Source organism: Haliotis asinina, chromosome 6, assembly GCF_037392515.1.
Source record: "Haliotis asinina isolate JCU_RB_2024 chromosome 6, JCU_Hal_asi_v2, whole genome shotgun sequence".
Classification (NCBI taxonomy): Eukaryota; Metazoa; Mollusca; class Gastropoda; order Lepetellida; family Haliotidae; genus Haliotis; species Haliotis asinina.
Window position 1 is genome coordinate 48044090 of NC_090285.1, and position 72089 is coordinate 48116178.

At 39.0% G+C, this 72089-nt stretch overlaps 5 protein-coding genes across 6 annotated transcripts in view; 2 read left to right on the forward strand and 3 right to left on the reverse strand.

Moving 5' to 3' along the window:
• LOC137286678 (phenylalanine-4-hydroxylase-like) overlaps positions 1 to 3300 on the reverse strand; it is a 37509-nt gene extending 34209 nt beyond the window's left edge. For both annotated transcript variants that reach the window (XM_067818656.1, XM_067818654.1), the window contains exon 1: positions 3201 to 3300. In XM_067818656.1, coding sequence (XP_067674757.1) covers positions 3201 to 3245 — 45 coding nt within the window. In that variant the 5' untranslated portion in view covers positions 3246 to 3300. The remainder of the gene's footprint in view (positions 1 to 3200) is intronic.
• Positions 3301 to 8165: 4865 nt separating this feature from the next.
• On the reverse strand, positions 8166 to 16748 carry LOC137286357 (proteasome subunit alpha type-1-like). Its single transcript, XM_067818167.1, has 11 exons — positions 16609 to 16748; positions 15486 to 15530; positions 13586 to 13687; positions 12874 to 12977; positions 12465 to 12553; positions 11718 to 11788; positions 11426 to 11555; positions 10891 to 10970; positions 9915 to 9986; positions 9191 to 9247; positions 8166 to 8675 (listed from the first exon to the last, which is right to left on the reverse strand). The coding sequence occupies exons 1-11, from the start codon at positions 16609 to 16611 to the stop codon at positions 8592 to 8594; spliced, it is 837 nt and encodes a 278-aa protein (XP_067674268.1). The 5' UTR covers positions 16612 to 16748; the 3' UTR covers positions 8166 to 8591.
• Positions 16749 to 27893: 11145 nt separating this feature from the next.
• On the reverse strand, positions 27894 to 55835 carry LOC137286398 (E3 ubiquitin-protein ligase HACE1-like). Its single transcript, XM_067818242.1, has 26 exons — positions 55715 to 55835; positions 53492 to 53546; positions 52817 to 52906; positions 52065 to 52169; positions 51152 to 51227; positions 49436 to 49513; positions 48466 to 48519; positions 47388 to 47470; positions 45919 to 46015; positions 45159 to 45260; positions 44189 to 44295; positions 43489 to 43654; positions 42848 to 43191; positions 41549 to 41623; positions 40346 to 40433; positions 39740 to 39839; positions 35804 to 35901; positions 34683 to 34770; positions 33854 to 34003; positions 32872 to 32933; positions 32486 to 32620; positions 31706 to 31837; positions 30884 to 30979; positions 29548 to 29618; positions 28365 to 28478; positions 27894 to 28060 (listed from the first exon to the last, which is right to left on the reverse strand). The coding sequence occupies exons 1-26, from the start codon at positions 55776 to 55778 to the stop codon at positions 27958 to 27960; spliced, it is 2733 nt and encodes a 910-aa protein (XP_067674343.1). The 5' UTR covers positions 55779 to 55835; the 3' UTR covers positions 27894 to 27957.
• Positions 55836 to 62843: 7008 nt separating this feature from the next.
• On the forward strand, positions 62844 to 65623 carry LOC137288118 (uncharacterized). The gene is made up of 3 exons (XM_067820515.1): positions 62844 to 63089; positions 63565 to 63646; positions 65160 to 65623. The coding sequence occupies exons 1-3, from the start codon at positions 62942 to 62944 to the stop codon at positions 65392 to 65394; spliced, it is 465 nt and encodes a 154-aa protein (XP_067676616.1). The 5' UTR covers positions 62844 to 62941; the 3' UTR covers positions 65395 to 65623.
• Positions 65624 to 67412: 1789 nt separating this feature from the next.
• On the forward strand, positions 67413 to 69590 carry LOC137287926 (uncharacterized). The gene is made up of 3 exons (XM_067820300.1): positions 67413 to 67663; positions 68465 to 68561; positions 69362 to 69590. The coding sequence occupies exons 1-3, from the start codon at positions 67456 to 67458 to the stop codon at positions 69588 to 69590; spliced, it is 534 nt and encodes a 177-aa protein (XP_067676401.1). The 5' UTR covers positions 67413 to 67455.
• Positions 69591 to 72089: the final 2499 nt, after the last annotated feature.

The following is a 72089-nucleotide window of genomic DNA, read 5'->3' on the forward strand; positions in this document are numbered from 1 at the left end:
CATTAAGATCAGATAAAATAGCCAAATATGTTCCACTCGCTGTTATTTCTCATGACACGTTACTTTACATAGGTTCTACATTATTCAAGTCTTATCAACATGAATTGGCATATTTTTGTCAATGGAAAGTTATAGAACAATGGAACAACATGAACAAGAGTTATTCATTTTGCAGGGTGCTCTCTTACACCATAGCAATTGAAAATATCCTGATCATTCCACGATACTATACAATATTCCTCCCATCCACAAGAAAGTTTGCCTGTACACTGTAGAGAGGGGACATGGTTTCCAAACAAATCTGTTAGACATGACTAATTTTTTACTTGTTATTTTTAACAATATTCTAGCAATATCAACAAACAGCACCCGAAATGAAGTTCACATTTTGTATCCATGAAGGGAATGAAACCTGAGCATTGGGAGTCATGAGCACACACTTTAACTGGTTGGCCACTCCTAAGTGCTTGGTTCTGTAAAACGCTGCATATATACATGGCTATTACAGTGGAAGCTGTCTCAACTGACACACACTGGGACTGAAGAAATAATACCGTTTGGACAAAGTGCTGGATTGTAGAGCTGATGGTAAATGTACACACCATGAATGGGGCTGAGATATTATGTGATGGTGACAACTTGCCGGATTGGGCAGATGCTGGTTTTGACAGCTTCCACTGTACCCCGAAACAGTGGCTCAGGAATGAAAATATCTGCTTTAAGGACAAAATCACCGAAACTGTACCAATACAAAAAATACTTAAAAGCAGATGTTTTGAATCTTGCATTTTTTTTTAAAAAAGTATTATTTAACGCTGCATAATTGTATTATTTTCATGTGTATTACATACACCTGCAACTGGACCATGGTCAACCGCACAGATTAACTTACTTGTCCAGCCTATAAAATATGATAAGGATACAAGTGTTGGTTATACTTAAGCCTTGACCAGTACATTCACTCGCCCACATTCAGTGGTGGTAACCAGTCTTAGCATGTGACAGCTGGTCAAACTGACCCAGGTGATGGACACCCAAGGCATATAGATCACAATGCATAATCAATAAACGCGACTGACGTTTATGGCCATGTGGCATGACAACAATCCATAACAACTATAACATTACTGGTAGCAAACCTTTGCCTGACGCAATATTTTTAAAAAAGCTGTAACTACTTGCATCATTTTTTTCTCAAATGTAATTGTAATGTTAGCAGAACTTCATTGTAAAGCCATCTGTTACGAGTTGGAGGTCATGTTTTTATCTAAATCATTCTTCATTGTGATGTTTCACAATGATATATTTCTTTGGAAGCATGCAAAATTATATTAAACAAATAAAACAATTTGATTTATATACTTAATTACTATAATTTATAGGCCTTGATGTTTCATAGATAAATGTTCTACCACTTTATATGAAAATTCACAACATGACTCAATGACAGCATACAGTATTCATAACAACAGTATATGTAATCTTGTGTCTATTTCCACAGAAGTATCGTGCTTTACTTATTTAAATATCTACATATTTAATCTTATTGCTGGATAGTGATTATGGAAATGACATTTAAATTTTTTTCTCACATTTATTTGTTTGCTTGTTTGGTGGTCTGATATAAATATTAATTGTAATAGGTCATCTTATAATAATATCTATTACTATTTGTTGACTGATATACATATTCTTTTAATTGGTGATCTCATAGAATTATTTTTTTGTGTAATTAGTAGTCTGATGAAACTGATTATTGTTTTGGTGGTCTACAAGAAATAGAATTATACATTGTTATTAATAGTATAATAGGAATATATATTGTTATTGTTGTCCAATAGAATAATTCATTGCAATTAAAAAACTGATGCAGATAGCCATTGCGATTGGTTTTCTTATCAAAATGTTTATTGCAATAAGCAGTCTGAAAAGCATGTTTTTTAACTGGTGATCTGATCAATCACTGATTGTAAATGGCAGTCTAATAAAATAATTAATGGTAATTTGTCTGTTACTCATTTTGATCTGATTGGTGGTAATAATTAATTACAATAAATTACTCCCAACACCTGCTGATGCGCCAAGAACTTGAACAATCTTCTATGTTCTTTTTGTAGCATAAATGTACCTACTCATGTGAATAAAAATAGTGGAAAAAACAATAAAAACTGGAACCCTGATAAAGTGAATAAAAATAGTGGAACAAAAACAACAAAAACTGGAAACCTGATAAAAAATATTTATTGGAATTTGGTGGTTGAATACAATAATAAAAGTAACAGGAGACCAGATGGAATTATTTTATGCAACTAGTTGTCTGACACATATATCTAAATGGTAGTCTAATACAATCTTTAAACACAAAAAAAATAACAAAAAAACCAAACCAAACCCCAAAACACAATATTCTCTGATTTAAGTTGTCATTTTAATAAAGTCAATTTCTTTTTCATGTTCAATGCCAAATAACTACGATCATTAAGATGAATCAGTCACCAGCATATACAGTCAGTTCTTAATCCTTTGATAATATATTCTCATGGAAATGAATACTAGGGAACACACGGAAGAACAAGCATTCCTTTATTATTTTTCCAGGTTTCTTTACAATGTATGTATTTCGCTGTAGGTAAAATTCTGGAAATAAGCAAATAAACACATGTACGTTCATGTGTTCCGTTGTTGTTTCCGTGAGTATATATGAGAGCTGAAAATATTCTTCACAACTTCAGACTGCAATCTTTGCTTTCACGGTGACATAATTAAGGTACATCGTAAAGAATATCCACAACAAACGCGACCCAGTTGAGCAGGAGAGCTTCACATCCTAGTTGTAAATCAATGGACAGAAAAATAGGTCCCCATTATCGATTTTCTTCCCCATATTATCGATCTGTGTTTTGAGATTATGAGAATGTCTCTGAATGGTCCCAGAACCACATCCTGAAGCATAGCATCTCAGGCGAGTTTCGTTCAAAACAAGATCTATACCATATTGTTTTCGCATTGCCGCTGTCAGTTGCATAACAAGTTAACATTAACTGAAAACGTTATCGTGAACCAGAAATTGGACGAGTCTAACACAGTTCTTCTCCAACGATTCAGTGTCACCCAGACGTAAGACGTTGTTGACATCTTGCAGTTAACTTGAATCCAGATACGTCCTTGTTTTGTGAATTATCAACATTTTGTTTACTTACCACTCCGTTTCCGACGCATCGTTTCTTTCCAACGACAGCATCCATCTTGCAGAATTCGGTCTATCGATTAACACATTTGCCAATGTTAGTAACAGCTGACCTTTCCTTGAGACCGCGTGACCCGAATAGAAGCGCTGTGATTGGTTGTTTTAGGCACACCTCCAAGAGGTTGCAATTTATCATTGGATAATGGTGTCGCGTAAACAAACGACTGAAACGTGTGTCAGATCTTGACAGATAGCTGGCTCGACCTACCGAGAAAGTGACTTACTTGATTTTTAAAGAGGTTGTTGACGATTTCCTTCATATAGTTAACCTTATCTGTTACATAGTCCTGTATATCGACCGAGTAAAGACTTATATGTTCCTCACATATGGCGATCGACATAAAATTTTCGTTTGAACAGATATGTAGATTATGGATTGTGAGTAAATGGGGTTTGGATCGCGTGTAGGCTAACGTTTAAGCCCCTGAACATATGTAATATTTATAGAAACAACAATACCGTTTAAAAGCAGCCCCTATTCGATGGGATATTCAGAACTTGAGAAAATCTAGACTTTCTTCATTTAGGGTTTTAGATTTGCAGAGACCCTTGAAGGTCGCGGGGTAGAATAGGCCTTCAGCAACCCATGCTTGCCGTAAAAGGCGACTATACTTGTCGTAAGAGGCGACTAACGGGATCGGGTGGTCAGACTCGCTGACTTGGTTGACACATGTCATCGGTTCCAAATTGCGCAGATCGATGCTCATGTTGTTGCATGGTCACTGGATAGTCTGGTCCAGACTCCATTACTTACAGACCTCCGCCATATAGCTGGAATATTGCTGAATACGACGTAAAACTAAACTCACTCACTCACTAGCTTTGAAGAAAAGGTTGAAGCCTAGGGGAATGGAAAATACTGCGATTCGGGGACTGCGAGATTGACCACATAGCTAGCGTGATGCAACCAACATTTATTAAGGCAGCGGCCTGGTCTTTCGAGGATGGACCTTCCGGTGACAGGCGCTGTTAAATACCGTTGTGTTGAATGTGCTCTTGTTTCGAAGTAAAAAGCTTGGTCTCTTTGTTTAAATGCTTTCATTATTCCTCATTTTCAAGTGTGAGTCAACCTTGGATAATCCATCAACCTCGACACAATTAATGGTGTTTGTATCCATGTCGATATCAGCTGTGACATCTCAAAAGCGAGTGCATGCATGCTTGTGTGCGTGCGTGCTTGCGCACCTATGTATGGCATGTAGGTTCCACAGTTCCATCTGTGGACAAAGCACAACAATTATGATCAGTAATAATGGTTGTTATGAAACACACCCAGACAATTACGCAATGTCACAAAGCAACATTGTAACATTAATGGAATTACAGCTAGATTCGTGGCTATGACATACAATATGACCTTGCAATGTGAGATAAGTGAGTATCCTGAAATGTTTGGGTTCATACATGATGGTATGTTACGCAAACAACACGCGACACCTGGGGCAAATATTTTCGCGGATTATGGCCTCTTTACGTTGTGATTAAGTGTTGTAATTCACGTTGTGGCGTCCATGTGGAAACGGCTTAATTATAAATATGTCGTCATGCTTGACGAGGTTGGAGACCAGTTGTGCTGGGTCTAGACTAACGTTTAGTCTCTGGATGTATACTGAACAACAAAAGAAACGCAAATCTGGTCTTTTGTCAAGTATTTAAATGGAAGACATGAGATTTCATTTTATCGAAAATTGCGTTTCTTTTCCTGTTCAGTATACTAGTGTATAAGTTTCATAGAACAAACATTGTCTATTAAATCTGAAAGGAGCCCCAGTGAGAAGGGAGAGTCAGACCTAGCTTGCAGACATGTTTAAGTCAGACTTTAGCATTGAGATAGGGTAATGCTGAAGGGAAAATCGCGCGATTCAGGTATTGTGGCACGGTCTTTGCTGGGGCATGCATGTGCATGGTTGGTTGGTTTGTGAGCGAATTTAGTTTTACTCCACACTCAGCAATATTGCAGCTATATGGCGAAGGTCTGTAAATAATCGTGAGCATCGATCTGCGCATTTGGGAACCGATGACATGTGTCAACCAAGTCAGCGCTCCGAACCACCCGATCCCGTTAGTCGCCTCTTACGACAAGCACAGTCGCCTTTTATGGCAAGCATGGGTTGCTGAAGGCCTATTCTACCCGGGACCTTCACAGGTCAAGGGAAACTAAAGAGGTTCAGGTATTGTGGCACGGTCTTTGCTGGGTCATGCATGTGCATGTTGGTTTGTGAGACTTTTCACATCTTAAAGGTGAATACACAATTTCGATTGGTATGTTGATCTGAAGGGATAACAATGTTGTAGCAGCTGCGACTGGGTATAATTGAATTCTACCCCAACATCTGTCTCCGTATCAAAACCAGCTTACTGCATGCAACTCCCATTCAAGACATAAGACTTATGAAACACAAAGGTATAATGAGATGTGTAAATGGAAGGTCTGTATCGGTAAAACATTACAATGTTGGCGATGTATTTTGAAGATGCGAACAGCTGAGATAGATAGGAATAAGAAGTCGGAAGAAATGAATACATTGTTTATGTTACTATTTGTCACGACATTCAGAAACTATTTCTTATTCTTTTTCAGGTGAATGCTGAGCAGTCGAGTATTATTCGAGTATTTGTTTAATGTCACACTCCGCAATATTCCATCTATGTGGCGGCGGTCTGTAAATAATCGAGTATGGACCAGATAATCCAGTGATTAACAGCATTGCAAGCCTGACCAGCTACAACACATTGTCGGTGACACAGGCGTCATCGTCATGTACGTCAAGACTTGGACCGGTATGGCGGGCGAACGGCATCACTACAAGTGCCAGTCATTCTCTTCCCATAGAAGTTACTTGTCATATCTTCCTAGGAACCCCTGTGGGAAGACAATGAATGCCAGTATGTTCTGTCAGCAATACTGTCCGTGGATATTGTATGCACTTCCATTCTTAACGGCCAACGGTCATTACAGACCAAACGATAAATTTGTCATGGTTTCTTACGTTGAGGTCCACGCGACGTTCATTTGGAGTCCTCTACAGGAACGTCGACGTTCGTTTGGAGTCCTCTACAGGAAAGTCGACGTTCGTTTGGAGTCCTCTACAGGAACGTCGACGTCTTTCCAGAAGGTCAAGAGAGAATCAGGCCTCGTGTGAAACAAGTACGATACCATCAGTGATTGCCTTGGTACAACGTGATGAACATCACCAGTGGGCAACTGGGTTGTGTCCATCTGTTTACAGTGGCACGACCGAAGCCGATACTACAGATTAGATGCATGTTGACGAATAGTAATCTTCTGGTCAGTAATTAGAACTCCGACGAGACTGGCGTTAGTGAATAGTGATTTAACTGGGTTCGATTTCGTAGTCTTGTTTCTGAATAATTGGTTTTGAATCTACGTTCTAACATTGTGAATCCTGGAATCAAGCTACAATGGCTGCATACCGTAGAATGAAACACATAGAACGAACCTGGACACCTCTCGTTTGAAGAATGGGATGAGCTCAAACAGATCACAAATACAACGTAGTGCGTTAGAGGGTGTACGTGTTGAAAACGCCGCTCAAAGAAGCTTACGTGTTAAGGTGGTTCACAACAGTCAACAATGCTGATGACTCGGAATGGTTCGCCGTTTGCCGACCATTACCGTATTTAGTATATATACTGAGTTAATTTGTAGAAACGCTGCTGTTGGAAATGAACGACCAGGGCCTCCTTTAACAAAGCATTAAGGCGATCGTAAGTCACTAAGGTAGTCTTAGCGCAAGGTTAAAGATTGGAAGTTAAGGATAACCTGAGTTAAGGTTGTTTCGTGAAAGGAACTCCTGGGCTCACTTGCACGAAGCGACCTTAGCGCTACAATGATTGTTGTAACTCCCATTTTCCAACATAGGCTTAAGATAGTCGCAGTACTAAGATCGGTTTGTGCAAGTGGGCACAAGTAGATAGATCACGTGTTGTCTGCCTGCGGTGTACGTTCGGCCTGACCGAAACCTTTCTAAAGCACACATGTATCCTGCACTAAAGACCACCTTGTTCCTTTCACGAACCACCCTTTACTAAAGTTATCCTTATTCCCTTCTTTAACAGTGTTAAAGAGGGTTACGTCAGTGACTTACAATCACCTAAGTGCTTTGTGAAAGGAGGTCCTGGGGGCCATTTCACAAAGCGATCGCGAAGGTGATCTTAACTCCCGTAATTAGACTAAAGACAGTCGTAGTGCTATGATAGCTTTGTGAAACTGGTCCTAGGATTAATAAGATTGGTGCAAGGTTACTCTTCTTCATACGTAATTTCTGTTGAACAGATGAAGAACCTGGTCATCTTGGATCACAGTCCTGATGCAGTCCTGGACACACAATGTTAACTTTGAACGATGACTTTCACAGGGTAGCGCTTGGGTGCATATCTGGAACAGGGACTTTGCATGTGTCAGACCACCCCAATAAAGGTCCTTCATGGAGGGATACACTTAAAAAAAAACAGTTTGGGAAACAGTTTGGTAGCCAAAACATTCGTTCATTGTTTAAACTGCTTTAATGTACCATCAACTGATTAAGATTTGTGTGTTTACTGGTCTGTGGGAATGTTTCTAGATCTGCTAACTGGCACTGCAGCCTCAACTTGAGATGAGGAGTGCTTGATGGTCGGTTAGCTGACTGTTTAACAGCACTGTTCCACCTATACAACCATAGTAAATAATTGAGTCCAGACCTGATGACCCAGTGATTACCATCCATGAGCATCGCAATTGGGATCCAAGTAAATGTCAAGTACGGGAACCTAACCACATGATAGTTAATCACCTCTTACAACAAGTGTGGGTTACTGAAGATCATTTCTAACCCAGATCTTGAAGGGTTGAAGACTATTTTGGACAGTGTGTCTCCAAAACAGATGTTTCAACAAACTACAAACACTGAACTACCATTTCTAATTGATATTTATTGTATTACACATGTTCGGTAACAGAAAGGAAATGTACAGTTGATGACATAAATATGTTTAAATGTTCAATGCTCTTCAAGTCACCAGCACTATAGCTCACAAATAGGTTCAATATTCAAAATGCCCATGAACATTTGAAGTCCAAACCTAGAATATGAACTTCACCGTCTTTGTACATCAGTATTTATGCATCTTTTGAAAAAATAACAATTTGTCCGTAACATCAACAAATGATGACAATGTTCAAAATCAAGGATTTATACTCTGACCCAGTCATGATATACATCAAACAGTATTATTGTCAGTAATGACATGTGGACTCCAGAGTTTAGTAGTGTTGATGATGTATGACTTGTAGTGACAATGAGAGCATCCTGTCAACTCAGAGATGATGATGACTGTCTGTCTAGTGGTCCATGCCCTCAGTGTCTGGGGGAGCTACACTTGGTTCTGATGGTGCTGCAGCGTCATCCTGGGCTTCCATGGCAGCCTAAAGAGAAGGGGGCTTACATCTCAGACGTGAGTGAGTGAGTGAGTGAGTGAGTGAGAGTGTGTGAGGTACTACACAGCACTCAGCAATATTCAAGCTATATTGCGGTGGTCTGTAACTAACTGAGTCTGGACCAGACAATCCAGTGACAATAGTATAAGCATCAATCTACGCAATACAATGACATGTGTCAACCAAGTCAGTGAGTCTGATCACTTGATCCCATTAAAATCACCTTTTATGTCAAGCATGGGTTACTGAAGATCAATTCTAACCCTGATCAGGTATAGAAGCATTTTAGAAGCTTATCTACCTTTACCTCATTACCTTTTTCACAAATCATACATTGACATAACTAGTATTACACCATAATCTATTAACAATGAAGATTCTACTACCATCATGTTTTTAGTAAAAATTACTTAAGTTTTTAAATTAATAAGAAGACATACAGCATTTTTGTTTCCATTATTTTGGTCTCTCTCAAACTTTGCAGAGAGTGTTGACAGACTTACCTCCCCTTCCTCTGCAGGTGGAGGTGCAGATCTCTCCTCGCCTTCAATCTTTGTTAGCTGGTCAGTCAAGGTCATAACAGTGGAAAAGGTTCTTCAACATTCAATCAGAGGTCTCCTATGTTTCCATGGAAATCAGAGTGATTCAAATTTTGAAATTTCCTTTCATGTTTTTGCCAAAGGGACACTACCAGCAAATGACTATCAATGTTCCTACTTCTAGCAAATACAGAACAGACAATGAGGTATGAACAGCATCCCATAAGGATAGGGTTGGCTATCAATATAGATCGCAGAGATCGATAAGCGACAAATGTGTGTTTGTATTTCTCAGTGATAAGAAGATAGTGATCTTCTAACAGAAATACTGCCCAACGGCCCTCTGCAAAAGTCTTATTCCCCTGAGCTCGACTCTCCTTCAATCTTCAGAGTGAGTGAGTTCAGTGTTACGCTGCACTCAGTAATATTTCAGCTATATGGCGGAGGTCTGCAAATAATCGAGTCTGGACCAGACAATCCAGTGATCAACAACATGAGCATCAATCTGCGGAATTGGGAACTGATGACCTGTGTCAACCAAGTCAGCGAGTCTTACCACCTGATCCTGTTAGCCGCCTCTTACAACAAGCACAGTCGCTTTTTATGGCAAGCATGGGTTGCTGAAGGCCTGTTCTACCCCGGGACCTTCACAGGTTCAACCCTCAGAAGTCTTGGACTTAAAGGATACATAAGGAGCAACATCGTCGTCATCGTAGATTGTGAAGTCCTGGTCTCTGCCAACAATCCCGATGGAACAATTCTGTGGGGAAGAATGTCAGCTTGCATTTTAACTGTGTCATCAAAATGACATGAAAACATTCTGGACAAACATTCCAAATATGACAATCAAACAGAACACTAACAGACACTGATGAAATAAAGATCAGAAAGATTAAAGATTTGTCTTATTTTTTTGTTGTTCAATGCCGAACTCAGCAATATTTTATTTCCATCATCCTCCTACTAAAGGAATTTAATCGGAATCGTACATCTCCATCTGGTAACTTGACAGACAGAGACATGGGATGGGTTCATCTGCATATCTTCATTTTTCGTTGGACATCATTGTTTATTTGTCAGCTGACACTGTTTTGTGGACAGATGGTGATGACATTATGTATCTATAATCTGGAAAGCATTTCACCCTCAGTATTTTTGCTTATCCCTAAACATTACAAACAATAGTTTGCATATTGATTCTACCTCTCACATATCTATTAATTATAATATACAGATGGATATAAAATGTGCCAATCTGCAGAGAACAATATATTCTTCCTGCATCTGTTACCCTACAATTAACTGACCCACAATATCACATAAATGAATTACAGTTCCATACAATATGTAGATAATACTGAAATCTGCGAACTTGCACTTAGAACAACTGATAACTGAGGCAAGGAATGGAATGCAAGGGAGATAACTCCTAACAGCAAACAGTGATGAAAATATGATTGAAACAGCATTGAGATAGAAGGTTTTTCGCTGCTTTAAGCAAGATTCCAGCAATTTCACCGAAGGACATGTAAACTTAATAAGATTCACACATTGTTCCGATGTGGGGAATCAAAACCGAATCTTCAGCACGACAAGCCAGTGCTTTAACCACTAGGCTATTCCATTGCCTCAACGGAAAAAGAAGGTGTATATGATGAACTCACCTTGGTTGTGAGCTCCAAGTCCTGGGGCAGGGTGTCTCTCAGTGATCTCATCCCATGCAATATCAGCTCCTCTAGGGTACCTGTGTGAGAAGAGGTAGAAAACTGTACCTGTCTCCAATTTACATTATTTATGCCTGAATATATGGCAGAAATTCTGTACAAGTTACTTTCAAATTCACTTTAACCTCTGTCCTAATGGCAAAGAATTATCCAGGAATCAAAATTTGAGTCTAAATTGGGAAAAATCTTTGGCATGACAAGCAAATGCTACAACCACTAGGCTACCTCACAGCCCTCGTTACTTTGTTCAAAACTGACATTTTCGAAAATCTGTATGTCTGTCAAAACAGTCTTTTAACATGCATTGCAATTTCACTGCAATAGAACCTCTACCTCTTCAATCGTCCTTTAATCACTGGCATGCGAGATATATACTATAGTTCATGACATTATAAGACCATATGAGCACATGACTGTGACCTTGAAATACTGTAATATAATTAAAAAAACAGATATCGAATACAAAAGCACTTACAGTCTAAGAAGGTGTCTAGTTTTCTCTCCAGGTATGTTCTGGCAGACTGTGACCTGGCTCCGATGGCCATGGCTTTGCAGTCGAAGTAGTTGGCTGACGGGCAGGTCTGGTAAATGTGAGGACCTTGTGCCTGGAAGCAAATGTTAATATCATACAGATGAATCACAGTGTATACATATATAACCGTACATGACTAATGTACACATTGAAAACAAACAGGCAAAATAAATGCCAGAAATGTATAGTTCAAGATTAAGTTTATTTCACATTAAGCTGCTACACTCAAACTTACATCATATCCTGCAACTAAGAGTCCAACTCCAAATGGTCGTCTCCCGTAACGCTGAGTTGGTACCTGTGATTCTCAGCAAAGTCAAGGATAATAGGCTTCTCATTAATATGCATACAGTGTTGAGATTTAAACTGAAAGCTGAAAGTCAGTCAAATCTACCGGTCCCAAAACACAAACTTGCATTGACCTACAATATGTAAAGGTATATTTATCACAATAGATATAGAAAAGTGTTCGTTCCAGAATTTATTAAGGTAAGTTTGTTCAATAAAGATTCGCTTCTGACAACAAATTAAACTAGATTTGTCAAGTCTTGAGGAGCCCTAATAACATGTCCTTTTGCCCATGACATATATTACAGAGAATATGGTACTTGCTCAAACCTGTGTGTGAACTATTTCATTGAATAATTAAAGAAAGTAGCCACAGATATTATTTCCAGACAATCAAACAAATTTTGAACACAGATAGTGCTAGTCAATCATGAAATCCCAGATATTTGAAGCAATAAGGGGAGTTAAGGGGAAATAACTCTACCCATTTTCCCCCCTTAGACCTCTGACAAGGGGTATTAAGGGGAGATAACTACCCATTTTTCCCTTTAGACCGCTGACAGGGATTTAAGGGGAGATAACTCTACCGATCCCGCCTCTCACTTAGACCTCTGACATGGGGAGTTAAGGGGAGATAACTCTACCCATTTTCCCCCTTAGACCTCTGTCTCACGGTGAAATAACTCAAGGATACTGTCTCCGATCATGCTGACAAGCCTGGACACGGGTAGTGGAGTTTCATAGGCATACCGGGAATTCAAACACTCAGATCGCATGAAGTTGCTAACAAAAATATAGAAAACATGTTAAACAAAACTCATGACATGACAAAGCTACTAAGGTACACTCTAACAAATTACATATCTGACTTCCAAAGCAAAACAAGATCAAATAATTAGAGAAACTTTGAGTAATTTTTTATCCATTTCTGTTCAAGTGTTTGAATTTATAATGGAAATCAAATAAACAATTTTTTAAAGACAGTGAAACATGTGAAGTATAAATATTTTGAGAGAAAACCATTTAATTTAAATTTCTAAACAAATAAACACAATTTGTTGATATTGAAAACACAGTTTGGTGATACTAAAAAGTAACATTACCATAGGAGTCGAGCATCGGCTGTGAGACCTGCTATAGACACACCGACATGGTCATCAACAGGAATTATTTTCTTCTGATGAGCAGACAACTCAGAAGGCGCCCGCTGAAACAGAGCAGATTATCAAGGCATGTGAATGAGACAAAAACCTCTGTTAATGAACTTACAGAAATGGAAATATGTTGCAGAGTTACCTTCCTTTAAACTCCTAACTAGTAATGACAATGATCTGTTTCACTGGCATTTTTGACTGAGGCAAGAGACTTGTAACAAGAAAAGGCAACATATTTTGGGCATGATAACTTACCATGGAATACCAGTAACATAATAAACAGGTTGTCATACACAAAGCAGCTTGCATTTTATTGGTTAGCATTAGCATGTGCTGCACTGGTTGCCTGTAAGTTTGAGTGAGTGAGTATGTTATTTTACGCCACACTCAGTAATTTTCCAGCTATTTGGTGGCGGTCTGTAAATATCAAGTTTAGACAAGACAATCCACTGAGTATTGATCTACACAACTGGGATACCATAATATGTGTCAATCAAGTCAGCGAGTCTGACCGTCTGATCCTGTTAGTCACCTATTACAAAAAGCATAGGTTACTGTAGATCAATTCTAACCTGACTGTAAGTTTGAGTTGGAACCACATGAAAAAGTGATTGTAATGAGCAAGCAAGGATAACCAAATGGTCATTTGACTGGACTCTACCTTAAGGGCAACAAGGACAGCATGTGTCCGAGACTTGAGTCCCACTGTGGCTGACCCCTGTTTCACTGCCTCCATGGCATACTCGATCTGGTGAATACGACCCTGTCACAAGAGGACAAAAATCATAAGCATGATTAGACTGCAGATTTTACTGAGATGTCATAATTATAACTCACCACTGATTATTGAATGACTGCACACAAAATTCATATTAAAGAGTTTATCAGTCACACAGAGATTCACTGAAAGGATTAAATGAACCATGCAAATCTACAAAACCCATCATAACTGTAATTTTTCAACAGATCATGATAACTGACTCTAAAATGAAAACTGCATATGAAACTGCATAAAAGAAGTTTAACGTCTTTTAGTGGCATTTAGAAGTTCATGTGATGATCAAAGGTGATAGTTCTATGCATATACAACTTCTTTATCACAATATATGTTCTGTTTTAGTGTACATCCAAACACTGTTATCAAGTGACAACTTACTTGCATACATTGCAACAAAGAAGTCCTATATCCATGGTACAAAAAAAAAATACTAATCTCCTTGTTCATAAAAGATGGTGGCAATCTCGTGATGCACTGGACTTCACCTGGACAAACTACACATATTAAATTGAAGTAAGTAAGCTTTGTTCCTTAAGAAAGTACCTGAGATAAGTAACTGACTAATGATAATATATCATAGCAGGTACATGTTGTTGTCAACATGTCTTTAAATCTTAAAATGTTAGGATGAACTCGTTCGAGTTTCAAATGCTAATTCTCATGTAATCATTCACATTCAATACTTATAGCATTTTGGGAATATTATCATCATTACGAATATTCAGCCTCAGAAACATGTCAATTTACAACTATCAATAAAATAACATTCAACACACAAGATGCTGCACATCTGTGTATCACATACTGAAATCAATATCATGCATATGTATTGCCTGCATTAGAGGCAGCAAGGAAAGAACTGCAAAGACACCTTGTCAGCAAATGCAATGATGGATCAATACACAGAGGCTTGACATAATGTTGGGTTATCAAATTTCTTTATGCATATTTGAAAACAGAAATCTGAAAATAAGTGGTTAACAGTGATTAAGTCTCCATGTGGTTCTCATTTTTTAAAAAAACAAAAACAAAACAAAGCAGAACTTATCTGGAGCTCTTTCTAAATTATATTGATGGGAAATTTTTTGTGACTTTTCAGTGAATACATTTCATCATGACTGAGTGAACAAGGGGCAGTCGGATTTTACGCAGGGGTTCAAAAACCCAATCGCCCGACGTGCTGGACTTGTCAGTTTTCATTTTGGGCAATCAAATTTGGTATCTTACTTGTCCATGGGCTACTAGATAATTTCTGCTTATGATTTCAAACTGCAGTTAAACTTGGATTTCATTTCATTTCACAATGAATATAAAGTAGATTACCTTTCTTTGCTATTTATCACTTCTCAATAAACAGTCCCCCAGACATTAACATCAAATGCTATATTGATTAATTCTTTCCCTATTACATCATCACTATTTTCTACAAAAATAATAAATAGCAAGATTCCTCAAAGTCAAACCCTCTTTCCATAAGAACGATAGTTAGTGCATCTTAGAAGCTGGTATGATGAAGAATAACTTTTTATGGACAGACAATTTCTGAATTACAATAAATGAGATGTTTAGTTAAAGCAGCATCTCATAAATAGTACAAATAATCAATGATGCTAGAATAGAGACAAGTAACATCAAGCATGTCCTCTAAATGTTAAATATTTAAGAACAATGAGCTGTGAAACAGTAGAATAAACATTATTAGGTTTGTTGGCCACAAAGGGGCTTAATTATTATCACACAATTCTGCTCCCTGTAGCAGTTGTTTTATAAATATTTTACTTACCTGTGGACTCCAAACTGTGACATCATTATCATACTGATTTCGAAACTGGAAAGAAAAGAATCAATTGCATATTATTTTTCCATAAAACCTACACAGGATAAAAATGAACATACCAAACTTTGTTTGATCATCATGTTTCTTGCCAAGCACAATAATAAACAATATACCAGCTAAATACGACAGGTTCCTGTGCATATCATGAACATGACAAGACTGACAACAGCAACGATCTCAATAGATATTAGTTGGGACAGATTTCCACTATATTATTTTTAAGGAAATCTCTATACAGATTCTTGCACATGAGTGCAACATGTCAAGCAAGCTATCTTTATCAACAGACAATGTCTGTGTTTAAAAATAGTAACTTTTGGATATCATCTTCAGGCCCTTTAACATGCAGCACTCATATCTGTCATAAAATATGAAATTTGAAAGAAAGGGAAACCTTTTACCAATTTTTAAACACAGTAAATAGTCAATAAGAACAGTATATACAACTTTCCATGTTATTCTGTAAATTACTCGTTCAATAATTTCGTGAAAACTATTGCAAAATCAGACTTGGTATTTATTAGATGTCACTAAGATTTGCCTCAACAAATACGTACACATGTTCGAGCAGCTATACGAAGCAATTATGATGTGGTATTGTCAGCCATTTGGTATACCATCGCAATCACTTTCCTGTTTGTCACTTAATTTCTACGATGAATATTAATAAATTGGTAACGGATCATTGTTTAACCTTCGAGAAAAGATACTTCATTCCAGTCTACGTGACTGATCGAAAACGGGACAAGAAGGAAAGGGGACAGTGTATCTGACTAATAAAAATATCTGGACGTAATTAAATGTTCTTTAGCCAATTCGACAAGCATATGAACAAGAATCACTACAAAAATAAAGTGGATATAACCTTAGAAGAACATGCAATAGAAAAATACACTTAACGGTGTTTAATATGACAAAGCTAAATTGAATCAAAAGCACGCTGATACCGGTGGTGCAAAACACTTGAATTTATTTCCTGCATTTAATGTCTAGTAAAATCACGTTGAGAAGACTACATTACATAAATCATGACAACACGTCTAGGTGTATCAACATTATCATGTCTTACCATGTTTCCTGTAGTGTGATTCCAAAATGTTCAATCTCAAAGCGTGACTACGCGAATATATTTACGAAAGACACTTTCTCACCCTAACGTAAGGAAGAGTTCCAATAACGATTACGTCCCTTGGCTGCGTTTACGCGTGTGCTTTTACGTTTTTATAACAAACGAAATTTACAGAACTGGCGATACAATGTCAAAGTGTCGTAGTAGGTATGATCTTTGCAGTGAGTTGAGATGGATTAGGATATTTTGACGACGGTAAAAACCTACGTAACGTACTGTACAGAACCCATGGACCATGTATCTGTTACAATGGCTATTACGTTTGTGTTACTGTTATTTGAGTAAATAAAATATTATGTCGTCTGCTTGATGGTATGGCACCAAAGTAATGTTCATAACACTATATATGCAAACATGTATTTTGAGGTATTTTATAAAACATAAAACATTGCCAACAAAGGCCAAATAAACGCAAATGATTATTATTTATGCTACTTATGGATAATTACAGCCATTGCCAAACCTAGAAGTTTGTTATACACTCAAGTACTCAAAATATTAGCCACTCACTGGCGCTTTTCATATTTTAGAAGTCAGTAACCCTTGCTTGTCGTAAGAGGCAACTGACATGATGTGATCGAGTAGTCATGTTCGCTGGCTTGGTTGACAAGTCATTGTATCCCAGTTGCGCATATACATTGTCAAGCTGTTGATCACAGTGCGGCATAAAACAACAATCCAAACCAAACCCCTCAATCTTATGACCCTCCCCCTAATGGCCAAACATGAAAGACTTTAATTGTTACTATAACAAATGCTTTTTTATCATGATATTCTCTAAAAGTTTTAAAAGTGTGGAATATTGTATTATACTCACTCATTCACTGTAGATGATCAGTCCAGTACAGGAATAAGATGATGCTGATTGGAATGTGACAAGATAGGAATTCTTGCAAATGTCTGTGGTTCCATGGCGGAAATCCAAAGGTAATTTTACATTTCCAGGGGAAGGTAAAATATTAGAAATGAATTTTGAAAACACCATAATTAAAAACGATAATCAATCAGCTAAGACCAAATCCAAATGTCGACTTGCAAATATTACGCGCATATAAAGTTCTGATACTGGCAGGCTATATAAAGTGGTGACAGGGAGTTATATATGAACTCTTCAGAACTTTTTAAAAAAAGTTAGAAACTTGTGTATGCAATACTTAAAATATGCGCGTATAAACATTATTATTTCTGCCAAAACCGAGAAAAATTATTGCAGCATGCTGCGATAGGCTCTTACATATCCTGAGATGGTACACGCAAATACGTGAATGTAGAGTTAAATATGGAGACTTTGTGCACTAAATTAATTATCACCAGACACTGTCAAAAAATGCACGCATAGTGTGCTCATTCTAATAATTTCACTTAACTATTTTGAGGCACAGGAACACAGAAGCCTCTTAATCTCTCCATTATTATACCCATCTACCTTGTTGCTTGCCAGGTATGTTCGTGAGCGAGTAAGTTTAGTTTTACGCCGCACTCAGCAATATTCCAACTATGTGGCGGCGGTCTGTAAATAATCGAGTATGGACCAGACAATCCAGTGATCAACAATATGAACATCAATCTGCGTAACTGGGAACCGATGATATGTTTCAACCAAGTCAGTGAGTCTGACCACCCGATCATGTTTGTCACCTGATACGGCAAGCAGAGTTTATGGCAAGCATGGGTTGCTGAAGGTCTACCCCGGGACCTTCACGGGTCATAATGGCAAAGAATAATCGCATTAAGATCATGTATGTGTATCTTGTTCTAGCTATTTTGAAAAATCTACTTTTCCTGTTGGATCTCTACCGTAACACGTCATCTTCCATTTTTCCCTGCCAAATGCACAACCATTAGTCAGGAAACTAAGAGAATGTGTGAAAATAGAGTAGGAATCAATCCCTTCAGTCTGTTTCTTCATGGGTTCCTGAAGGCCCATTCTACCCCGGACCTTCACGGGAAAGATATGTTAGTACTGACTTTACTTGCAGTATGTGTGAATTCGAAATTACTGTAAATGTGACTCAACTGTAACTGGGCTGTGTCTGAGCGCAGCCTCCAGTTTATCAAATGACTCGTGGAAACGGAAGAAAGTGAAGTGTGTACCGAGGAGACCCTACAGCAGTGTCTCAAGGCATGGATTTACACCCTACGCCAAGCCCAACCCAAGAACATTATCAAGTTAACCGGAACTGGAAGGAAGCACCACCCCACAGAGAAAGACAAGGGAGGTTCAAGACGATGTTACCAAGTCCAATGTTTTAAAGTTTGGTGTGACTGTCACAACTAGTCTCTGAAATGAACACATTGTACAGAAACAAGTTCAAAGTGAAAGAAATTAGAATGAAATAGAAAAGGAGCCCTGTTACTTACTTCATTTTACTGAAGCTGTGGAAATCTAGACTTGCCACATTTTCTAGACTTCAGTGGGCTTTCTTGGTTATACTAGCTTCTGTACGAGAGACTAATGAAAGTCTAACAAGGAAACCATAGCTGGTCATAGGACAATGGCGTGTGAGTGAGTTTAGTTCTACTCTGCACTCAGCAATATTCCAGCTATATGGTCAGTAAATAGTCTGGACCAAACAATCCAGTGATCAACAGCTTGGGCATCGATAGTTGGGAACCAATGACATGTGTCAACCACGTCAGGAGCCTGACGACCCGATCCCGTTAGTCCATAGGACCAGAACACTGTGAGCCCCATGTATAAGGGATATATGTTTCTCACAAGAGGCTTGTGTTGTGTTTGTTTTTGAAGAAGTGTCTTGATTTGAACCCTATGGCTCGAATCACATACTTCAAAGTTAATGCGCATTATACAATTATCATTTCTCATGACAGACATACAAAAACAATATTGTCAATGTCAAAATGAGTTTCATCATTAAAAAGTTTTATACTTACGTATGTGCGTTGTTCCAATATCAAGCCTTTTCATGTTTTAAAATGACTTTCAAAAATTCTAATTTTGATATAACTAACTCTAAATGTATGATTAATAAATACAATGAAATGAAGCCATTCATGTGTTGTGTTTTCAATTCGTGTCTGTACAAGCGCTGTGAAGGACATGATTATGTGTCTGGCACATCAGCACGTAAAATATGGTATGTTGCAAGTGTAGTTTCATACACCATAATGGTTACGTGTCACAATTACAATTTATATGTATGCATAGATAGAGAAGGTTACTGGATAGCTGAGTGCAGACGATGCCCAGACGACAGCAATGACTGCTGCACTACAGGCTGACGGCTGCTGCATTAGTCTGCTGCGAACATGAACAAAGTTAGTACCAAAGTAATATAAACGACCACGGCCCCTTCTACATTATTGTGAAACCTTTCTACTATGTTTATGGCACCCTACAGAATTAAAACCCAATGACCCAGTCTGCCTGGTTTCTGTGCCTGCTGAAGATCACTGAAGCACCAGCCAGCTCAGAATACCCAGGGCTCTGGGCTGTTTCAGATTTGCCCACCATGTACAACATATTCTGTTATTTTGAACTACTATTGTGGTTACCCTAGTTACCCAGATTGTGGATTTGTGGACAGTTTACTTGGATACAAGAAAATGAAATATAAGTCAAGCAAATATTGAGGAAGTCAATAAATACCTTAAACTTATTTATGACCAACAACATATGGCAGACAATAATCCCTAATATGAAAAATAACCTGGCAAATTTTGGATAATAGTTAGAAATACTAAATGGTCATACAGCGATTGTCTAAAGTCTACCATTGGGAGACAAATTATCCACATAATGACTGAAGTGAAATATACAATGAAACACCAATTAAACTGTCACAAAATAAACACAAAAACACTTCCAATCAATGGTTTTATTAACAAACTTTTAATAATTTAAATAAACAACATAATTATGATGACATTTCAAGATGAAAATACAAACAAAACAAAAATATTCAAACACAGGAATAATCTCAACATATATGCTAAGTACTGATTTACAATTAATGTCATTGGAGTTTTCTCAAGGAAAAGCTTAAACAAGCACCTCCTTTTTGAAGTATATCCACTAAAGCTGTAAAAAATTAAATAGCTTTTGTTCATGTATATATTTTGTATTGGTCATTTCAGTGACAAAATGCAACAAAAGCAGGCTATAAAAAGTAACTGCAAGTGACAATGACCAGATAACTATTCTAACATGTGCAACATACTCACCCATTTCTTAGTTTCTTTAATTACTCAGCTATTGAGGAGTGTTTAATAAATCTAATTAATAAATCTAATAAATCTATTACACACTGTGTAATAACATCATATGATGCTGGATCTATGGCATTTTCAATGTACCCCATGTACAACTGGGGTGCATTGCAAAACACCTCGCTGCCAATAGCCATTCATTCGGTACCTCATGGTAGTCAGTTTTTTTTATCTTGAATAATGCAAAATACCAATAGTTTGAGAATGGAAATCAATGGAAGGGAGATAACTCTAAATCTGATTTTCTTGTGTTGTCTGCAAAATCTAGCGATGACTAACAAAACATTTGAGTCTTTCTAATAAATAAGTTTTGACAATACGTGCAAATGTAGTCCCTGTGAATATTAAGATGGGGAATTACATTTTACTAAGACAATACCAACAGGAAAAAAAAGCAAGATGCAAGATTCGAATCGTTTGATTCACACAGGGCAATTGAGGCTGTCTGGAGTATACGATCCGATACCCATGCTTCAAACAGAATTAATATTGAGGTGTTCAGTAAGATAAATACATTGTTCACTGGTCCCTCAGAGACCATGGGTTGAGGTACCCTCGATGTTTGCTTATGTTCCCCTCGTGCTTAGCGAACATAAACAAACAATGAGGGTACCTCAGGCTTAGGGAACATAAACAAACACTGAGGGTACCTCGGGCTTAGGGAACATAAACAAACATCAAGAGTACCTCACCCCATGGTCCCCTCGTGACCAGAGAACAACTTATATATAATGGTGGAGAGTAATAGGCAGAATACCACACTCTCTTTTGTGAAAGATCATTTTTATAAAACTTGTGAAAGATTTTGAATCAAATGAGCCAAAGCAGTATTACATGGAAGATCATCTGTCTAGGCTTTAAACTGGAACACTTACGCTGAACAGAACTAACAATATCACATTAGGAATTAAGTCAATGAAGCAGAACTCAAAAGAAATCAGACATTAAATGGTTACATGTAACATGTAGGAAGACATGTAAAAATCTTTCCTTAAGCCGTTTTCATACAGTAAATAATAGTAACAATAACAGGACAACAAATTGGAGTTTATTAAACATCATGGAAAAAATATTGTTTTAAACAAGTATGCTATTAACAAAGTTTATTGTCTCATGTGGAAACTGAGACAGGCATGAAATAATGCAAAGACAATTGGGGGGTAAACTCAAAATAACAGGACAAACTAAGCGAAACAAAATTAGGCAACTAGCAGGGGGAAATGTTCATTGATGCAACTTTTTGAGGGAACACAAATTATGTAACCCAAAGAGGGAAATAAAATGATACACCTAATCCAGGAAACATGAAATGATGAATCTAAATAAGGGAACCTTTTCATCCTATTAACAGATCTATCAGATATGAAAGAATGAATGTGTATCATTGTGTGCCACTTCAACAAATACTGACTCAAAACCACCTCATATTACACAAAAAAGGGCTATAAAACCCATCAGTGATGATAAGTACAATCTGCAACCTTAGCAACTACTCCAATGGCTGAATATTGTATATTTCAGTGTAGAAAGCTCATGTTATGATACTGTGTTAAAACACTAAAATCAGCTGAAACTGTGGATTAGATGACTTCAAAATATTTGGCACAGACTGTGTTAGTACACAGTTATCTCCCCTCGATAGGAGCACAGAAAGGAATGTTTGCATTGCACTCAAGACCAACGCATGAAATACTCTTAAAAAAACGCTAATAACATCTCCAAATCACCATCATCATTAAAGATGAATGAAGGGAATTATTTTTGAGGCACGTCAACTTCAGGATTTGGTAACAGAGCAACTCAATTCCCGACATTGATACACTGAGTAATGAAGACAGCAATCCATGCTGGACAGTCATACGAGCCAAGATGTTTAATGTTGTCATCAGTGCATGAAATAAGGCCTGTCCGACCACCTGAGTCAGGCTAGATTTCTGACGGGTGGTCTATATTTAGAGCCAGCCAGCCTGGTAAGAAGTTTAAATGTTCTCTTGATCTGGGTAAATTCAACAGATTTGGTCTGGTTAAATCCTTTTTGGACTGGTAACATTTTGAAGCTACCTGCCCTGATGTCTATTGCCAGCCTGTTTTGGCTTATTTCATACACTGCTATCAGAGTTTAACCCCATATGGTAAAACACTACCTATCATGCAGTCATATGGGTGAGTCATTCAGTGTGGTTTAAAACCATCTTTGAAAAGACTATGAGTTATATCACAGTCTGTCAGCTTGATGTGGATTGAATGCTGGCTGTGGCTCTGGTCTCAGGTGTGTATCACTTTGGTGAAAGCAGAGACCATATATCTATTATATGGTCTCTGGTGAAAGCCATGTAAGGTGCTGACAAGCAAACAAACACACTGGGGATATCTGAGATTCTTAACCACTTTCACAGGTTCCTGGCACATCAAAGGGAGACAAGTCTGCACAGAGATAAATAGGCAACCATGACCCTGGAGGTCAGACAGAAATCTGTAGGGCTGTAAAAACAAATGAGCTTGATTCATGGAAGTATCTTGGGATTTCATCACCAATGATCATTGATTAAAAAATCTGTGGGCATTGTGAATATTCATACATAAGCAAGATTGTACTGTCCTAGTGAAAAAGTGCCTGTGAGAGAGTACAAATTGATTTTATCTACAGTTCAACATCATTTCTGTCTAGGTCCCGTTCATTATTTATGCCTAGGGGGTGATGATGCTTTTTATGGAGAAGCAAGAATGATGTGAGTGACAGACCTAAACCTTAAGCACAAAGTATGTGCCCACTCCACATGAAAAGAGAGTGTTTTAACATGAATTATATGCCACATTACGATTACATGCCATATTATTATTATATGCCACACTATTATTGCAGCTCATTTGAAATACAATGTACTTCTAGATTGCTCTAAGGTGCTTCACAATTTGTTTAACCATTTCAGCTCCCCCAGCCCCCACCCCCCACTAATCATTGGATGTTAGAACATTCTATTTTCCACCTCAACTCCATGAGGATAATTCTCTTGCAGCCACAAGGCACACCAAGTTAATGCAGCCTTCTCCTCCTTATAAGGTACTCATTCACAGCTTCATGGACTGGGACACAGAGTCACAAACGTTTACTGCACTTTCTGTTCCTGTGTGTGCACATATTCATGTGGCCACCATCTGGTCATAATTATACCAACAGATTCATGTGTCATCTTAAGTGCACTTGGATGTATACTGTACACTAGGGGTTTGGCATGTACTGTACACAAGGGGTTGTGACATGGACAGTGGAAGCTGTCTAAACTGGCACTCACTGGAGTGCAATGGACAATGTGCTGGATTGATGAACTGGTGATAAAAGTACAACCCACAGCTGGGACTGAGATTTTATGCCAGTGTTGACAACTTGCCAGATTGGACAGATGCTGGTTTTGACAGCTTCCACTGTACTGTACAATAGTTGTTGTGACATGTACTGTACACTAGGAACTGTGACGTGTATTGTACACTAGGGGTTGTGACCTGTACTGTACACTTGGGGTTATGACAACACTGAAAGAGTCAGCACACAAAGTTAACTTTAAGGTTTTACACCTGGTCACAGGTGGACTCCTGGAACCTCACTGGCTCACTAGCCCAGAACCTTAGACAGCTTGCCTACTATGCTAATGAATGAGTCTGTTAATGACAAATAGAGCTATGTAGAATGGAATGCATCCTTGCCAGGGAGGCTAATAGTCATTTAACAGTAAAGTAGCAACTATCAAAACAAACTAGCACTATCAGCATGGGCAAGACATACTGTATTTTGATAACATTTAATGGAAAATAATGAATATCAGTAATACGTAAGTTGGTTACGTGTTAAGGTTTTTGCAAAAAATATTTGTATTTCTCGGCTGATACTTGTGATGGGGAATTTTAGTGGATTTGTTTCACCCTACAAATCTTCACGTGTGAATTAAAAAGCTTCATGTGTGAAGTAAGAAGCTTGAGTGCAAAATATACAGTTTCCATCCTTAGCAAAGAAAGTACAAGCTTGGAACAATGGTTTCAAGATTGGCACTATCACACAAAATATATCTAACCCTTGCACTCTTAACATTCGGTTTTCTAAGTAATCATATGTCACAATTTAATAAATTAACTCTATACACAACGGAAGCCTTCTTGAGGCTACACAATATACTGTATAATAATGCATAAAAATACACAAATAATATACACCTAATACTGTAACCTATGTCACTATGCAAACTGTGTTAACATTAAGAACAAAATTACAGACAATGGACTTACAGGCTTACAAACAGGACTTGGTGTGTTAGCAAGTGACGAGGTTCAAGTTTGAATCCAAGGAGAGAAATTGTATACATTTTACTCACATATAGTTCACATTCAAGTTAATTTGCTAAGTGTAGACATTTTACCCTTGAGGATCCTGGTTAGAATTTGTCTTCAGCAAAGTATGCTTGTTAGAAAAGGTGAGATCAGGTGTTCAGGTTGTATGTGATTGTATCCTAACTGAGTAGTTTGATCCTCATGTTGTCAACCACTTGCTTGTGTGGTCTAGACTTGATTAATTACAGACCTATGGCATTTTGTTTAAAGAATAAACAAATAAACATATTACAAGCCAAAACTTAAATGGAAAGAAGAGATACATCAGCTAACACACCTCCAGTTAAACTACACAATGGAAATGGGGTGAGAAGGAGACACTATAAACATGACAGATCATGGTTCAAAGATTGGCTAAAACATTAAATGATACAAGCACAAGAAATATAACATATGGAATCTTAAGTATTATGTTATTTTGAATAAAATGAAATCATGGGCAACAATGTAACAAAGATAAAAATATTCTGCATGTATAGTTCTAAAAAATGGTTTGAGGACGAAAACATCAAACATATCACAGCGATAAAGGGTGTCATACCTCATAATAATCATAGTTACCAATGCTCTCAGTTCGGGAGCGCCATGGAACTATTTACAGTTTTGGAATTTTCAAGACTTTAAGTCAGACAGATTACTTGGGTGAGTGACATAAACTATTATGCAGAACTCATAGCAACTAGGCGCTAAGAAACCATGAAACATACCCAGGGTAAACAGTGACCACTGAAAAAAAACAGGTTCCTGGCATACCAAAGAGATGCAACTCACTGAATTGAGGCAGATCAGACAACTGGGTTACACATACCCAATATAATGTACATACAGATGGAAGTGATTAAAAAAAACCAACCATATCTCTGTTAATTACTCATAAATAGTGCTTTTTTCTTTACAAAATAGAATTTAATAAAAATATAGGAGTTGGTTTCTATTACAATTAGGTAAAATTAAAGATGATTCCTGAATTAAATAATTTATATAAAATCCCCAAAACATAAAGCTATTACCAGTATTTCAAGTTGTTATAACAGTTATCTGCTACAGTCCAACTCGTACTCTCGAACTCCTCGACTTTGGATGAGCCCATCCATAAAGCTATCTAAACGCTAACATGATCATTTTGTACACATGGCTCAAATAAATAGATCCACTTATCTGATGCTCAACACTGAAGCTAGAAAGCCACCAAATGCCTTCATGATTGTCTGCTTATTTTGTGAGGAAGGTACAACCCTAGGCTTGTGTTCCACCTCCCAGACATCGAACAGAAAGCGAATATACAAGTTCCATGAATTCTAAATGAAGTAGAACAAGAGACAAACACTGAAGCAAAAGCATTTGTCACATCTAGATAAAATAAGTATCTTTTTATTCTAAATTATTTTAAAATCTTACTTGTTCTTTGGAAATATTTGGTGTTAGACATACCCAGTTAACTTAAGTTGTTTATAGATCTTGATGTTTTGATCAAGTCTGATGACAACAATGTGAACTCCGGGCTTTTTGACATGACCAGCCATTTGATGGATCCAAGTTCAAGACAAACAGTTAAAATGTGTGGTCATTTTAAGAGAATTAGACTGGTTTATTTCAAAACTGACACATCTTGTAATGATCAAGACACAATGTGTTCAAAAGGCTGATTTCAGAGGGATTTTATATAAACAAGAACAGTCTCTGTGTAAAGCTGGTTCTTTTTGATGTTGTTAAACACAGTACAAATATGTTGCCCATCTTTGGTTCCAGACTTGCTTATTGTTAGATTTTAACTGAAATCTTAATGTATGTGCCTTTTTCACTTATTTTAACCATAAAATTATGCTTGAGAATAACAGAAGTACAAATTCTTGCAATTTTATAAAGACACAAGCCAGTTGTCAGCCATATGAACATATTCAATAACGTTCATATCACTGTTGCAAAGTTTTCAGTATCTTTTTAGCTTCCCATTTAGGCCAGATATGGGTAATTCTTCTCATACTTTACCATTCATGTCAAAATGTTCCATCTGTTGTACCAAAGCACAAACTGAAAACATTGTCAAAACTATTTGAGTAAAACCCTTTAGTTGAGTTTTGGTTGAGGAACACTTGTTTGTTAGAACACAGACTTTTCAAAAGAAAACCTGCATCACGACCTGTAGTCAACTATGTCTGATACACAAGCATGAACATAAGAGACTTAAAATGAACACAATATTCAATCTGGACTCAAGCGATAAATATAGTGCCAGCAAACACACATCCAGTGCAGCACTGGGATTCCTGATGTCAGAGAGTCAAAGGCATCACAGGGTGTAGTGGTCTGGAAAGGCGAAAGTGATATGTATTGATCGACCCAAATTCTCCAATAGAGGCCAAGGCTACTTTTCAGCAATTGCTCTTGACCTGGTCTGGGGAAAAAGCTGACTCAGATTATCTTTCCCGCTGCTTAACGTTCTAGCAACAGTTTCTAAATTTGGTCAGTTTCAACATCTGCAGAGTTCTGGATTTAATCATCTGATCACTGTGTAGTTTTACTACTTTAGCCTTACAAAATGCCAAGTCCCAATGTCAAATTCTGATGCTTGGCATGTTGATGCTTTATGAGATCATCTGGCAATATTCTTGTCTTCCACACTAAAGAGATACCAAAAGTCAAGACCATATCCCTGACTTCCACACTGAAGAGCTCTCATCACACAAGGCCATATCCTTGACTTCCACACTGAAGAGCTATCAACAAGCTTCTTTTCAGTTCTTCTTTCGTTGGATACTCAGCAAGTTTCAGGAGGTTGATACTGGAAGAACAACAGAGCTAAACATATTTTCTGGAGCAAGCATGTAATGGACACATAGTTTATTTTTGTACCCATCTGTGCCAGTGCATGAATATTGTGTTTTGTGAGCGAGTTCAGTTTTATGCCACTTTGAACAATATTCTCAGAAATATCATGTAAAGGTACACCAGAAATGGGTTTATCACATTGTATCCATATGGGGAATTGAACCTGGGTTTTCGCATGACAAGTAAATTCTTTAACCACTAGGCTACCCTACCACTCCTGATTTATTTGTTGTTTATAATGGTATGTACATACTCACCATGTGGACGCTGTGGGGAGTTTACCGGCTGTGTAAGGTACATGGCTGATAGTAAACTGTTGGTGACTACCGCTGCTGCTGAGGTTAGCAAATCCACCATACGGCACTCTGGAGCTTGAGACAAAAGTCACAGTTCTATTTACATATCAGCCTTAATGGTGCTTTCATGACTATGTGTAGCATCTACTCCTGTTACGTTGGGATACTGTCTCTTCAAATACTTGAGTCCATCAGAGGGTCCACACCACTTTATTTAATGTCTAGTAATATAACTGCATTGTAGAATAAAAACCAAACAGCATCTCACAGGCAATCATCCTACGGTCAAGTACTGTATGCATAAAGAATGCTAAAAATATGTTTCCTGTCAGGCAGCCCTGTATCGTATTACGTTACATGTATGGTCAACCTGCAATATCCAGCACCTTATCTACAATGTTAAACTTCCAAGGCCAACCGGCCATTCACTAAAGATTACATGCAGCTGACCTTCACATGAGCAAGTTCATACTATGAAAATAATAATAATCATAATCATAAAAATACTGGTATTTCATATGTCTTGACTGCACTGTGAAGATTTAGACATATTATTTTAACTAAACTTAGGAAAAAACATACATGTCTGTACTCCCTATTAAAACACTTCCTACAGTCCAACTCGTACTCTCTAACTACTTGAGCCTGGGTGAGGTCGTCCACAAAGCTATCTTAACACTAAAATGATCATTTTGTACACATGACTGAAATAAATGCTCAGGTGTCTACAATGCATGCTTCAACCATATAGGACCATATATTTATCTGAGGGAAACAAACTTCAGATTTGTTTGTATCACAAAAAAGCAGCATCCAGCCAACAAGACAAGAGTATCGGTAATTTTTTAGAAAATGTCTCCCCTTTCATAGAGTTCACACTAAGATTGACTCCATGGAGCAGAAGCCAAAGCCAGTTTTCAATTTTATTTAATCTTGACCTGTTACATCAGTGTGTAAAATTCCAGTTAACATTAGTTTATAGGAAAACCTGTCCTCAATGAGAAGCAGAGAGATGGCCAAGGATGGATGGATGGATGGATGGATGGATGGATGGAAAGATATTAGGAGGGGTATGGGTGGGACGGGAAACAATATGGATGTTGAGGATGATGTTGATGAGTATTTCCCTAAATGTTCCACTTACCTGCCAGTCACAAACTGCAGCAAGAGGACCCTCTCCTGCATCGTGAAGTCTCCCACCACCTCCCAGAACCACTGGACAACAGAACATCACAAATACAAACAGTGGTCTGCATACCATGTCTCACATCACATGCAGTGTTATATTCTTGATCTTTTACTTTCCAAATTAGGATAACTTGCTAGTTATGAATACAGTGACACTAGGATAGTTTAATGTCACTTGTACGATTATGTTTCAGTCTAAGTAAACTTATCCTCAGTACTTTTCGTTACACTCCACCACTGAATCTAACAAAACCTTATGGGAGGTCGCATCAGGTAACCTTTGAGATTAACAAATCAGATCACAGCCTACCAAATCGCAAAAGTGCACATTCGCACATCCCTTATGAACTTTTTATCTCGAAAAAGTTCGCACCTGAACAATTCCGAATGCTATTTAGTGTATGATTGTTTCCTGTTGATGCACATGGCGTACGTACTGCCATGACAATGGTGAGTAAACAGTCACTGAAAATAATGTTTTTGACAATATTCAAGGATGTTATCTTGCGGAAATATTAGCTAATGGTAACCATGTCAACAGAAACCCCAAATTGTATATACTGCAGGTCAAATAACTGTGTCATACGCCGATTTTGTTTGTGGAGAGATCTGTATTGGTGACCTGAATATTTTGAAAGTCCCTCCGATGTGTGACGCGACCTTCTACTAGGTTTTGTTAGACTCAGTGTAGACGAAGTTTACTTAGACTGGATTATGTTTCTATACATAGATCCACAAAATGTGTCTATGGCAGTAGGAACCAAATTCTTGATTAAAATGCAGAGGAGAGACTGGATTGACACATTTAGTCTGACACACCAGGGAGTGAGTAAATCTCTTCACCACTGTTAAATTCAGTGAAATGTAATGCCAAATTTACCCAAAACAAACATGCATAATTATACTCTATACAACGACTGTGAGCACTATTGTACTAACAGTATGATTTTCATTTTCATGTTATAATCTCCTAAAAACTCAGAACTGTTACTCTGATGCAGTACCTCCTAACCAGGTCCTGTTTGAGCCATATATATATGGTAATGGTCTGTAAATAATGAAGTCTAGACTTGACAATCTAGTGATCAACTGTATGTGCATTGATCCACACAACTGGTGTACAATGATGTGTCAACCTTGCCTGAGCACCCAATCCTGCTAGTCACCTTTTCTGACAAACATGGGTTACTGAAGATCAATTCTAACATGGACCTTCACAGGTCTAGTCAGGTCCTTATAAGGTGTTTATAAGAAAGCAGATATGACTTACTAGAGTTAATGGTGTAATTTACCTTTATGACTGTACAGTCTGCTGTGTAGCCAGTGTAACCTGTGTTAGTCTTCCAGTCTTCCAGGTCAATGTCAGGAAGACCTGAGACTAGCAGTTCCTACAACAGACATTGAGAAGATCACAACACAGTTCATACAGGTTGAGGTCAGGAAGACCTGAGACCAGCAGCTTCTACAACAGACATTCAGACCATCACTACACAGTTCATACAGGTCAATGTCAGGAAGACCCGAGACCAGAAGGTTCTACAATGGACATTCAGAATTTCAGTGCATCACAACATAGTTCATACAGGTCAATGTCAGGAAGACCTGACACTAGCAGCTCCTACAACAGACATTCAGACCATCACAACACAGTTCATACAGGTCAATGTCAGGAAGACCTGAGACTAGCAGTTCCTACAACAGACATTGAGAAGATCACAACACAGTTCATACAGGTTGAGGTCAGGAAGACCTGAGATCAGCAGCTTCTACAACAGACATTCAGACCATCACTACACAGTTCATACAGGTCAATGTCAGGAAGACCTAGACCAGAAGGTTCTACAATGGACATTCAGAATTTCAGAGCATCACAACATAGTTCATACAGGTCAATGTCAGGAAGACCTGACACTAGCAGCTCCTACATCAGACATTCAGATCACAACAGTATTCAAATAATACCACAGCAGGGTACAAATGAAATGAAGTGTACAGAAGTTGTGCCCCTATGGGAAATTAAATCCTTGACTTCAGCAAAACCAATGCCTTAACCTCACCATCCCAGAAATATCCAGTAAAGTCTCAAGCAGTTATGTGTAAAACCAATCACCTACCAGTTCATACTCATCAAAGAGTTGTACCAGGCTATGAGGAATGTAGTCATGGAAACCTGACAGGAAGCTGTTAATCTGGGGCATGATGGCCCGTGTCATGCGTAGCTCCGTAACTAGCTGGACGTACTCAGCCTACAACAGAATGATTACATCACTACCAAATATGTTTGTTTTTGAGATGATCAAATGGAGACAATATTTCAGTATGCGTGACTAGAATAGCATCTTGATGCCATACATTTGAATTTGGGAAAGGTATGTCTACATTGTCATAATATTCCTGTACAAAGTGAATGAATTACCCGTAACGCTCCTTGTAAAAGGCTATCAGCTAGACATGAGAATGAGAGTGAATCAAGTTTACACTGTTTATAACAATATTTGAACATCAGTGCAGGGGATACTAAAAATGGGCTTTACACATAGTTCCCCTGTAACGAATCGCATCAGGGACAAACCTCACAAACACTGAATTCAGAACTGTGAAACCCATTTAAGCATGAGATTCAAAAGGACCAATTCACATCTCTTTTACTAATTTTGGTCTTACAGGCACATGCAAGCCACATACATAAGTCAATACTTTCACTGCAAAGACATTGAACCCTTCATAGTGGATATGTAAGTACCTTAGACAACGTAAACCATCGGGCCATGGAACTAAATTTACATAGTGGAGATTAGAGAGTTGCTTCCCTTTTGTCTCCGACATTCACTGAAATATATGTTGCAACTTGCTGGGAGGTCAAAACAGATCCAACAGTTTGGTATGACCCTGACCTTGTTGGCATCTGTGACCGGAATAGTGCTGCCCCCTGGTTTCAGTTCTACTTCCTGGAGAACACCGAACACATCTGTTTCGATGGAGAATGTAAGGTCAAGGCCAAGCTGACTGATGTCATGATCAAGGATCCACTGAAAAGGTAGTCAAGTTGAATACATCCAGCAAAAGAAATGCATAAACATGCAACATTTATTTCAGAGATTTCATTTTCTTGAAACTTGCGTTTGTTATGCTGTTCAGTATAGAAGACGTCTACTGCAGCCGTTATATCTTAGATATTGACAAGGCATATATATCTCTGTTGTGAGTTTATTCTTCATGCTACACTTGCAGCAGCAGAATGTGACCAGTGGTTATGAAGTATTGGAGACGAGCTACTCACCTGTAAGTTTTTGGCATACTCTGGGTCTATTGAGGCTACATCCGTATAACTGACTGGTATACCTGCAGACAGAAGGACATGTCAGAGAGATTTGATTGTATGTGTCTGTAGAGACAGACTAGAAGTCATTATGCAAATTGAAATCATGTATCCATTGTAACATGGCTGAGCTTAACAAGGATATATCGCAGAGATCTGATTCTGGATGTATGATCAATAAACCCAAAAGATTCAACATGTTTGGGTCCCTCCTCTATAATGAGACTCAACATTGCTTGTTTCTTGGTGGTAGTTCATCCAGTATATATCTGTATATCCAGTATATAGCATGTGTCTGTATATTCTCACCAAGTATGTGTCTGCCATGACTAATCCAGTATGTGTCTACAGTAACTCTCCCAGTATGTGTCTACAGAAACTCACCCACTATGAATCAATGACTCACCCAGTATGTGTCTATCATGACCCATTATGCATATGTATAGACTCACCAAGTATGTGTGTATAGTGACTCACCAAGTATGTGTTGGTAATGACAAAAACCAATATGAGTCTACCATGACCAACCCAATATGTGTTTACAGTGACTCAAAAAGGATGTGTCTATTATGACCCAGTATGTGTTTACAGGCCCTCATCCAGTATGTGTTTGCAGAGATACAAAGTATGTGTCTGTAGAGATTGACCCAGTATGTATCTATCATGATTTACCCAGTATGTGTCTGTATAGACTCACCCAGTATGTGCCTATAGTGACTCATCCAGTATGTTTGCAGAGACTCACCCAGTAGGCGTCTATAGTGACTCATCCAGTATGTGCCTATCATGATTCACCCAGTATGTGCCTATAGTGACTCACCCAGTATGTGTCTATCATGACTCACCCAGTATGTCTGTAAAGATTCACCCAGTATGTGTCCGTAGAGACTCACCCAGTATGTGTCTGTTCAGACTCACCCAGTATGTGTCTGTTGAGACTCACCCAGAATATGTTTGTAGAAGGACCTGGTGAAATATACACTGAGAAGCTGCCTGTGGAAGAGAGCGAGACCGATGGCCTGACCGGCAAAGCGGAAGTAACTGAGGTGGTCCGGGTTGATGGAGGAGTTGCTGTTAGGCTGGAATGTACAGCCTGAAACCATGGCAACACAATGACAACACTGCAACACACTTTGTTTACATATCAATGCTGGGTATATGGTCACAACAGCTTGGACTACTGCATATCCGGACGAGAGGTAAACATCCAGTGATTATTGGGAAACTAAGTTGGACAAAAATAAAATATTCTGCTGAAATGAATCTAAAATGCGCAGCAGGAAAGGAAATAAAATTTAAAATATTCCTTTTACAAGATGAATACTGCTGATGCCATGCTGCGTAGAGCTAAAATAATCTTTTTCATAAAAGAATCATGTCCATCGTTAAATCAGTAAGGCAATGTATTGGAATTATACTTGTATGTCTTATGCTTCTATTGTATCAGTGTCAATGTTAAAGCCGCAATGTGCAGTTGTATTGGGATGTCAAGAAAAAAGTGACGTCATAACAGTCTGTTTAACTGAAATCACTTCTCCCTGAAGATACATGATTGAAACATATAGGAGAAGATCTGTGTTGTGTTATTATTTCGGAAACTACTTCTTATATATCTACAACTGTACGCTCGGTATTCTCATCACTTTCTTTATATATATATATAAATTTATATATCTTTATATATATATAAACTACAACACACACACACACACACTAACCAACCAACCAACCAACTAACTACAAAGAATACACAACACAACATTACACCTTACCATCTGCTGATTGTGTGAACAAGGCATAGTCAGCATTCAGTATCTCCCGGGACAGGACATCAAACCATTCTCGCACCACACCGTGACCCTGGCATCAGACAGTGAAAGAGTTCAACTTAAAATGTATCCATGGCAAATGTGTTTTTTTCTGATTCAGATGGGCATTCCTTTAGTCATTATCTGCTTCATCTTAACGGACTAAAGGAGGTTGTGTAAGAAGAAGGGTTTCATCAGGGTTCAAGCATCAGAGCTAATTAATTCTTGACAGGAATGAAGGAGTAAGTGAGTGAGTGAGTATTGTTCAACGTCTCTTTTAGCAATATTCCAGCAAATATCATGGCAGGGATATCAGAAATGGGTTTCATATTGTACCCATGTGGGGAATCAATCATGGGTCTTTGGTGCAATGGCAAACGCTTTAACCACTAAGTTACCCTACTGCCACAGACACTGAGACAAACACATCGGATATTTTATGTTACACAACAAAATATATACAGAATAAGTGAGACTCTACTATATATCATATTATATATCTTTCTACATCCTATTGTTTGTGTCACAGCATTTACACCATAATGGCACTACCATCAAGATCAAAGGAGTATTTCTGTTATTTCTAAAATCATTTTGATAAAAAAAAATAACCATTAATTATACTAAATAATGTTTTAGGATGCTGACATCTGAGTGTCTGGGGGATACCCACATGGATCTGTTAGACCGCTCAATCAATTTTATTTTCTAATTTATGCATCAGGTAATACCATGACCCTGTCAAACATTTGGCACAATAGATATTATCGGGTGTCCCTCTGCACGCACTTTTCTTCTCCTAAGCATCCATTTTGTACGTGTGTCTACTGGATTCAAATATCTCTATCATGTTAAACTCTAGGCACTCCAAGAATCAATCAAATCATAGTCTGCTAGCATTGCATTCACATGCTTCTTTTGTACCAGTGATGACCACCTTTGTATTTAGATAATGTACAAATTATCAGTGAGTCAGTGATTTTGAAAATAAACTTGCAATGAGGATCTGTTGAGTGAATCTTACTAATATAACAATGAGCTCAGCCATGAAGGAATGTAAAGCAGAATGGAATTCTTCTACTCACCATGCCCTCCTCGCCATTGAAGCGTACAGCCAAGTTGACCTTGAGGCGAGACGGGTTTTGGTTGATGATTTCCGCACAACTGCTGTGGAACAGTCGGTCTACAAAACAAAACGTCATTGTTTTCGGTAAATTGTTATATTAACAGTATCAGTTCTTTTTTCAACACCTTCAACAAGTAACATTTACAATAAAATAACAAATTGGTATAATTCATAACTGCTTTGGGTGTAAGAGATGTATGAGTAGGCTTTAAAGGACCACTAAACTCAATTTTTTGGTACTCTTTTTATCACTGCATATGAAAGACTTTTGGTTAGTCATAAACGAAACACCATTTTTTAAAAAAAACCTTGTGGTTAATTAATACCAAGCACTTAAAAGTTGCTAAAAAGTCTGCTTCTCTCTCGCCTGCAAACAAAACCGCAGACAGGTTACGTAACTCTGTCGCCAAAGCCCTACAGTGACGTCATAGAAGGAACGATAAAGAAAATGTGTAGGAAGCTCGTCATTTTGCTGATTTCTCGACGTCACCAAAGACATGCCAAATTGTTGTGTTGCCGTCAATTGTTCCTTGGGGTCGGGTGATGGTGTCACTATGCACAGATTTCCACCAGACTCCGTAGTTTGTGCTTAAATTGGTTGTTAGTGTGTGTGAAGTGAGCTTTGTGGGAGCCTGTGGTATATACTAAATCGGATGGTTTGCCCCCTACCACGCTTCCAGGATAGAAAATGGAGTTCAAGTTTCATTGAGTTTATAAAATCAAGACTGCTTCCTACACATTGCTGACCAAAAGGATTTTGCATGGATATAACACTTTCTTCCTCGGAAACGAGGTAGTGGTCGAAGTGAAAATGTTATCGTAAGTAATATTATATTGACCCCTTATATTGACCGATTCCAAGAGTGAAATTGTTATGTTACAAGCAATGTCATGTAAAAATCCTAATGTCCATCAATAAAATGCATATTTTACTACCTGTAGAAAGTAATTGTCCTTTTGTAAGTCGGTGAAAACGAACTTAAATAGCATTCATCCTCAGACAGGGTGCTGCCATTTTTGAAAATCGTGAAGTCGCGGGATAAAGTCTGTTAGAATTACTGAGATTATGATTTGTTCTCATCACGTTAGAAAAGCAACTACTTTTTACTGGTAGTTAAATATACATTTAAATCATGGCAAAAAGGATTTTGCATGACACAACTTTTGACATAAGAATTCTTCCAAGGAAGCAAGGTGGGGGGTCGAAGTGACATTTATATTGCAAGCAATGTTATATTGACCTCCACCTCACTTCCAAGAGTGAAATTGTTATGTTACAAGCAATGTCATGTAAAATCCTATTGTCCATCAATAAAATAAATACTTTACTACAAGTAAAAAGTAACTGTCCTTTTGTAAGTCGGTGAAAACAAACTTCAATAGCATTCATCCCAAGACAGGCCGCTGCCATTTTTGAAAATCATAAAGTCAAATCCATTTGAATTAATGAGATTATGTATGGTTTGTTCTAATCAAGTTAGAAAATCAAATGTACATAAATATGTATTTGAATCATTAGCAAAAGGAGTTTGCATGACACAACCTGTAACATAACCTAAGCGAGGTCGTGGTCGAAGTAAAAATACTGCGTGATAAATTTCTTCACTTGCTAAATTTTGCTTGGTTTGTAACGTTCACTCACCAGTATGTAGACACTTGTCAATACACATCTTTATACTTGGTTTCATAATCATAATTACTTTATAATCATACTTGTATGCATTTTGAAACTTAATAAAAAGAAGCGATCTGCGAATGTATAACAGGAATGTAATATGTAGACATTTCATAGTTTTCCTATATGAATCATAATTCGCACGCACGCCCTAGTGTATGTTGTCTGCATCATTACACTTCACGACAAAAACAATGATTCTGTTGAAAACTACGACAACTTATTAACAACAAAAATGCAAATATTAAAATTAAAGTTATAGGAGCAATGTCAGGCTATTACCTTCCTCGAGGAATGTATCCATCAATATCCACAAAAACAAGTGATATATAATTCATCTGCAGATTTCCCAATTACATCCATTTTAACAGTCTAATATACGAAAACGTGATGTATCGTTTCAGGTTTTCCAATTGCTGCATAGTTTCATTGGTTACCCTAGATAGCACACCTGGCAACTAATTGCATAATGTGTGTCATTCTTTTTAAAAAGTTATTTAGTTAGCCAATAATGAGCAATCAATCAATGTACTGGCGGTTAATCCTTTGAAAGAAGGGTGTTGTTTTACATAGACAGAGACACGACAGAGTGTATTCAGTATAGATTAGTAAATGTACATACATAAACACTACCTTTTGACAAATCCCACATTTAAATCCCCATAAAACTAATTAATCAATCAGCGTGTTATCGGTTAATCCTTCTGATTGATCCAGACAAAAGAAATGCCAAATGGGGGGCTTTGTCGGGGAATCTAAGTGGCGTTACCACTAATTATGCTTGTTATAAATTCATTAACTGAGCATCAAGTGAACGATGACAAATAATGTGTAGGTTTATACTATCTAACACGGATTACAACCTAGCGACACCAAGTGATTTTGACAGAATTGTCTATGAAAACAAGGGTTGTAACATAAAAACTAGGCAAAGCAGGAGACAAAACTAAATGACAGTTGAAACATATAACTGATTGTTGGAACATATAGCTTTCATTTTTCTCAAAAGGTTTCGCGATTTCAGGTTTGCACAAACCTGTAAACGAAATAGTTTAACCCCTGAAATGTAGATGAATACTGCACAGACCCTCATTTCCATACCCACTATTACGTCGTGGAGACGCGCCGCTCTGATTGATTGAAATTTCGTTTGCAGGTGAGAATTGCGCACTGTTGACAAAGAGGTCGATTTAAGGTAATTAAAGATTGAAATGAGCAGTTTTAATGACGGGGTTTCATTTATAACGATGTCAGCAAGTGATTTTGCATTTGTACCCTATTAGAGTATATGTGATCTTTAAGGAACATAAAATTGTTTCCTCAAGAATATCAGAGCAGTGTAGCTTTATACTAATGATGCTAAACTGTTGTGTGGATGTAAAAACTGACTCTTGATTATAGTAATAACTATAACTTGAGTACTGTATCTGAGTGAACTAGACAGAGAGGAATCTGTGGTGGCTGAGTGGGTTTGACAGCAGTATGTTAGATATATACAGTCTAGGTAAACTTTGGCTCAGTATTGTTTGTTACTGAGTCTAACAAACCCTAGTAGAAGGTTGCATCAGATAACATTTTCAATTAACCAATCCACACTCAACCTACCAAATCGTGAAGGTGACATTTGTATATACCTTTTGAATCTATACCTCAAACAAGTTTGTACCCAAATGAATCTGAATGCTATTTTTGATACGATTACTTCTGAGTGATGCACAAGGAGTATGGCACAACAGTGAGTAAACAGTTGTTGAAAATAGTGTTTCTGTCAACATTGAAGGATGTCACCTTGTGGAAACATCAGCTAATGTCATCAGAAAGCCCTAAGCGTATATATTTCAGGTGAAATATTTGTGTTTTATGCAAGTTTTGTTTGTTGAGAGCATTTTTTTCAATAATTGAAACATTTTGTAAGTCTCACAGAAACCTTAACAAATCGGTTGAATCCATTCTTCCGTGTCAAAGGTTAGCCGATGCGACCTAACACTAGGGTTTGTTTGACTCAGTATAACAGTGTAATGAATAATACTGGGCCTAAGTTTACCTAGACTGATATATCATGTGTCTAACTATGAGTCTTAGGTGCTGCGTGGGTGTTCTGTTAAGTTTAGTGCCAACAAACTGAAAGACAGGGTAAGGTTCATGGAGGACATTTGATTCAAGCTCACTTTGTTGATGTCTGGGTGAGCTGAAAATAGAAGTGTACTATGGTTTGCCCACCTCTCTTGACTGTCAGCACAGGGATTTCCGGATCTACATCTGACGTGTTCACTTGTGTCTTTAAGTTTGTGTAAAACCATTCACGGCGAACCTCAAAAGGCTGAAAACATCATAGCATTGAATGAGACAATCCAGTACAATCCATCACAAAAATGGCATTTGACATTCAGATTCAATGGTAGACAAACAGAACAATCTTTAGCTTCCTAAGGTTGTGTTAAACATATATACATTTCAAATGCAAACATATCACATATTGATTTCAGGCTGAAACGACATGTCTAACGCATGTCAACAAATACTGAAAACATTATTGCCAGAAACTGGCTAGTCATCACATCCTTACATGACATACAGTAGGGATGTTTATAAATTATAATCCCTGTCATGTTTATGGACAATAATTCTAGACATCAAAGTCTACCTTGTGTTTTATTGTTGGGCTGTTTACAGGGCTAAATATATGATATAAAGTAAGGGTGTTTATGGACTATAATCCTTCTCATCAAAGTCTAACCTGGGCTTTGATGGTGGACTGTTTACAGTTCTAAATACATGATATACAGTAAAGATGTTAACGGATTACAATCTGTCATCAAGTCTAACCTGGGCTCTGATGGTGGGCAGAAAGTAGACCATGAGGTCATGACAGTGCAACAGGAAGTTGAAGTGCTGGAAGATCACACCAGGCTCTCTGTCAGGAAACATTGTAGTGTGAGTCATATCCACAGTCTACACAACAAGTCTGAAACATCCTCCAGCTCAGCGCTGACATATTTATAGAACTATTCTACATCAAGAGCATCATGACTTCACTGTTACACACCTGTATTTGTAATAACTACTTGCGTCATAATTTGAGTTAAAAATAGTTTCTAATTAATTAAAGAGGAAATTATCAACTAAACTGACACACTAAACAAGCACTCATTTGTTGGTTTGTGATTATTCATAAAAGGCATAGCATATATTTTGAAGCAAGTTCTACTTATGACTTAGATGTCACAGACATTGTGCACATACTTCAGTACACTGTTAGTGGAATATCATGAAAGTCATGATCTTGAAAATGGCACAGGTTACACACCTACACTATAAAACACATGTGATGAGATTGTTAGTATTATGCCAATTAAAGGTACCCTGAAAGGTATCTGATCATTTGTACCCAAGGTAATTCAAGCTGCCTGTTAGGCACTAGAAGGTTCATAGTCTCAGAACTTATTTCCTGGTATCCATTTTCTGCTGGGTGAACAGAGGCAATTTTGAACAAACTCACTTGCCTGAGGTGAGACCACATGTATGATGTGCTTTGTTGTGGGGCAAGCTGAAGTCCTAGAAACTCTCAGTAGACAAGATGTCACACACAATCACCCATCCAAGGACTCTCTGCACCCAACGTTCAACTTCAACTTATTTGTGACCTGTGCTCTGTTTTCAAAACAACTGTATGTCTTAAGGTAGACCTTATCTCTAAGATTGCAACCTTATACCTTCACTAAGGATAGCCTCCGCTGAATTCACTTGGTAACTAGGGACACTGTCACACAGAAGAGTTCAGGCTTAGTTAAGGTTACGGCTAAGGATTGAGTCTGAGTTAAGGTTTCCTTAAGGTTGTTTTATGCAACGGGTGTATCTTTTTCTTAACGTGATCGTAACTCTAACCTTAGTGTTTAAGGCTGATCTTAGCTAAGGTTGTTTTAAAAAATGGAACACTAGGCTCTATGCACAGGCCCACACACCACCACCAAATTTTAACACCTACTGCAAAACATGTTACAGGGGATTAAAAAAAGATGTAAATCTTACTTTGCAACCAACATCCTCAAGACATCAAGATGCTTCAGGAGAAATTCTGTGAAGTTAGGCTGAGGTGTGCTGAGCCTATGAAAGTAACCACCATGAAATCAGTACAAGACAAAAGACATTGATAAGCCACATAGACAGACAGTCCATGTAAACTTAGCCTCAGTACTTTTCGTTACACTCCGCTACTGAGTCTAACAAAACCTTATGGGAGGTCGCATGAGGTAACATTTGAGATTGAAAAATCAGAACACTGCTTACCAAATCGTGAAAGTGGATATTTGCACACACATTTTGAACTTTTTATCTCGAAAAGGTTTGTACCCGAACGATTCCAAATGCACTCGCTTCCGGGTGATGCACACAGCGCATGTTACAACCCTCACAACTCTTAGTAAACAGTCACTGAAAATAGTGTTTTGACAATATTCAAGGATGTCATCACACGGAAATATTAGCTAATGTTAACCATGTCAACAGAAACCCCAAAGCGTATAAACTGCAGGTCAAATAACTGTTTTATATGCGGATTTTGTTTGTGGAGAGATCTGTGTCAGTGACCTAAGTAGTAGCCGTTGTCTGATTGGTTAAATCTATTTAACCGTCTCCAGTTTGATAGAACGAAATTGGTCGCTCAAAGGTTACCTGACACGACCTTCTACTAGGTTTTGTTAGACTCAGTGGTGGAGTGTAACGAAATACACTGAGGCGAAGTTTACTTAGTCTGCATAGACAGAGGGCACACAAACAAAATGCAGGCAAATTCAGGGATGAAGTGTTATGACAAAAATGATTATGACAAGTGTGTAGTTTATTGAGTTGTTCACTACATGATCTCACCAGAACATGAGCATGAAAACTGAACTGGCAACTTATAAGGTTAAATTATATCAGTCAAATCTCACCAGCCGTACTGCATCCTGGAATTATGATGCCATATGTACACTAGTACATACTAGTGCTATGTCAGTAGTGAGCAAGTATTTTACACCACTTAAATCAATATTCCAGCAGTGGGCTTCACACACGCGGGGAATCGAACCAAGGTCTTCAGCGGGATGAGAGAACGCTTTAACCACTAGGCTATCCAGCCACCTTGCAGTGTAAATAGCACAGGTGAGTGAGTGAGTGAGTGAGTGAGTGAGTTTTATGCCACTTTTAGCAATATTCCAACAATATCACGGAAGGAAGACAGCATTGTACCCATGTGTGACCTGGATCTCCAACCTGTCAATGTTAACCCACCACCCCAGCAATACAGAGATACTGGAGAAACAGAAATAATTCAACCTAAAGTCTTACGTCATCTGTGCCTTTCCCACATTACAGATGTAACAGGCGTTGATGAGGGCACACACACGGGGGAAAACGCCAGTCACCAGGTCCTCTTCCTGTGCAGGGAATGCTGGGAACCTGGTCGGTACACTTCCTAGTTCAGCTTTCACTGGTTTGCTGTCTGATGTGTTTGTGTCTTTGCCGGACGTTCTCGCACTGTCTTCCTGTTCTGTTATCTTCACCACATCCTGAGTGCTGGTTAAAGATGATGAAATGGTGGAATTTGTCTTGGTTGAATCTTTGTTCTGCGTCATCTCAACCTTGAGAAGGATTAGCCAATCTTCCAACAACTGCCACAGTCCCTCTAGAGGCTGAAACAGCAGGTGAACATTGGTTTAAGGAGCAGTTAGTACTGAAACGTGCCTGTAAATGATCCGTTCCTAGTCAAGCTAACCAGAGGATGACAGCATGATCATCATTACATGGGTAACATGACAAGAATAGGGTATTTGGGAGCTGCAGGTATTTACATGTTTTACCAGATACAAAGTATTGCATCCTATATACATGTGAACTCTCCGTCTAAGGACCATCAAAATATTCCTGAGGTTAATCTCAAAAGTTGTCTGGTTAAGTATCTCAATGGAAAGACTCACATTAGTCCTTACCTCTAATGGGTCTTCGGGAATGCTCTGTGATCGGTCAGACTTGGTCACCGGTATGTCCTTGAGACTGCCCACAGACGCTGTCCTCTGTCGGGTCAGGAGGTGAGACAGGGCATGTGCACACTTCAGAAGGTTGGCGATGTCGACCTCTGCGTCTGTGTTCATACTGCTGTAACAGACCATCTGTTTAATTGGGTCTCATGTGCAGAGCTGTTGACTGGTGAATACAAGAGTGAGTGAGTTCAGCAATATCACAGCTTCCTATCAACAAAGATGACCCTCTACCATACATTACCTCAAACAGTGGTCGAGGGTCAGTTGTCTGTGACATTCCTTCCAGATTTAGCTGGTTCCCAGCAATCTATTCCAGTCCTGACCAACCAACCAGAAAAACTGAGTGCAGTTTTACTCCAATTTTATGCAGGGTTTCAGAAATATCGTGATGGTTGACATAATAAATATGCTTCACACATTGTACCCATGTGGGGAATTGAACCTGGGTCTTCAGAGTGCTGAGTGAATGCCCTAACCACTAGCTTACACCACTGCCCTAAGGTGCCTAAGACATCTAGACAACATCACATGTCACTTCACATATTTATGGGTTGTGAGTAGTAATTTATGTACATAAATGTATGAATCACCAAGGATGTGGAAAAAATGGAGTCCTATCTAAGACCTAGTTGACCATACTGTCCTTTACCTGAGAAGGTGATGACCAATGACGGACATCTGCTCTGCCAGTCCAAACAACACTCGGTCAAGCATTGATGTGTCAGAACGTGTCAGGTAGACCAGAACCTTCTCCATCTGTACAGAACAGACAGACTGTCAGTGGAAGCTGACGGTAGTGACCTTCGTTAATCAAATACAATTTGTTCTGGTAGGTGCTCTGCATAAACCATTTGATAATGACTTGTCGCTAGATCCAAGCATGACTTATTTTAAACAATATCAGTCCAGTTCATATCCATCAATACAAAACCTTGAACCATATCATGGTTGGTATGTAATTTTTCTATAACTTTGAATAATGTCTGATAGTTGCATCAGGTTGCCAATATGAACAGCTTGTGAATTTATGGCTAAGAATCAATAATATCAAGGTATTAAAAGAATGGTTTTAACAAAGACTGATACCAAGCTTAGAATTATGCCAAACAATTAGGGAATCTCACCCAAAAGACTTTTGATATCAAATGTATCACCATGGGATGATAAAGTTACAAACATCCGGGGCTTGTCCAGGATATTTTAAAATTTTATCTTTATTAATGAGCGTTGTTTTATAAGATATCACAGGGTGTGAGGGTGAAATTCACTCTTTAATAGTTTTCAGTGAAAAACATACATCTCTGAATAAGGCACTGTCATTAGACTTGTGGAGCGATGTCATACCATTGTGACGTCATCAGTTTTTTTACGTCACAGCATTGCGAGTCATGTAAATGATGACATCAGGGCATTGTACAAAATCTTCTGTCAAAATAACACATCCTATGAGATGTCATTTGATCTCACACATGCAATATCTCAACACAGTTTTTGATGATAAATATCAATATCACATGTGTGTGTTGGACCGGCCATCTTGCCATAGTGACCACCCAACCCCACTACAGTCATGCATAAACAAGCGGACCTGGAACCAGAGTCCGTAATTTGTTACTGACCATGTCACCCTTGATGAAGGGTCTCTGGACACTTTGAACTAGCTTGTCAAACAGCTTAGGTTGGTTCTGGAGCAGCACTTCACATGTCTCACCATAGCCTCCCTGGAATTACCATACTTGTCAAGACAGAGATAAACATGACAAAGTCGCACAAGTACTAATGGTTCTGGGCCAAGTTCCTCAAACCGATTGTAGCACTACGAGTACAACAGTCGTAAGTCTGTTTCAAAGTATGGGAGTTTTGGAGAACGGGGTCCTGAAGCAGACTGCGTCACAAAACACAAACACAGACAGCTTAGTGTTGCCTCGTAAACGCAACATGACAGAAGACTGTAAAATGAAGCAAAGCATTGCAAGAGCTATGGAAAATTACTGAAAACTTTACAAATCCACAAAAAAATTATATCTCTTGGATTTGGTTTTGAAGATATTTTTACATTTCACAATAAAATTGGGTTAACAAGCTAAACAGCACTTCCATAAATACCATATAAGGTAAAGAGGGTTACAGTTGGTAACTGTATTTAAACATGTAAATTCTGAGTATACACATACATGTATGAAACGTGTGGGGTATTGCTTTTTGGTGTGGACAGCAATTATTTTGTACTTGTATACTCAAGCTCGTGTTATCCCAGTTAAGGAATGCAGTCAAGATGCCTTCTAGGTTTAAGAGGTTCTATTGAATATTTGAATCATGAATATGTTTGTATCTGAAAAGTCTGTCATCCTGTCATCATCATCCAAGACCAGCGCTCACCTCCACACTGAGATCAAGCGGAGTCTTCCCCCTTTCTTCCTCCAAAAACTTGGCGTTTCTCTTCATCAGAATGGAGGCAGCTTCATGTTGACCATGACTAGAAGCATACATGTGTCACAGGTGAAAATCATTTACACGCCCTCTATATCCAGCATCAGTCTATTCCAGTTAAAATAATATAACATTGTCAAAAAAATAATTGTGAGTCTCAGATCAGTTTTAAGTTTGCAAGATCACAATTACATTGTACAGTTGTTTCTGACATGGTGTGTGCTAGGCCTCTGACACAAGTGGTTTTTATAGAGAGCAGTCATGTGACCTGCCTCTGCAACATTTGCACGGACTGCATATACTAAAGTTCAGGGTGTACCCGTCAGACAAGAAGTAAGGTGGGCTGTTTACGCCAACATCAGAAAGAGTGGTGGAAAGTATGGGGCAGTGTTAGTGACATATCATAAATTAACTAGTTTCTGCCGGGACCAAACTCTTCTGCTGATATTGAGACGTTGCTGCATTAGAGGGCTGCAGGTTTAGAGGGATTCCACTGTATGTAGAGGTTACACTTGATACTTGTGTGGTAATCTGAGTGAAAATCAGTGGAGACATTCTCCAGGAATCAAATCTGGCGCAAGCCATGTATTATAGATTATCTCAGAATTGAATCACTGCTTGCTAACCTTCTCTTTTGTCAGGGCTTGATTTAAGAGATGTTAACCTACTTCGTCAGGTGCAATGCATGATAAAGTCTTAGTTGCAACAGCCAAATTCCACTTGCAACATAGTGTGTTAAAAATCAGAGGTTCCAGTGCACACAGACGTATGTCCCTGATGTAGTACCCACGAAACCATAGCAACAGAGACACAGCAGATCTCTGTTTACAAGAGCTGTCATAGCAAAAATGTTGTGGTGCCATAGCTACACAAAATACAGAAGAAAATGAGCTGACATAATTATGCTTATAATGTCAGAGATTTATTGTTGATTTATTTCTAAAAAAATCACTTGCACCTTGTGCAAGTTAGACTGATAACTAGGCTGCACTATGATACATTGTGTTGCACCAGTGCAAGTAAAAAGCACTAAATCTAGCCCTGTTTAATGTACTTTTAAGTTTTTCATGGCCATCACATATACCACTATTATCTCCCTCCATCCCTCCAAAGTATATTACTAGTCCCTTAATATTTATGACTGTAACCTAACCCTTTAATATCAATGGCAACTCTTCCCATAGATGAGCAGACTGTTGCTGTTATAATTAACAATACAGAGTTGTGTCCCTTACTCATGCAAGGATCTTCTGGTTTGTGGCCAAGATTTACCTGACAATAGTACTTGCTCAGAGGTTTAACTAACATAATCAACTTCCCAACCTGCATCACTTAATAACTGAAATACTATACAACTCTGCATTTACTCACACAAAACGGACATAATTCACTACATATCAGTATAAATCTGTTCTTACCTGCAGGCGAAGTGTAGAGGAGTCCATTTGTTGTGGTTGACCTTATTGATGTTGGAACCATGGTCAAGCAGGCACTGCAAGGTCTGAGGAAGCCACAGAATCAGGTCAGACTGATATGAAACTAACAGAACTAAAGAAAACTAAATCCTTCTGGATTTCAGTTTTCCGCACCGGTCATCATAAGATACAAAAAGTTAAACTGTCACACAACAGTCATTCATAGAGAGGCATCGAACTATAAACTCACACAAACTTGAAATGTATACTCTTTGCAGATTTAGATCATGCTATCAGGCCATCTTTTTTCATTGACATTGAAGAATAAAAAACATAAAGAATTGTTCCACCTCAAACAGTAAAATCCTTATGTTGCTGTGATCTAAGTGAAATACCCTTGACATCAGTGTGAAACCTAAATTCACTCAACTTACTTTAGTTGATATAAACAAACCAAAAGAGTTAACATGGAAATTCATGTGGATTTGTGCTTTGACTGGTGATTATTTTTTGCCCATCCTGTAGTTTTCTGGGGATAAAAAAACCCCATAAATTCCACTAAACAGGAAATAAAATTGTCTGACCAAAATGTGAAATTCTTTTTGCACCTGTATGTACTTAAAGCTACCCTGTGATAATAACTTAAAAGAATATGCATTTTTTAAAATACACATGTGTTTCAGCTGAGATTTAGCTTTCAGGCTGGACAATCAGAGGAGTTTATTATGAATAGATAGCTCTGACTGACCAGTGGGAAATGAGTTAGGTATCTCTTATTTCATGGCTTCAAGGTGGTCTAGCATGGACAACAGTAGGTCAGACTATAGAAGACTGCCATCTAGCAGAGTGAGTGAGCGAGGTTAGTTCTACGCCACATTTAGCATTATTCCAGTAATATCACAGCAGGGTCACCAGAAATGGGCTTCACATATTGTACCCATGTGGGGAAGCAAACCCAGGTCTTCAAGCATGACGGTCATCTGGAAGGTCACCAGGTAGGTCTTATTCAATAAACAATCATGAAACCTTTAGCTGTTTGGAGAGGTAATAAAAAATTAGTATAATTGTGTATGATACATACTGATTTGTGACCATTCTGACAGGCAACATGAAGTGCAGTTTGTCCCTGAGAGTCCTGTAATAGAATATCAATACATCAGCTACTGCTCTTCCAGTCAGACTGTCACTCATCACAAGCAGGGGTTGTCTCATATAGCAATGCCATCTCACACAGGGAAGTTAAGTTTAATGAGCTAACACAAACGCTGGTAACATAGATTAACACCTCAACCAGACCTTGACTAAAGTGAATACTTATGTTGAGTAAATCAGCACATGATTCTCTTAGCTAATTCATGACTCCAGTGAGGACTTTGCTTTCATGACACTTGGATCAACAATCAACACATTACAACTAATGCAAAACTTTGCTCAAGAATGATAATTATGACGAATCCCCCCAAGTGAGACACTGTGTCTGGATTGCCTCTTACGACAAGCACCAAGTGCCTGTGGAAAATGGAGAGCAAAGACACTTGAGGCCACATATTTATAGTCAGGTCAAATGATGACAAATGCCACATTATCGTTAACAACTACTGTGCAAGAATGTTTGCTATTCAACAACAATCGCAATAACAATACAAAACAAATCGTGATTAGCAGTTACAATAATGAGTGAAAGTGTGAGTTTGGTTTTACTCCACTTTTGCAATTTTCCAGCAATTTCACCACAGGGGACATCAGGAATGGGCTCCACACATTGCACCCATGTGGGGAATCGAACCCAGGTCTTTGGCGTGAAGTGCAAACACTTTAACCTCTAGGCTACCTAATCGCCCTGCGTTCATTATAACATGCATGTACTGCTACATGTGTTTTTAACTGTTGCAAATCTACAATGCCTGTCAAATAAGCTTCAATTAGCGTTTTGTTCGTTGCTAAATAATTAAAATTATATTTCATATGATGAAGATCATCGTAGTCAGGATATAAGAGGCATGCATGTATTTAGGACCCTCCCTGACCTTGAAGTGCTACAAGAATCTGACCTCTATGTCCACCTCTTGTACATGCTGAAGCAGATCCTGCAGTAGCTCTGTTCGACCGTTCACTGCCAGCCAGTGGATCTAAACACAATACTGTCAGCCGTCATGGTCCATATGGTGGAAATAGCAGCGAGGTGTACATGTGTCAGACGCAGCGATATACTCACAATAAGAAGTGCTCTGTGCTTGAAATATTTACAAAACAATGACATCAACTCACAGTTATCATATCATAGCAAATACTGGATTCACGCCGCAATCACAATACCAGAAATTTGCTTTGTACATTGAACTTTGGAAAGGTAAGAGAGTGTATGCTTTTGTGTGGCCTTAGTAATATTTCAGACATTTTACAGCAGGGAACATCATAATGGGCCTCACACATTGTGCCCAAGTGGGGAATGGAACCTGGGCCCTTACCATGTACAACAAAAGTTGCAATGCTAGGCCACCCCACCACTGCAGACCTTTGGTGTGTTGAGCAAACAGTATAAAACCTAGCCAACCCAACTACCCCATTCTCTTCCCAAAGAGGATACTTGTTATATCTTCCTATGAACCTCTGTTCTAATACAGCCATATTTCCCAGTTCTCGTAAGATTCCCCAGTGGCAAAAAATCACAACACAAATTATCTTTGTTCTTTCTATCCAATCAGAACACGTGTTACATTGACTTGGATCCACCTTGACAAATACAAGCAAATAGAGGACCCCAAATATCCCTCATCTGTTGGGGACTTTTACTGATGCAACACACAAATCATTTAATGACTAGCTTGTCCATTGCCAATGTGGGCGATGGAGACGCCATTGATCCGCCATTTCAAGACTGACGAATGTCTACAAGAAAAGTTTGCGCATTGCAACTAGAAGAGGTTCTAGTTTTCCTGAAGCATGTAGAAATTACCGAGACCTTACGAATGATCGCTTTTGAAACAACATGGCTGACTGCACAACTAATTCTGATTGTAACCAATCACGAACCCTAAAAACTTGAACCACAGAAGGGTTGTATTAGAACAAAGGTTCGTAAGAAGATATGACAAGTAACCGCTGTGGGAAGAGAATGCATTCCCCTTGTAACATTGAAACTACTATGTGGAAAATCTGCTGCAATCCATGCAGGCATGTGGTTGATAGCATGAGCTTCGAATCCAAGCAGTTAGTGTACAGAGACATCAAGGTGATGCAATATAACTGTGTCCTTTGCAAAAGGCTACTGTTAAAGACAAACATGTGTGACTGCTAAATGACTGTGGGCCTAGATTTTCGAAGCGCTAAGATCGTCATAAGTAAATGTTAACTTATGTCATGTACAACCATCCTAGAGCTAAGAGGGCTTTGAAAATCTATTCCCTGGTTCCCTTTTCGCAAAGTTTCATGATGGCATGACTGCCATAACTCCTATACTATAACACAGACTTACGACAGACTGTTTTGTGAAGTGGGGCCTTGCGTCTGCATCATAAAGTGATTGCCGAGACAGTCTTAAGTCACACACTCTAACATTGACATAAAGTTATGATAGTTTTGTGACACAGTGCACAGAGGTCCAGCTTCACAAGACAATCTGTTGTAAGTCTACAGCAAAGCAATGAGTTACGACAGTCATATTAGCATGTATACGCAGCATTGTGAAATGGGACCGAGAACATTTCACCGATAACATTTTACCGCTTACACACAACCAAGGAGGTTTTTGGTCCATGTGTACTCACTGCAGTCAGCCCTTCATTGTTGCGAATATTTACATCAGATTTATTCTCCAGCAGCTTGTTCAGACACTTCTTTTGTCTGGAACAAATCATACACATGTGCACACAGTAGGACATTATTTCTCAGATAATCATTATTCTGATCGTTCTTGTGTCGACTAGATGAGAATTAGGTTCTATGTCACTTTCAACATTACTCCAGGAATATCATGACAAGGGACACAAGTCCTGTGGTAATACATTTTCCTTCTCATGAAATTTTACAGCACTGTTCAACAACGTTCGATGGATGTTTAACATAATGATTTAACCAAATAAATGAGTTGAAATATACAGCCGACATATTTTCTAAAATATAGTTTTATTTACAGCAGTTTCATGTTATTCTAGAATTAATCATGCTAACAACTACGGTGTATGAAAAAAGCTGGCCTACAAGACAAATCCCAGCAGTATTCATTGTAATTATAGGAAAGAGATGTGGTGATCCACAAAATGACAGAATCTGTGTTGACGGAGTGAGTATAGTTTTATGCTGGACTCAGCAATATTCCCACAATATGGTGGTAGACTGTAAATAATAAAGTCTGCACCAGACAATCCATTGACCACATGCCTGACCAGCACCCGTAACATCCTGAACTTCTGTGAGTGAGTGAGTGAGTGAGTGAGTGAACGAGCGGGCGGGCGGGGGTGCGGGGGAGCGAGCAAACAAGCGTTCCAGCAATATTGCTGCAAATGACACCAGAAAAGGGCTTCACACATTGCAGATGAAGGGAACAGAACCTGGATCTGAATATTATTGCCACATGTGATCAAACAGAGATAAATAATGTAAATCCCTCTGTCAAGAACAAGGAACAGAGCATGACTCACCCAGGGACCCCATACCTTGATATGAGATGTTCATAATTACCCATTTCTAGCTGCAAGATGAAGTGGTGTACAGCCAGACACATCCTGAAGATTCACTTTGGACCCCTTCTTCAGCAGTAGGTGAAGGCACTCATATGACCCACAACTGTCAGAAAATTAGATTTCAACATCATTTTAAAGGTAGTGAGTGAACATGTAATAGACAATACAATATATCAGCAATAGAAGACTTTGTCAAGCAAACTTTAGAAGCAGCAAACCAACAGCATCTAAGCTACTAAATTCTGGGATTTGTTTAGTTTGTTGTTTAATGCCTCACTCAGCAATATTCCAGCTATATGTCAGCGGTCTGTAAGTAATCTGGACCAGATAATCCAGTGATCATCAGCATGAGCATTGATCACTGCAACTTGGATATGACAATGTGCCAACCAATTCACCAAGTTTCGAATCATTTGGACCTTCACATCAGATTTCTGTACCTCGAAAAGGAACTTAAACTTACTAACAAGTTCCTAATGTAGATAATTACACTGCATTCTATCACTGTCAATATTTTATACTTGTTATTTTTCAGTATCATGGCAACTGCACTGAAACCGAAGTACCATCCAAGGAGCATTTTCGTTAAATATGGAATTCAAATGAGCAATTTTATGTGGAAAAGACAACCACAACTGAAAGTATCAAGGTTTGTTCTTCTTTGGCCTGATGTAACCTTCAATGGGGACATCATTCGATCTTCACCTGGGCAGGTATTGTGTCGCAGTAAAGATCTGGGAGACAACTTACTTTGCAGCAACATGGAGCAATGTCCGTCTTGCTCTTCCACATGCATAGTTGACATCAAACTTGGAGCCAGAGAGCAAATCAGTCACTGATCTGAAAGCCAGGTTTGAACATTATTGAATAAGGGACCGTGCATCACCATGTACAATGTGCATAACCCCTCCCTCCACGTAAAACATATGTTTACATACAAAGTAAGTGACCTCCACCCCTCTTTGCATCTTATGTACAAAATCGATGAACACCAATTGTTCATTTGTGGTAATATCATGAGTACATATTTGTTTCAGCAGTGTTACAGCTTTGCCTGGACCAGACAATCCAGTGACTGTCACCATGTGATATGATGACATAGAGTATGTTTATGAATAACTATGAAATAGTGTTGTATCAGGAATTCGCCAAAAGGTGAGGACATTCTGCCCCACTGGTGAGTAACTATCATAAATACACGCTAAGTTTAGACAACTGACTTTATTGGTTTTGAACACATAAAAATGTAAAGTGGGAACTGTTTAAATCAGCACTCACTGAGACTGAAGAAATAATCTGGTTTAGACAATGTGCTGGACTATAGAGCTGATAATAATTGTATAAGCTATGGATGGGACTGAGATTATATGCTGGTGCTGAATACTTGCCACATTGGACAGCTATAATTGTACTATAATATCATACCTGTGTTGATTGGCAATCACCATTGGCATAATGGTGTAAAAGGCAGCTTTGTCATCTGAAAGAATAAAACAGACCCATATTTAGTGAGTGAGTTCAGTTTTACACCACAATCAGCAAGGACACAGCTATATGGCAGCGGCCTGTAAATAATCAAGTTTGGACTAGACAGTGCAGTGATCAACAGCATGATCATCAAGCAACTCAACTGAGTTACAATTACATTAGTCAACCAAGTTAGTCAATTCTTACAACAAGGTTACTGAAGGCCAATTCTAACCTGGATCTTCAAGGGTATGACCAATATTGTGACGGTATGGCTTCCAAGCAAGGACAATGTGCTGATGAGCTGTTCATTTTGATACGTTTACAGACACAAAATATTCCAGATACTGTTCTTGTTGCAACAAAACCTTTAGTTGATAGCATAGTGTTACTGAAAGGAAAATTCATGCTATCTTGTGGTTGTAAAGATCATTCTATCAGGTCAGTCAGTCAACTATTGTTCAACATTTCAAAATGTTTAACATGTTTAAGATGAAATATTTATTTCAACACTTTTATTCTTATTCTTTTATCCAGTAGAAATGGATAAGTTTCTGACAGACACATTTCATAATAAAGCACACATTTTAACACAGGCTGTGCAAAAAACATGACTCTACTGGCGTGACCCTTGCTTTAAGTATTCTTTTCTCCTAATCATGCTAATATTTAATGGTGAAACGGTATATTGTGGAACTACTAAAACTGTGGTATTTTGCCTTTGGTTCAGTATGCTGTAATTCAATCCAAACATTTTGCATTTTAGGTTTTCGTAATGTACTTCCATCTAGTGAAAAAATAACAGTTCATCCATAAAAACAAACATTATGGTTCTCTTTTTCTCCTACTAAACATTAACAATGTACACAGGAAGCTGTCTAAACCGGCTCTCACTGGGACTGAGGAAATAATCCTGTACAAGCCACAGATCCGACTGATTTTATGCCAATGTTGACAACTTGTTGGATTGGACAGATGCCGGTTTTGACAGCTTCCACTTTAGTCAATTTTGTCAATTTTCTGCATGATCATATCTCATTGGTCTGAACCAAAGGTCTTGTGTTGCAATATGTACTGTACCATGATAAGAGCATACTGTTCACACCTTCCTAATATTCTAGTAATATCACAGTGAGTGACACCAGTAGGTGGATATGTAATGAGTGACTTTCGTTTTAACACTCCTCCCAGCAATATTCTGGCTTTATGGCGGTGAGTGAGTGAGTGAGTGAGTGAGTGAGTGAGTCTCCCTCTATGTTTTCAGTCTACGGCCATTTAATCTTATCATCTGCTTTCCTTATTTTCCGGGATACAGCTTGTTTTCGTAGACGATCGTGTCAAAATCACTTGTCACAATGTTTATAAATCGTTCTTGCAGTTCTGTTACAAACGGTGTCACGCAAAATTATCCTGGTCACGATTCAAAAACACATTTAATTATAGGTAAGAAGTAGTTTTGATCCTTTAACTTGATGACATCAAACCACAATCTAATTGATTTTCAAACTGACTTTAGACTATGATATCACAATTTTAAAAATTGGTGGCACCCTTTTGCGAAGATCTGCCATTCTGAGTATAAATGCTGTTCAGCATTGTTTTCACAGAGTTACAAAATCTTAACTACTTTGTACTGGTAGTAAAATATGTATTTGATTGATGGACAATGGGCGTTTGCATGACATTGCTTATAACAACAATTTCACTCTTGGAGCAAGGTGGGTGTCAATATTATTGTCACTTCCACCACAACCTCGCTTCAGAGGAAGAAATCGCTACATGTTACAAGTTGTGTCATGCAAAATCCTTTTAGTCATCAATCACCATAGGCAAGATTTGTGGCAATTTTGACTAGGACCCACATTCCTAGAATCTGGGATTCCAGCCTACGATGATGGGTACTTAGTGTTGTCGAAGGACGCAACTATGCATGTACGCAGTTAGTATCTACATAAAAAATATCGATCATGAACTACAATAGTACTTGCTCTGTACTCTAACGGTGCATGTTAGCCGAGAGCCGCGATGCGGTCCTAGTCTTGACTGTATAGGACCGCATCGCGGCTCTCGGCTAGGTGCATATGAGATAAATTGACACCTGACAGGAGAGTTTTGACACTGGTGATACCATTTTCAACTGACCACAAATCAAATTCGAATCCATGTGTATACTGGAAATACCTGCTGGCAGTTCCGCTGTCCTTCCACGTTTTAATGATGCTGCCAAATGCTGTAGGAACTCCATAATCTTCCCATATATCTTTGGCAAATTATGTTTTATACTTCACGCCATGTTTGTTTGCATACTTCCTGTTTATGAATTAGCTCCCTTCTTTCTAAATATACATTTTAGCCACTCAGATTTCATTGGTGGTTATTCATAACTCGATATTTGATTGGACAATTGTTGCCGTACTATAGTTGGGAACACGTAGGAAAGGGCATATTATGTTGATAAATATAGGTGTGTATAAAATGTATATGCATCTCACCAAGCTTGTTTACAATGAACCATACCCGATGTATCCGATGTATCCCAGCAACCTGTCGATATCATACATCACAGACCATATATATATACATACATCTATCCCGTCAAATTTTCTTTGGTGAGATTGACCTTATCAGTACCGTATCATATGTTTAATTGTAAACCAAAAGTTACTGTGTTCTGTAATCTGATTGGTTGAAAAACATGATTAAATGGTATTAGATTCCCGGAAACTGAAAGACTATTCACTGCGTATTGACACGTAAACAATTGTTTTGTTGTGTCATCAACAGTGGTGACGTCATTCAAATCATATTGTGACGTAAAGTTAGAATGACGTCACAAATGAGCAACTCCAGACGCTACCATGGGAACCAGCTGAAACGGCCAGCTGATGACACTTCACTGCTGTGTCCGTATTCGATGTAAACGAGTGCTTTGGTTTACTTTTGTGTATACAATGTCGATAAACATCATGTGTTGGCCAATTTCCGGGTGTTATTGAGTATTTGAAGCACGGGAATATTTCATTTGAAACCTCCGGCTCACACCGTCGGTTCCAAATGCATTCCCGTGCTTCAAATACTCAATAACACCCGGAAATTGGCCAACACATGATGTTTATCTCCTAATTAACGTACCCGAATGAACGTAGATATTAACCACACCCTCCCAAGGTATATGCATTAGTTTTACGTGACTAACGCTGTATTAATCTTCTAATATGACATGTGAAATAACAACAAGCGTTTGTCTATTTAATTGATACCACCATGAATGATTAACACAAAGGAAGACGTAGATCTTCCATTCAAGCTGGTATAGTAGCAGTACTGTTAAATCTCCCTATTTGCAACGTACAGGATAAATGGAGTATGTAGTTTCTGTTTTTAACTTGGGCTGCATCAATTGCAATAAAATCGTTCTCAAATTTATCTCCACCGATTTGAAATCGCACCCTGCTGACATGTATGGGTGGAAATGATAAAGTGTTTAAATCTATTTTACTGGGAAAGGTCTTGCCGTTACTTTGTCCTGTCAAAGATATTACCGTTGCTTTCTACATCGTTACACAGTGCTGTACAAAACAAGCTGCGCTGCAAGGAGTATGGAAAACTCTCAGTACAGTGTTGTTTATGCACTGCACGACGCTGCACTGAGTGTCGGAAGTTGTGTTCTGTAACATCATGCCAAAAAGCGTCTGCTAACGAAACCATCTCATTCCATATCATTTTTTTTTAATTTTTAAAGACTACAGATGAAAGTAAAGAAACAACCGAAATCGTTGACCTTAAATTGATGGCAACAAGAAAACAGACACCAGTGGTGAACGATATATGCTAGTAGATCTACATAGTTTTAATTCATTGCAATTCATGATTGGTCGACTTGAAATTGATTATGACAGTGTCCTGTTTGTCTATTTCTTTTTTTTCTGAACGATCATGAACAGTTAAATCTCATAAGATTTGAAAAAGCACATGTCTTGGGTTCCATAAGAGATTCCATCTCATATCTTTTCTGAGCCAGGTTTATCCCTGGAGTTTGGACCAAACAATCCATATGTCATATGTTTGTGATATGCAAATAAGTGCAGTAAAATAATAAGTAATAAAAGTATACCATGAAATACATTTTTATCGTTTTTAATTTTGTGGTTACATCCTTGTTAGGTTTGAAATGGATTGGTTCATATGCCCACTTCGTCTAGCATGCAAAGTCACTCATCCCTGACTACCAAACTTTACGTATGATGTTTGCTATGACAGCTGGGCCAACCCTCAAAACTATCTAAATATAAAGCTTTGCAATCTTTTGGACGTATATGAAACAAATGGCTTGCTACGTGTATGTAGACATCATATTTTCACATGACATGATTAAATATCGAGGTAAAAAACACAGAAATAGGATCAAATTGGACCAGTCACTATACCATCCAGGCATCAGAAAAAAAATACACTGCTAGGATATTTTGTTACAATCAGACAAGGAATACCATGGATATTTCTAAATAACGGCATGTGGCATCCTGCCTCCTCACTTTTTAGGGTGAAGAGATCCTGCTAATGTGGACAGGAGCCCAGTCCCTTTGTCCGTCACGGTCGAGGGAGCGGGTGCTGACCAATTTGCTGCTTGGTTTCGTAATTAGACCGTTGGTGAGAAACGTTATTCGCTCCGCGTCAGAGTCCCTTTAAGCCCGAAATTACCCTACGGGTATCAACCCGTTTCGTCTAATTTTTAAAGCAGGCAAACAGAAGCAATTAGACGGCCCAGGTATAGTCAGAGATGAGTGACTTTACATGCTAGACGAAGTGGGCATATGGACCAATCCATTTCAAACTTAACAAGGATGTAACCACAAAATTAAAAACGATAAAAATGTATTTCATGGTATACTTTTATTACTTATTATTTTACTGCACTTATTTGCATATCACAAACATATGACATTCAGAAATATGAATATCAAATCCATATATTTTTACTTATAATACAATTAGTTGCACAAATTGAGTGAGTTATCGCCAATAGCCTCTCCCAAACATATTTTACGGTTCAGTGGCTCCATGGCTCACACTGACCCATCGAGAAATCGCTCATGCGTGGTGAGACAATCCAGGTATAGTGAGAGCCTAAGAATTAGACGAAACGGGTTGAAATCACCCTACCGCCCCAGTGTCTAGATTTTCGAAGCTGTCTTGTTATTAATGTATGGTATTTACGACTATCTTAGGGGGCCCTGAGAGCTTCGAAAAACATTGCCCAGGACAGCTGGAGTCAATGAGTTTAGTATTAATCAAAGTCGCTTTCAGCAACATTCCAGCAATATCACAGCGGGTGACACCAGAATTGGACTTCACACATTGTATCCATGCGTGAATCAAACCTGGGTCTTCGACGTGACAAGCGAACGCTTTAAGCTCATGGCTAACCACCTATGGATGACTTGAAATATGGGGGAGACATTCGGTACACATGCACTTGGCGGAAAGTAAATGAATTAGTGAGATGAACAGGAAGGGAGTACTACACAGATGGTGTCATTAAATATCAAATTTGCGGATGTACGTCGTATAAATGTACATGGTTGTGTAGCTGACACATATGACTATTAGTTCACGGACCCGTCGCGAAACGGACATGATCTTACTCAATAATGAAGGCGGTTTATTTCATTTTCGATGAAGGAATAGAAATGACGCACTAGGAAGCCAGTGAGGTTTTACCCGGAGCTATATTTGCTCTCCAAGTGCATGAGTCTTGAAAGTTTAAGGCTATCATGAGTGACTGTGTGTGTGGTCTGTCGTCACATCGACTTCTAAATGCCAGTGGGGCTGTGGTTAAGGCGTCCGGTCGCCAGGCCGAAACCCAGATTAGATAGGTATAAAGTGTGAATCCCAATGTTTGGTGAGCTCCGCTATGATATTGCTGGAATACTGCTAAAAGCGGCGTAAAACTAAACTCACTCACTAAGTCACTCAATGCCAGCGAAAGACAACAGAGCTTTAATACACACACATACACACAGACATACACCGACACACACTCACGCGCGCGCGCGTGTGTGTGTGTGTGTGTGCGTGTGTGTGTGTACTGGCCACATTAAAAAAACTGTGTTGTTGAAATATTATCCCAGTTGATAAGTACAATAACAATGTCAAAGGTCAAAGGCACATATAGACTTGAATGGAGGGATCATGAGATCATAACAAATCTGGAGAATTTCAATAGCAGTAAGTCAACGTTGGTGTGCTGGAAGAAATTCATAGCAACGCTTGCCGTATGAGGGCGGGCATTGTCGTGTTGGACTGTTAACCTAGCTCCATGACGTCCACAGGTCGATTAATCTGATCCCTGTAGCCCACGTTGGTAAAGTTGTCCTGAACAATCACTAAAGGGGTTCTTTGGCGTGCTGTTACCCCCCCCCCCCCCCCCCCCCCCCCAATCATCACGGAACCACTACCAAAGCGATTCCTGTCCAAGGCACAGGCCTGTGCATAACCGTTCTCCCACGCGTCGATATGGGCACACTGACGTCCAGCACTAAGAGAAATGTTAAACCTGGACTCATCTGTAAAGACAACATTTCTTTACCAAAGAAAGGGTCTGAAGACATGAGTTCGACACCACATTCGAAGAGCTTGTCAATGACGTAGTGTCAGGATAGGTCGTATGGCAGGACGTCGTGGTCTGATCGGGTGATGATGTAAACGTTGTCGAACTGTGTTGTGGTGAATACGGCGAAGTCCTGGGATGGTCCGGACCGTCATCACTGCAAGCTGAAACCTGTCGAGAAGATGGGTCATCCTTATCCATCTGTCCTTTCTTGGCGTTGTTACACGTGAACGCCCAGAACGTGGCCTATCGATGACGTCATTTGCGTTCTGGTAGCGTCTCACCAGTGCAGAAATGGTGTTCCGGTGGCAGTGGAAATGTGCAGCCACTTGTCGCCTACGGACTATCCCAATGGCCTCATGACATTGTGCAGACGTTAGCCTTGGTATGCTATGCGTTTTAATAGCCGTTTAATTTTTTTAACGATCTCAAGGGCAGGGATTGAGCTTTCCAAAGTGACAGTTTTGTGTGGCATTCATTTGCTCTGTTTCTCTTTCCCGGAATGCACGTGCAACAACGTATTGCACCTCTCAAGGACGTAACCACTGACGTCACGGAACGTGGCACGTGCATGCATGTTGGATACATGTTACGTATCTCTGAGTTTATATCCCTATGTGTCTACACAGGTTTCATAAATTTAGATTTAAATTTTTGTATGCTGTTTCTTTATTAGCCTAGTGTATATCAAATTTACCCTTAAAGGAGGAGCAGCAGATATATCTGTTGGATTATTGTCAGAAATATGGTACATTATCGTCACTCCCATAAAGCGGGAGGGGCGGTGCCATAGTCTAGTGGTTAATGCGTTTGCTCGCTTTTGAAGGCCCGGGTTCGATTCCTGACATGGGTACAATATGTAAAGCCCAAATCCCCGCCTTGGAATATCGAATATGTTGGAATATAGCTATTAGCGGATTAAAAGTAAGATTACCCTTAGGAGACAGGTAGACAGGTACCCTGCCACGAAGAAACAGACTGCACTTGCACGTGTACGTGGGACAGTCTAAGTAAACTTCGTCTCAGTGTATTTCGTTACACTACACCACTGAGTCTAACAAACCCTAATAGAGGGTCGTGTCAGGTAACCTTTGAGCGACCAATTTCCGTTCTATCAAACTGGAGACGGTTATATAGATTTAACCAATCAGACAATGGCTACTACTAAGGTCACTGACACAGATCTCTTCACAAACAAAAATCTGCATATAACACAGTTATTTGACCTGTAGCATATACGCTTTGAGGTTTCTGTTGACATGGTTACCATTAGCTAATAATTCCGCAAGATAACATCCTTGAATATTGTCCAAAACACTATTTTCAGTGACTGTTTACTCACCGTTGTCATGGCAGTACGTACGCCGTGTGCATCACCCGGCAGCGATCGCATGCTAAATAGCATTCGGAATCGTTCGGGTACGAACTTTTTCTAGATAAAAAGTTCATAAGGGATGTGCGAATGTGCACTTTCGCGATTTGGTAAGCTGTGTTCTGATTGGTCAATCTCAAAGGTTACCTGACGTAACCTCCCATAAGGTTTTGTTAGACTCAGTGGTGGAGTGTAACGAAAAGTACTGAAGATAAGTTTACTTAGACAGGTACGTGAGAATACCTGTTTTGGGTACGGGTCGAAGAAGACCATATTTACCTAGAGGGCAACGGCATATAATGTAACGGACGGGCATCGATACACATCCTTAAATACACAATGCTGTAAGCGGTAATTTATTAGGATGAAGTTTTCAATACAGAGTGAGCGAGTTTAGTTATATGCCGCACTCAGCAATATTCTGACTGTAAGGTGGCGGTCTGCAAATAATCATGTCTAGATGAAAAAATCCAGTGATCAACAGCACGAACATCGATCTACGGAACTAGTATATGATGACATCACATGTGTCAACCAAGTCAGCGATCCCGATCCCGTTCGTCGCCTCTTACCTCAAGCATGGGCCACTGAAGGTCAATTCTCGCCCGGAATTTCACAGGTCACTTTTCAATAGGCCATCAGTCATTGGTCCTTATAAATATTGGGACTCCTTTGCTACGCATGATACTAACGGAAGGGGAAATTTATTCCGTTCTTTTCTACCAAATATGAATGGAACAGGTAATAGAAGGTCTATGTTGATTCATTATTGATGAAGTTAATGTTTAGTTTTTCTTTCTACTTCTACAACCATAGGCCCCTGTGTCTTTCCAAGGTTTTAGAAGAAAAACATCTAAAGTTTGAGGTGACGTAACCCCGATTTGAAATGCGAGATGATGTATCGTACTGTGAAACATTTCGAGTCGGAGGTCATCCTAAAAGTATATTTTAACACTCGCAAAGAGACGAAGTACAATTACCAATTTCGCAGGTCGATGCTCGTGCTGTTGATCACTGGATTGGCTAGTTCAGACTCGATTATTTATAGACCGCTGCCATTAAGCTAGAAAACTGCTGAGTTAAACATCAAACAAACAAACAAACAAACAAAACACAAGTAGACGTCTGACTCCAGAATTAAATGGGGCATAAACTAATTAATTATACAGGTCATTACGGCATCACGTCACGAATTCCATCTGTGGTAAGGCCAGTGATGGGGTTCTCATTAAAGCGGATGCATGAATCACGTTTTACTGTTGCCATGGTCACACAATAAGATTAAGTCACTTAAGTATTAAAACCCCGTGGACTTCCGGCCATCGTTCATAAGGAGAGGAGTCGAGAATCGGCTATATTAGAACACAGTCCCTCGTTGCGCACGGAAAGAACTATCCCCGAGACTTAGTAGTTTCAGAGAACAGCGATGAAGATGTTTGTGTCTGCAGTCCTATCGTCCTGTCTTATTCTTGTCCTTCACGTTTCGGACACCAGAGGCTACATCACAACAAAGTCTCCCTACCCATCCAACACTGAAGAGCCGGGTTTCAGGGATGTGTGTGAGATCCTCAACAGTAAGTTTCTCGAGGACAGTCGTGTTTGTTGATATATTTCGACCGGTGGAGATCTGTGTTAGAACTGGTCTTCAGCAACCCATGCTTGTCCTAAGAGGCGAGTAACGGGATCGGGTGGACAGGCGCGCTGACTCTGTTGACGTATGTTATCGTACGTATCTCAATTGCACAGATCAGTGCTCACGATGCTCATGACTAAATTGTTTGGTCCAGACTCAATTTTATAAAGATCGCCTCCATATAGGTGGAATATTGCTGTATTGACAAACCCACCAGCAAACGAGGTGTATTTCTGCTTCACAAATAAATATCAAAACTTTGACATATAAATAACATGAATGGATAAAGATTTGTAAGATTAAATATCAATATCATAAATAAAGATTCAATGTTATAAATAGGAAATCAATGGTAAAACGGTGCTTTAAATAACGTTTTTTTATGAACATTAATTTTTTACGTTTTTCATATTCAGTCATAACGTACCTGTTAGCAGCCATTGTTGTGGTACTCTGTTTGGGGTTTGCTGGAAATCAAGCTCTACTCATCAGACTCAGGTATGTGTGTGCGTATGATGATAAGAACTTTGGTTGGTTGTTAGTTTGTAACCCCGCACTCAGCAATATTCCAGCTGTATTTAGCATGATAACATCTTTGGTTGGTCGGCCCTGACTGACAGAGTACCGACAATAGTTGGCTTTGATATTTCGCTACATTTCAGTGTTTTCATGTAGACTTCTATTCGCTAAGGTTTCTTGGCTGAAACTGAAGCTGACCCGTGAAGGTCCCGAAGTAGAATAGGCCTTCAGCAACCCATGCTTGCCATAAAAGGCGACTATGCTTGTCGTAAGAGGCGACTAACGGGATCGGGTGGTCAGGCTCGCTGACGTGGTTGACACATGCCATCAGTTCCCAATTGTGCAGATCGATGCTCGTGTTGTTGATCACTGGATTGTCTGGTCCAGACTCGATTATTTACAGACCGCCGCCATATAGCTGGAATATTGCTGAGTGCGGCGTAAAACTAAACTCACTCACTCACGAAACTCAATCTGTGCTTGGATCAGTGACAGATGTTGCTGACTATGTACTTGTCACCATTAACGATGATTATCACGTCACAGGATGTGAGTGTGTTTTTACGCCACTTTTAGCGATGTTCCGGCAATATCAAGCGGGGGACACCTTTATGCTCGATAGGTAATAATGATAGTAAGCATAATCAGCGTTCGAAATTCCTGCCGCATGGGGCAGGCTATTTTCAACACGGACTTCCAAATTCTCAAGTTCACCTGCGCAACGGTGTGGTTAAAATTTCGACATTTATATGAATATATTCATCATATATAATAAATCAGAATTAATTCACTAACAGATCTTAAATAACCAGTTATTTCGTTTCTTGCACTGGCGTTATTTTTGAAAATATTTTACAAGTTTTGATTTAATTATACTAAGTAAATTCGTAATTTTTGTGGTCAGGTATGTTTTGGTCAGGGCTGGCAAATTTTACATCTGGCCAACCCTGTGGTCTGATTGAAATTTTTTTGACTTTCGTACCCTTGCATATTAATGTGTCACCACGCCTTGCCTGGTCTTGAAAGCCAGTCCACTGACCATTGGCATCACTGACTAATGAATGTTTGTCGATGCGATGTTGTCAGTTGACTGTTATTTTTTTATGACAAAGTCATAACAGAATGATAACAGAATGTTTCAGTTTGGTATAGTCCATGAAATGCTATCAACTGAAACGTTTTATCCGAATATTGTGATTTTAGCCTGTTATTACCGTAGTTTGATATACGGGTTTCGATCCATGTATTGCTGGTGGCAGTGACCAACCAAATAACTCGTTATATCCGACACGACAGGGACCAACCAAATAGTTAGCTGTATCAGCTTTCAGATGACAACTGACTAGTGTGTGGAGGTTATGACACAAACAGTTGACCATTGTTATATTTATTTGTTTATCGGGCGTGTCCTTTAAATTCGTTAAGGACGCAGGTTACGGTAAATATTCTCATAATTGTCCCTTTTCTAACGAAAGTTGTGTTGGTATTGTAGGTTGCTGCAAATGAAGACGATGAAAAGTCAACAGGATGAGGCACATGTATACAACAGGTTTCAAACGGACAGACAGATCAGCAGACCACACGTGTATGCACAAGTGGTTCCTGGAGCGCTGGGACAGGCGTCCCCAACAGACAGCACCGTGCGACACAGTTACATCGATATTCTTCCTCCGGACTCTGACGATTACATCAAACCTGTCTGCCACAAATGCCCGGGCAACGTATGAGTTCAAATCAGACATCAAACTGTTGTGAAGAATCCATTGTGTGTTTATGTTATCATGTGATATTTGTTAATGTGTATAGTTAGTATGGTCATAAGGTAGGAGCTCGGGCAGATTCCGTACAATAATGGAGAACATGTCCGATAATATGCATACTTGACTGTTGTGATATTCATACATATATTTTATCATAGTAATATCCTCTGTGCAAATACATTTCATATCACAAGTATTCGAATCTTGTTTACTTATATTTTATTTGTTTACAAGTTTTATTAGATTTCTGTGGCCCGAGAAGATCCGGGTTAGAATTGGTCTTCAACAACCCATGTTTGTTGTAAGAGGCGACTAACGGGACTCGGTGGTCAGATTCAGATCTAGATCGATGCTCCTGCTATTGATCTTTGGACTGTCTGGTCGATTATTTACAGACTGTAGCCATATAGCTGGAATATTGCTGAGTGCAGTGTTAAACAAAAACTAAAGTTCAATATTCCGTCGGGTACTGACAACTCGACACACTTGTTATTTTTTTCATCATAATACTAACTGTATCCAGGTTCCTGTGTTTCGTTTCGTAATAAGCGGGCGGTGGGGTAGCCTAGTGGTTAAAGCGTTCGCTCGTCACACCGAAGACCCGGGTTCGATTCCCCACATGGGTACAATGTGTGAAGCCCATTTTCTGGTGTCCCCCGCCGTGATACTGAGGGGATATTGCTAAAAGTGGCTTAAAAACTAAACTCACTCACATGTTTCGTAATATCAAACGGACACATTCCTCCTTAATGTGACACTATGAATATGTTCTTTCAGAGTCATTAGAATCATCTTTAAATACGAGCTTTCTGTTGGCGTGCGTTGAGCTTATCGTCACTTACAACTCACTCAAACCCCTGAAGACCTGGCTAAGAATTGGTCTTCAGCGACCCATGTTTGCCGTAAGAGGCGACTAATCTGATCGGGTGGTCAGGCTCGTTGATTACGTTGATGCGTAGATTGATGCTCATGCTGTTGATCACTGGAAACTCCGGCCTAGATTCGATTATTTCAAAACCCCGTCATGTTGAGGAATATTATGCGGCGATAAACAACAAACGAAACGAAAGATGTCAGAGCAGCGCAATTTTTGAGTGAGTGAGTGAGTTTACTTTTACGTCGCATTCAGCAATATTCCAGCTATATGGCGGTGGTCTGTAAATAATCGAGTCTGGACCAGACAATCCAGTGATCAACAACACGAGCATCGATCTGCGCAATTGGAAACCGGTGACATGTCGCCTCGTCAAGCATAGTCGCCTTTTATGGCAAGCATGGGTTGCTGAAGGCCTGTTCTACCCCGGGACCTTCACGGGTCCTTTCAAGAGAGATTTCTATACTTTGGTCATAGCGAAGAGCAAGTGGTGATGCACTCTCAAAACATTCATTATTATCACATCAAAACTGATTGTGGTATCCCCCGCCGAGATGTTAGTGGGGCATTGGTATAATCGGCGTAAAACCATATACACTCAGTCACTGATCGATGAGGGGAAGTGGGGTAGCTCAGTGGCTAAAGCGTTTGCTCGTTACGCCGAAGACCCGTATTCGATTCCACACATGGATACAATGTGTGAAGCCTATTTTCTGGTGATATTGCTAGAATAGTGCTATAATTCGGCGTAAACCCAACTTTCTCACTCACAAATCGAGGATCCATTGTCACCACTGACCGCTTGCTCATAATATCAATAATATCACTTGCTTGCCTTGCCTATTTATTAAAAAGAGTATTGTTAAATTTGGCGTAAAACAACCTTCACACACAGGATTAACGACATGTCGTAAACAGGAAACAACTTATGTCGTAAACACGTCAAGACCTATATTTATGTGTCATCTGTGAACTAACGAGGTAAGCGAATCGTGATAATTGTTTCCCGCATAATCGGAAAGTATAGCAATAGAACATGACGCCACTCCTTGTTCAAATGTTTTAAACTAAGTTGTGATCACTTACTCATAGGAATCTTGTCTTACTCAGCTGACAAGTGAACGCTTTCAGGGTACATATCTCAAAAGAGGGTAATGGCAACGTTGAGATTCGTTACCGCCGTACTCGTAGTCGTGGTGGTAGGCGTCTTTGCTGTCAGACGTGGTCATTGTAAGGATGCACTGCAAGGACGGAATGATTCGAACACAGACAGGCCCTACAGGACGCCGTTACAGTCTCCCCGCACATATAAGCGTGACAAATCCCGGTACAAATATACCTGGCGCGGTACAGGTGGGAGAGGTAAGAATATTAGATATCAATGTGAACATAATACCACAGGTGCGAATGTCAAATTTTTCGTAATTATTTCTTTTAATTGATCAGGGCGGTATGGTAGTCTAGTGATTGTAGTGTTCGATCCTACCGCCAAAGACCAGGGTTCGATTCCCCAAATGGGTAAAACGCTTGAAGCACATTTCTGGAATCCCCCGCTGTGATATTGCAAGAACATTGCTTAAAGCTAGCAATTCCCACGAAATATGAGTCTTTAGGCTGGTCCCGACACCAAGCTTTTGTTATACAGCCTTGAATTCATCATTGGCAAATTGTCTTTCACGCAAGTGAGACTTCAAATTTCGAAGCCGGTATAATCTTTGAGCGCCAGGTCAGAATTGTACTCGTGGGGTCTGATTGTGTTGGTGCCCTCTAGTGGAACACATGAACTTCAGAACTGTAGTCAGTCTCAAAATTCTCCATGATATAAGTTGGTTGCGTATCTCTCTTCCAGATATCACAATATAAATATTGTTTTTGTTCTTTTTTGTGAGCTGCTGAAACTTTCTCATGTATCTCATGAATGATCGACGTATGCAATACATCTATCGGCATTGCTGTTTCATAACTGTAGGCAGTGAGTTCTACAAACTGTTTGACCTCCCCCTCACGATAAAGAGTTGTGTCCCTTGGCTGTGCAAGAATCCGATGATAGACACAATATCAGCATCATGTGTAAATATTATGTGATTATTATAATGTAATTTTGCTTTTACCACGTGAATAATGTCTATATAACGTGGTGATTGGAGCTCTTATTCTTTGCAGATATAAGTCAGGCTTCCCAGATCCTGTATACGTCTATTGTCCCGCTGATTGCTGTTTTGGGAATCCTGACAGTTTTGCTTTTTGCCTACAAACAAAGGTACAAAAGTATTGAATTTGCTCAAATGCCAACAAATTATTTATACATGTTCTGTTGTCATTTTTTAAATCTTATCTTAAAGGGTTCGGTGTACGAGAAACGAGAGCGGCACAGTTACAATCTCACTTACATCTGCGGCGTAGGAGAGGGTTTGTGGGAAATGTGTGACGTAATACACCTTTTCGGCACTACATAAATATGACCGTCATTTCTAGTTACACTCCTAGTATATGATAAAAATATCTCACAACAAAGAAGGCCACACTTAACGCATTTCCTTGTCATACAAGGTTGCACTGTAATTAGACATTCCATATCACGACGATCGTAAGTTCTATCCATAAAAACAGACTTACGACAGTCGTAGCTTTACGATTGTTTCGTAAGTTTTTGGTTCTGGTTACTGTTTCACAAAGCGACCGTATCTACGGTAGTCGAACTCTTACGCTAACATAATTTGTGTTCAGATGTGAGTTTAAGACGTTTATTGAAAGCACGTCGTGGATAAAGTTTGGTTTGTTAGTTTGTTATCTGACGCCGCCTTCGGCAATGTTCATGCAATCTGGCGGCGCTCTGTAAATAATTAAATCTGGACCAGAGAATAAAGTGATCAACGTCATGAGTACGCAGTTGTCAGTCAAGTCAGAGAGCCTGGTCACCTAGTCCCGTTAGTCGCCTCTTAGGACAACCACGGGTTGCTGAAGATCAATTCAACAAAGGATCGTCGATGTTCGTTCGTCGGGTGTGTCGGGTTCGTCGATATAAGCTAAATTGCGCCAACGTATTGCATTTACTTCCAGATCGCTCCTGTTGCGAGTTCATAGCATCGTTCGTCGTCTGGAGCAAGGACCCCATATATACACCTCTTTGACAGGTGCGAGAGAACCCAGTAGTCCCGGAAGTTATACGCAAGTGCACTATCCAGCTGCAGCAGGGGGAGATAACCCAGATCTAACCTACACAAGACTACATACTTACACTGATACCTCACAGTATACACACGTAGATACACAGCTAAGACACACGTGAATACAGGGTCGTGCATACTGACATTTACAATGGTGTGAGACCAATGATTCTTTTTATGAAAACCATCATTGTTTTAGTAACTATGTTAAAGCCCGTGTGTGACGAGAATATGACAATTGAAGCTGCACAAGTTCATATTTTGTCTGCAGTAGGATATTCGTGGCAAACCCGTTGTGGCCTGAAAACCAGAGTGTTTTAGGTCACTTAAGCCTGATTTGGAGATAATGGACTCCAAACATTCAGATTGCATGTTCTTTTTAGTTATTGAAAATTGTCCAATGAAACGCAAGGAGGAAAAGCGATCTTAAGCCATCTGAACCATAAATTGGCCGTATTTCATGGGAATAATTGACTATCTGGCACTTTTTGTGTGTGGAGAATCACCTTAGACGAAAGTGTTTTTTGTTCAAACCGAAGTGTTGTGAGTGAAGACTATAGGATAAAAATGCCTTTATAATGATAAAATCATAACTGAACCATAATATTTCTTGAAGGTCTTTACAGTGAACTGAAGGTGAAAAATTATTGAAGTTTCTTGCAGAGTCTATAAGTAGGTGTCTGTATTCCGTGGAATCTGTTAAACTTAACCAGATGATAGAATAACACCCCAGGTTAAATATGATATCCATGAGTAATATTTTACAAAAATTGGAATTAAAACACTTGATCAACAGCGGTTCTTGGAAGTTACGGAAATGGGCGAGTGGTGACGAATGTGACGAAGAGTCACATTAATGGTTCGGCTCTCTCGACGAAGATCGTTGCTTAGTCACTGATATGTTCTGCACTAGATTGGATTATAATATATTACAGTTATTACGAGGGCACACGGGCACTAATTCTATGTTCGTTATTACTTTACTTTTTTTATACACATTTTAAAAAAAACAAACAGCAAGTCTACCCCAGATACCAGTTCGTTATAAACCACATTCAGAAAAAGGAAAAGAAACGCAACTCTGGCTTTTAGTCGTGTTTTTCGAAAATTTCGTTTCTTTTGCTGTTCAGTATAGCTGACTATATAATTTATAGCCCATCATATTTGCTGCTTAAATATTGCTTAGGGCAGGAAAAAACTGACAAAAATCACAATGAAATATACATTGTCGTGTTAGTTATCCCCCTTTTCGCCACACAAGGATCTGATTCACGAGATGGAGATAATTCAGTTTGTTCTTCATTTGATATTTATTTGGAATATTCTTGTTTATTTATTGTGTGAAGTTTAAGGCAATAATTGTGGTTAATTTCTCTTTTAAATAAACATTGCATTTTGTGTAAAACTGGATCTGTTTTGTGATTTTGTACCTATTCTGTGAGCCAACTGGCTCAGAACATTCAGGAATAACTATTTTCCTTTCTTTTGTACTACCTGATTGACATTCAAAGCATTATCGGTGGCATTATAATATACAGTATAATAACCTGACGTTGGCCTCCACACCCTTGTGGGAGGCAGGATGCGCGCGCGTATATGTGTGTATGTGAGTGGGTGGGGGGGGGGGGGGGGGGGGCTGCCCATGCCCCATCTTTCCTCACTCACTGTCATACTTAGTCACTTTCTCACTCACTCATTAACACTTGCACTCACTCACTCACGCACAGATATTTTGTTTCAAAGAACACACGGGGAAATCTAGCGAATACTTGTGGGTATTAAACTATGAGTTAAAGAATTGTTTAACAGTCAGATGCATAATTATTCTCTCATCCACTCACTCACACATATTATTTAATTTGTATAATCTCTCACTCACTCTCTCACACACTCAGTCACTCACTCTCTAACACACTTAGTCACTCACTCACCCACTCACTCTCTAACAGTCACTCTCTAACACATTCAGTCACTCACTCTCTCATTCGCCCTCCCACTCATTCACCCAACCCAAATCCACCCTGAGAACAAATTACTCTTCTCCCCTTCCCCTTCCCCTACCCTTTGTGCCTAAAAAGACAAACGTTTCTATTTTAACCGTTAACAGTCAATATATATATATATAATCATACATGTAAGTATGACTTGCTTTGTTTGACCTTTCTTTGTAACACACCTCTGGTAACCCAAATTCTAACCTATAGCTAACTGAGTGATGACAAAGCACAAGTCATTAACCGTTATCCTGCTTTTATATAGAGTTCAACTACATACATCCGATATCTGTTGCAGGATTTCCTTTTGTGTTTGGTCGAAACAGGATATCTCATACAACGTAACCTCGTTAATCCAAACGGTAATATTTTAAATGAATTCGTAATATTCGGATGGACAGATCTTGGTTTCTGAATTTATAAATCTATGTTACGTTTTCTTCACCGGCGAAGTAAAACACTATACACAGGCAGGCAGGCAGGCAGGCCGAGCATATTGACCAAAAGCTGAACGTGTCCTGACGCGACTACACCGACAACGACGTGGCCAATGGTGCAACAGGGTACAGACATGGAACCTGGGAAACTGGCGACGCGTACGTTTGGTTCAGATATGAATCGCGATTT

Coding starts and splice junctions, on each gene's coding strand:
- LOC137286357 (XM_067818167.1), bottom strand. Junction 12,978..13,585: donor CTGTCCTTGTTGCCCTTAAG/GTAGAGTCCAGT, acceptor GCTCTGTTTCAG/CGGGCGCCTTCTGAGTTGTC. Junction 11,789..12,464: donor TGTCAGCATGATCGGAGACA/GTATCCTTGAGT, acceptor GACTTTGCTGAG/AATCACAGGTACCAACTCAG.
- LOC137286398 (XM_067818242.1), bottom strand. CDS start 55,778: ATGGAGTTCCTACAGCATTTGGCAGCATCATTAAAACGTGGAAGGACA. Junction 32,621..32,871: donor AGTATGCCAAAAACTTACAG/GTGAGTAGCTCG, acceptor CTACCTTTTCAG/TGGATCCTTGATCATGACAT. Junction 28,479..29,547: donor CTGCAGTTTGTGACTGGCAG/GTAAGTGGAACA, acceptor TTTTGTCTCAAG/CTCCAGAGTGCCGTATGGTG.
- LOC137288118 (XM_067820515.1), top strand. CDS start 62,942: ATGAAGATGTTTGTGTCTGCAGTCCTATCGTCCTGTCTTATTCTTGTC. Junction 63,090..63,564: donor TGTGTGTGAGATCCTCAACA/GTAAGTTTCTCG, acceptor TTTCATATTCAG/TCATAACGTACCTGTTAGCA. Junction 63,647..65,159: donor GCTCTACTCATCAGACTCAG/GTATGTGTGTGC, acceptor TTGGTATTGTAG/GTTGCTGCAAATGAAGACGA.
- LOC137287926 (XM_067820300.1), top strand. CDS start 67,456: ATGGCAACGTTGAGATTCGTTACCGCCGTACTCGTAGTCGTGGTGGTA. Junction 67,664..68,464: donor GCGCGGTACAGGTGGGAGAG/GTAAGAATATTA, acceptor TATTCTTTGCAG/ATATAAGTCAGGCTTCCCAG. Junction 68,562..69,361: donor CTTTTTGCCTACAAACAAAG/GTACAAAAGTAT, acceptor ATTTACTTCCAG/ATCGCTCCTGTTGCGAGTTC.